Source organism: Tasmannia lanceolata, unplaced genomic scaffold (genome assembly GCF_043159265.1).
Source record: "Tasmannia lanceolata isolate RefF3 unplaced genomic scaffold, GAP_Taslan_0.1 ptg000013l, whole genome shotgun sequence".
In the NCBI taxonomy this organism is placed as follows: Eukaryota; Viridiplantae; Streptophyta; class Magnoliopsida; order Canellales; family Winteraceae; genus Tasmannia; species Tasmannia lanceolata.
The window spans coordinates 41,261,288-41,320,886 of NW_027518690.1; the positions used below are offsets into that span (position 1 = coordinate 41,261,288).

General features: G+C 38.3%; 2 protein-coding genes and 1 long non-coding RNA gene across 4 annotated transcripts; 2 read left to right on the plus strand and 1 right to left on the minus strand.

Moving 5' to 3' along the window:
• Nucleotides 1-5,167: 5,167 nt before the first annotated feature.
• On the plus strand, nucleotides 5,168-29,564 carry LOC143890123 (E3 ubiquitin-protein ligase PRT1-like). 2 transcript variants are annotated; one of them, XM_077394682.1, is made up of 8 exons: nucleotides 5,168-5,339; nucleotides 6,678-6,706; nucleotides 6,790-6,969; nucleotides 7,185-7,256; nucleotides 7,680-7,928; nucleotides 8,037-8,240; nucleotides 21,742-21,863; nucleotides 28,900-29,564. In XM_077394682.1, the coding sequence occupies exons 1-8, from the start codon at nucleotides 5,218-5,220 to the stop codon at nucleotides 29,176-29,178; spliced, it is 1,257 nt and encodes a 418-aa protein (XP_077250797.1). In that variant the 5' UTR covers nucleotides 5,168-5,217; the 3' UTR covers nucleotides 29,179-29,564. The 2 variants fall into 2 exon arrangements, with proteins under 2 accessions (XP_077250797.1, XP_077250798.1); XM_077394683.1 differs by having other exon boundaries at nucleotides 7,680-7,826.
• Nucleotides 25,530-26,443, minus strand: LOC143890124 (uncharacterized). Its single transcript, XR_013255126.1, has 2 exons — nucleotides 26,028-26,443; nucleotides 25,530-25,882 (listed from the first exon to the last, which is right to left on the minus strand). It is a non-coding gene; the product is annotated as an uncharacterized LOC143890124 (long non-coding RNA).
• A 23,109-nt stretch (nucleotides 29,565-52,673) lies between the features above and the next one.
• On the plus strand, nucleotides 52,674-56,632 carry LOC143890125 (cyclin-dependent kinase inhibitor 4-like). The gene is made up of 3 exons (XM_077394684.1): nucleotides 52,674-53,273; nucleotides 55,358-55,561; nucleotides 56,211-56,632. The coding sequence occupies exons 1-3, from the start codon at nucleotides 52,870-52,872 to the stop codon at nucleotides 56,278-56,280; spliced, it is 678 nt and encodes a 225-aa protein (XP_077250799.1). The 5' UTR covers nucleotides 52,674-52,869; the 3' UTR covers nucleotides 56,281-56,632.
• The last annotated feature ends 2,967 nt before the right edge of the window (nucleotides 56,633-59,599 follow it).

Genomic DNA, 59,599 nt, shown 5'->3' on the forward strand with positions numbered 1-59,599 from the left:
TATCTACTACTATATAGCAGAAGAGAAAATGAGAGAGAATTTTGTCCATTTAACATGTTAATGTGGATGATTTTTACGATTTTTTGCCCTCGTCACATATCTGTACATACTATCTATGTGAGCGTAAAAAAGGTATGAATGTTCGAAATTATGTGCAAAATCTGTGGCATTAACACATCTCTTGTAATTTTGAATCTTGATTTGCTAGTCACCTTCTCCAAACGCTGTGTCTCGCCCATCCTTTGCAATTGTATGTATACAGAGATTTGTCTTATTAGATATGATGAAAAACTGCACAGAAATACTATTTCTTCAAAGGTTGCTAGTAAGAGCTATAAATAATAATCACTGCTTAGTAAAGTTTGTGCGAGGGAAATTATGGAAAATGGGTACCTGGATATGACAATTACGGAAAAAACTACAAAGAAGAGGCATCAAAATATGACAATTACGAAAAACTACTTTTCCTTATTAATTTTTTGACGATATTACGAATTCAACACACATGTAAAAATATTTACAAATTCCGGGCACCTTCAGACAAACAACAGATTATGGAAACCTCTGTAGATTGGAGGGCTAGGATAAGCCTATGGAAATGATTTTACGGGCACAACCTATTGATGGTGTGTTCCATCACATGGACGGTTTGAATCAACCTATGATGTGGTTCGTACAGTTCTTTGTCGGCCCATGCATCGCACGGGATTTTTTACTAGTATATCTTGTTAAGATTTTAAGGCCATGGCAACCATGAAAATTTTCCCCACGGAATAATTAATAATAGTTTATCAAGTGGCCGGAGAGGACCGGGTAAGGAAAGTGGGAGAGGGGGAGACTTAGGCCATGTTTGGCTGCCGTGACTTCTGTTTTTTCATGGAAAATTAAAACTCTAATCAAAATACAATGTATTTTCCCACCCACTCTAGACCTCTCTCACCACTTGAGAAACTAAGATTCCATTAAAAAAACTTCATGGTTGCCAAACATGGCCTTTTAAGAGGGAGCGAGTGAAGAAAGGATGAGATGTGGCAAAAAAAACAGAGGAAAAATAAATTACATTTTGAGTAGTCTTATTTCCTTGCTTGGATGTATGGAATTTTTTTCAAAGAATTTTTTTTCATTGATTGTTTTTTTCACAGTGCGCCTGGTAAACTTATTTTCCATGGTTTATTTTTTCAAAATAAAAAAATTCTGTCTTCCAAAAAAAATTGCAAACCTACGGGACCCTTGGAATTTTTTTGCATGGAATATACCCTTTGCACATAATGGATCCCACCTTCGATTGATCAGGACCATCTATCTATACTATTCTTCGGATCTCTAATGGGCAAAAACTATACTAATCGGATAATCTAATACATAATAACATTTGTTATTGGTCATTTAATATTGTACTCGTTATACAAAGTTTTTGAGCATCCACATTTAATTACCAAAGCTAGTGTTATTCAAGGATCCGTGTTTTTTTTATATAAATGGCATGTTTGGCTACCTTGATTTTTTTTTTCATGGTAAATCCGTGTCTCCGAGTGGAGATGAGCGTGAAGTAGCTACAAATAAGGAAACTAGTGTCTCCAATGAGAAGTAAGCCAGCCACAGGAAAAGAAAACTCATTGGGCACGTTTGGCTACCATGAATTTTCTTTCATGATAAACTGGCACCTACAAGTAGTGAGAAAGCTAAAAATAATGAAACAAATACATGGAATCTACGTCTCTAAGCGGTGAGAAGGGACTAAAAATCAGGAAACAAAATACTCAACTCAAAATCCGATCAAATGTTTCCTGATTTTCTGCCACTTCTTATCACCGGAGACAATAGTTTACTGTTTTTTTTTTTGCCACTTCATCCTCAATCTCCATTTGGAGACAACTATTTATCAAGGAAAAAAATTTCATGGTAGCCAAAGGTGCCCAATATAATCGACTTTTTCCTGATTTTTAGCAGCTGATCTCAATCGTGCCCTCTCAGATCTCTCTCCTCCTCCCATAGCCCTACGCCTCCCTCACCACTTAGAGACACCAATGTATCAGGAAACAAAATTACTTGACATGCCCATTTATATACAATGCACATCCTATCAGATGATCGGTCAGAATAACTCACAGGTGGGCCCAAAGTGTAATAGTAGGCATGCCTCACTTTATAATATAAGTAGGTCGCTCAAACCTCATTCCTTATGGTAACTGATATTGAAGCTACCATATTTTGATAACTAGTGGGACCATCAGTGAGATGCACGGTTCTAAAACTATTTGAGATCAGGAAAAAATATAAAATAGTTAAAGAACAATAAAAGGGTGCAGCGATGCTACGAGTTTTACACTGATCATCTAGTAAGAACCATCGCACGGGACGATTTTCAGAGATTGTACGATTTTTAGAGATTGTTGGTCTGAATTTTAAATTTAAAGAGGAAAAGGATTGTACGCTTGAGTGCCCAATCACATGGGTCCCACTTTTTTTGTGGTGATCCAAAGCATTCATTTGCAAGGCCCTATTATAGATAGGGTGTGTACCAAAAATCAGCTCCATTGAATCATCCTAATCCCTCCAAAAGTGGAGGGCAAAAATGGGCAGATTTGTGGTCTGTCCATTTTGCACCTCACAAATGGATGGGTTAGGATGATCCTATGGAGCTGATTTTTGGTACACACCCCATCTATGTAAGGGCCTTTCAAATGAATGATTTGGATCATCCTAACAAAGTGGGCCCCCATGTAATTGGGCACTCGAGCGTACCATAAGCTTGGTACGCTCGATCGTACAATCCTTTTCCTCAAATTAAAAAAATAGATATATTGTATCAGTGCATATTACTTTTCAATGCTATGCAAACGATTCTGGTTTGGAAAAGAGTGCTTCTATGGAGACCGAAAGTGGAACGGAGATTGGAACCTAACAGATCCCCACATGTCACATGGCATGGGGTAGTTTTGCTATTTTCATAGAGAATAAAATCAAGGGGAAGAATTCCAAAGTGTTTTAGAGCTATTTGTTTGGTTCCGCTCTCTATCCCCAATTGGGTTACCATATCATTATTCTAAGGGATACTCTTGTTTTTTGGAAGAAAAGTGTGTTGTTTTTTGGAAGAAAAGTGTGTTGAGGAAATAAGAGAGAATACTTGTAAGGAGAGACTTTTTGTTCATCCGCTAATTTAGTTGGATGTTTCGGAAGGCATTACTAATATCTCTTCAAAAAGATAGGCAAGAAAATAGGAAACAATTTGGAATAGTTAAAATCCCCCCTTTAACGTGATCCGTAATGTTTTAAAGGCAATGAAAAACGTTAAAGGGGGTGAATTTATCCTCAAGCAGTGAACCATTCACACATAAACCATTCAAGGGGGGATTTTATCCGTTTAGGGGGGGGGGGGGGGGTGTCGGGGGTATCATTTCTCTATCTTTGTGTGCTTTCATTTTTTGAGAATGACCGAAAAGCTGAAAACAAAAGCCGCCCCTATTTAGTAAGTTATCTTGATTTCCAGCGCTTTTTCAAAAGGTGAGTAACAATTTCACCAATGTACAGTTACTTTTAGAAACAATGACAAATAAGAGGTTTAAATGCTAGAGAAGGGGTGGAAATACCGTTTCCACTATCACTCCCAAGAAAAATCCAAAAGCTGAAGAAAAAAAAAACCAAAATTTAACATATTTGTTGGGAAATTAAAATCACACTGTATAAGGAATGACGAGAGAAGAAGGCTTGAAAGGGATATTAGATTTAACCGAAGGAGTTGTAAGAGCTTGTTACGTACCAAAATGGGTCCCACTTGGTAGCGTAAATTAGTTTAGATAATTACGGTTTTTAGATTTAATCTTTAGTTCCTTGGTAAAATTAGAGTCTTATAGATAAGGGTTATCTAGATTGGTAGCAGGAGTTATATATGGAGTGGTAAACTATTTATAAATAGAGCAATGATAGATACAAAGTAGCCCTTACATAAAGAGCCGCAAAAGGACTTTTCATTGGATCCACGTCATTTTCAGTTACATTTTTAAATCGGTTGAAAAGGTAAAATCAGTTACATTTGATGACGTGGATCCAATCAAGAGTCCTTTTTTGGCTCTTTATGCAAGGGCTCCCTTGTATCTATCATTCGTCTTATAAACAACATGTAATCGGTCTTTTGAAAGAAATGAAGAAATTTATCTCCAAAATTGCGTTTTTGTACAGGAAGGAGGAACGACCCTTCCCTCGAAGTGGGTCAAGAGGCTAATCTTCCCTTTAAGAAGATCAAATCAATTGTGAACCGATTCGAGTTCGTAACAAAGCTCTCATTCATCAATGCTTGCCCTTGCCTTTCACATCCACAGAAATGAGAGAGCCTGCTTGGCATATTACAAACTCTGAAACATAAAGGAGCATACCTTGTAAAATGGTCTCTCGTAACCCCCCCCCCTCTCTCTCTCTCTCTCTCTCTCTCTCAGGTTCGTGACGTGCATTTCAACTCAAATACCATAGTTTCCTAGCGAGAATTTCTCGGACACCACATAGGATGGGCAAAATTTTCTCACTCCTAACTGTTATATTTATTCACATTTCAATTAAATACCAAAGATACATTGTGGTGTGACAGATTTCGCGAGATTTTCTAGGATGCCATATTTCGTGGGGAGATTTTCTTTCTCGTTCTTTTGGGGGAAAAGATAGTTAGTATTAATGAAAAAAGAAAATGAGTTAGTGGGGCGAGATTTTCTCACGAATTTTATGGGATTTTCTGAAACCCCATCCTGCTATATTATAATTGATTGCACTAACTCACTTTGTCTTTTCTCTTTTATTGGCTTCTGAATGTTTTTTTTTTGGGAATTATAATGAAATTTTGACAGCTGGTTAAATAAATAACAAGGGAAATAATTTAAGCACAACCTTGTTTTGTTATAGACGCTCATGTTTCTTGTCTTTTAGTATTTAAAGAGCTGTGAAATGGTTATAACGTTTCCCAAAATGCTCTTACAAGCCATTTAAATTGTTGATATCATTTCCCAATAATAAAAGACCAGGTGATTTAGTGCATTTATCAAAACATGGTAGTGCCAGTATCAGTACCCTTCCTTATTTGTTCCAAATACACGTGGGTGATAAAAGACCGCGAAATGCCACTGTCCTATTATCTCCGCGACCCTCCTTTCTCCTCTATAAGTCACTCATTTTCTCTGCATATCTCTTCCCCATATATTTTTTTTCTAGGGTTTCGTCTCGTCCTACTCTATGGACGGAAAGGAAGAACCTTTTAATTCCCCTCGATCTACAATGGAAGATCAAACCCTAGATTCGTGCGACGGAAACGCAGACGAAGAATTCCCTGAATCCTTTCGTTGTTGCGTCTGCCTGTAAATCTTCTCAACTTCTATTCGTAGATATTCTCTTTCACTATTCGAAATCTATTTTCTAATCAATCTTTTTCTTTTTCTTTTTTCGGTTTTGAGAAAGAAATGGTGTTAGCGATTTGTCTGATTCTTTAGTCCACGTTTGGATACTCACAAGATTTAGATTTGGATTTCTCACATTTGCGGTTGAGATTTGGAACGGGATCGGATCTTTCGATTTCCAAATCAGCTACAACTCAACTCAACTAAGCCTTTGTCCCAAACTAGTTGGGTCAGCTAATGAATCCTTTAGAAAATTTTCATGAATAAGGTGAAAGAATCTACCTGGGTCGAATTGACTAAGTCTAATCCTGACACTAGTTGGGTTCGTCTACATGCATCATTTTCTTACATTCTCTCCTATCAAAGGTTATGTTCTCGGTTATGTTCCTAGCCATCAAGTCTTTTCTCACTGTTTCTACCCAAGTTGTTTTTTGTCTGCCCTTTCCTCTTTGTACTCCATCAGCTTGGCACGAGTCATTTATTCTCACTGGAGCACAAGTCACTTAAGTGATGCTCTCTCATCTCCTCAATTGGTGCCACCGCCAACTTTTTACGGATGTCTTCATCCGCTACACTCATCTATGCTACACTCATCTTATGCACTTGCTGCTTTTTGGTGGCCTAACATTCTGAGCCGTATAGCATGACTGGCTGTCTTATAAAACTTTCCCTTCAACTTGGTAGGTATTTTATGGTCGCACAGAATTCTTGAAGCATGCTTCCACTTCAACTAACCTGCTCTTATTCTGTGGTTAACATCCTCTTCAATCTCTCCTTCCAAATCAGCTACAACAGTGAAAATAAATAAATAAATCTGATTTTCAAATCTTTTCTGCGGGACACTATTTGTGGCAATTACCTTAACCCTTGCTACTCCCCGATCTTGCAGCAGCAACAGCATGACATTACTCCTTCCCTCCCTCCCTCCCTCTTACTACATGAGCATGAGGATGATTGATGTATTTTGTATCCAAAACTCAAATCCAAATACAAAAACATGAGGTATCCAAACGTGGCCTTAGGGGTTTTTCTGCTGAATTAATTCGTATGTTTGGATTTGGTGTTTGTTTTCGCATGACAGTGGCAGCTTTTAGCTGCAATTATTTATTTTCTGTACTTGTTTGGAAACACAGTAAATCTTACTTTTACAGTTCTACTTGGCAAAATCTTATCGAGATTTCTAGGCAGATTGTGTCTTTTATTTTTGGTTTCATTTTTTGGAGAGATCATATGTTCTCTACCTTTTTTTTGGGGGGGTTTAATAATCTATGTAAATGTGATATTTGTTTGATGTTGCAGAGATTTGCTCTACAAGCCAGTTGTACTTGGTAAGAAGCCATTGCCGACACCATATATTTTAGAATTTATATAGTCCACAGTGCTAATCTTATATCTGTTCTGATCATTGCAGCATGTGGGCACATTTCATGTTTCTGGTGTGTTCATATATCTATGAGTTGTTCTCGTGAGTCTCACTGTCCCATGTGTAGACACCCATTTCTTCATTTCCCTAGTATCTGTCAATTGCTCCACTTCTTACTACTAAAAATGTTCACCGTGGCTTACAAGAGAAGAGAAAGGGAAGTTATAGGTGAGCTTTTCTTTTATCAGTATTGCAAATTTTCATCAAAATATAATCGAGAACTGATTGTTCATCCCTATGAGCTTTCAGGCTACTGGCATCTATATCATCATTAGCATGCTCTTGATTAACTTCTATTAGTTATAATTTTTCATTGCCTTGGGTCAGTATTGTTAGTAATTATTCAACTTGGATTGCTGACTTGCTGTTAGTGCATGTTTCAGAGGAAGAAAAGAAACACGGCAATTTCTCGCCCCAGTTTGGGGATCTTTTAACAACAGAGAGGCTACATACTGGTAATAACCCTGGTACTTTTCTAAGGGGCCGTTTGGATAACGTCATTTTAAAATCTTGGATTTTTACAAAATCTAGGATTGGAGAAAGCTTTATTATTCAAGCTAGGATTTTAAAATAGGCTGTTTGGATAACATACCGTAATTTTTATGGTTTTGAAAATGAGAGGGAGGGAGGGAGGGAGGGAGGGAGGAAGTTTTTTCGAATCCCTTATTTAGAAATCTCTGGTTGCGAGAGAAATTTTCAAAACCTGGTTTTCTTATGATTTGTGGATTACAAAATCCAAGATTTTAGCTATCCAAACACAAGTTTCAAGCTAAAATGTGGATTTTATAATCCTAGATTCTAAAATCCCCATATCCAAACGGCCCCTAAACATTTATCTGCTGTATCTTTTTTCACAGGTTGATTCGTTTTTTCTACAGAGAAAAGTAAGGATCGTACGGTTGTCGAGCCTGTAGATTGTGACACTAGTCCTGATATTGTCACGATGGTTCATGAAGGATCTTATGTGGAGAAGTCTGAAGACAATGGAAATGCAGTTTCCGAAGGAAACACTATTCCAGAAAATGGTATAGAGAATGAATTTTGTAATCAAATTTCTGTCACCAATGTGTTGTGTGCTGCATGCAAGCAGCTTCTCTTCCAACCTGCAGTGCTTAATTGTGGTCATGGTGAGCTTTTTCACTCAGTTAGCCATGGCACCTGTTTGGAGTTTGTATGCTGTTCATGTCAGCAAAAAATCTTTGATATTTTCTTATTCTGAGTATCTTTTGGTACAGTATATTGTAAGCCGTGTATAACCACCTCAGTAGATGAAATTCTTAAATGTCAAGAGTGTCAGAGTTTGCATCCTGGAGGGCTCCCAAAAGTATGCTTGGAGCTTAATGATTTCTTGGAGAAACAATTTCCCAATGAATATGAACTTAGAAGGGAGGCACTTCAGCTCAAACAAGTACATAATCGACAAGAGAGTCTAACTGAATGTAAGTTTTTATTGTCATTTGCATTTCTTGTCTGAATTAATATTGGTTTCGTGGTTTGTTGAGACTTTAGTGGTTTGTTTTGACATCATGTGGACACCACTGTCCCGTCAAATCCTTCTCTCTCTATCCTCTGTTTTCAATTGACTTACCTTTTTTTTTAGAACTTTGAGCTTTCTTGTATGACTACCTAACTTTCCAATTGGCCATTTTCATTCAGTGTTCATGATGAAATGGGTTTTGTAAACCCCAAATGAGTAGAAGAGAAGTTGCACAAAAATTAAGGTCTACAAGAGAAGAACTCCTACTTCAAACAAATCAAATCGATAAATTGGGTTGAGGATCTACACTTCCTATTGAATCCAAACTCAAACGAGGAATGATAACCAATTTTGGTAGTAAGGTATCACATGAATACAAGGGCAAAAGGATATCCTAAGTGTCATTCCTGTTCTTGTGGTGAAATTTCTTGTGGAGTTTTGCAATGGATAGAAACACATGCTGATTTGCAAAAGTAGGACATCAGATTTCACAAAAGTATGCCTTCTTTGTGTTGGAGATTTTGTCAAATAATCTATTTAGGAATTTTCTATTAATATTTAACAATAATCAATCAAAAAAATTAAAATATATAGATCAAGAAAAGGTTAGAAATAGCCTGTGTAATGGATAGAGGCACGTAAAAAATGACGCTCTCTTTAGAGTCAAAACGCCCCTGTTTGCCCTGGGTTCACCGGCTTTTGGCTCCCAAGATTCAACCATCCTTTAGGGTCTCTTCCGTACAGGGAATTGATCCCACGAACTCGTCATGCCCGTATGGCAAACATCAATAAAGTAATGAAGGATACAAATATGTTAAAACTAAGAATCTGATGTAGGGATTTTTCTAGGAAGGAAGATGGTGCATCCTCAAGAAGAAATCGTCAGAGATGGGAGAGTAAGAAAACGTTCAAGAGTCTTCTTTCTAAGGGAGAGGTGGATGAGATAATATAGGCAATGAATCCCTAAAATCTCTCCCACTACCCTTAACGTTTCACATTCACTAATTCTCTCTAATGTTTTTTCCCACATTAATAGCAAAACTGTTTTCACTTTCTAAAATTAAATACAAATTTTAAATTTGTAAATCAGTTATAACAATCCCCCACATGATTTAAAAATTAAAATATACAGGCAAACGACTTTCCTATGCAATGGGTGCATGTGTCTTCCGGACTTGAACATACACTTAGTGTTAGCAAGTTTCCATCTGAAGGAGCCGTAGTGAATTAAGTCTTGAACTAGATCCTTGAGTCCAGACTTCATCTTACAACACACATGGTATTGGAAATTATTGAGTTGTAGTCGGTTTGGCCCTTTACGGTCATGAGCCCATATCTTGTTTCATGAGTGTCTTTAGGGAGTAGCCCAGCTACCCACAGCAGCGACCTTACTACCACACTCACATAGGTGAGTCCTCCAACGGTGCTCTATGACCTACACCCTGCAGAATTCTGCCTCGGACTGATTAAGAGATATACTCATCCTAAAACCGTCATAGTATCGAGCACTGTCACCATAGGAATGAGACTAGGGAATACTCCTCATAATATTCAGTGCTCCTCCTAGCCACCCTACAACTTTGTTTTTACCCATTGAACCTCCTGCATGGGATCTCCAATCTCAGAGGTTGGGTGTCCACTGCGGTGACTACTTTATGGGCTTCAGTCTCATTCCCCTCGATGATATATCACTAGCCTTCACGCTATCCTTTTGTTTTGCTTTCAGACCTTATAAGGTCTAAAGCCAATTCTCTTTATAAGAGTACTCAGTAGTGTCTAAAACACCCTTTCGCGTTACTACTTTATGGGCTTCAGTCTCATTTCCCTCGATGATATATCACTAGCCTTCACGCTAGTCCTTTTGTTTTACTTTCAGGCCTTATAAGGTCTAAAGCCAATTCTCTTTAAAAGAGTACTCAGTAGTGTCTAAAACACCCTTTCGCATTATGTTTGTGCCAATCATATATTCATCAAGAATCACCCATGATATGAGTATGCCAATCATATAATTACATCATGATTATGCCAAACTATCATGATTATGCTCAAAACATAATATCAAGTCTATAGAAATGCAAAGAACATCAAGTCAAATGCATTGTTAGATACTTCAACAAATCTATATGTTGTAATTCATCAACTGCTCATATGTTATTAATCATAAAATAATATCAGGTGCCCCCACATTCTTGAGCAGTTACCCCCACACTTGAGCAATTAGGGGTCATGATAATTTATTCAATTTGTTGTGTGCTAAAGATATCTCCACACAATTCATAGAAGAAGAAGTATTGCATGTCACAATATAATCAACTGTTGACCCAACAACAATGAAGCTTTGATAGGAAATGACATCAAAAGTTTTAAGGTAACTGTACCCAAGGTGATCAATACATGTTTATGACATAAAGATGAGCAAGCATAAACTTCTCACGAATATAGAAGCAAGCTAGTTATCAAATAGGGCATGGAAGTCTTCTCATATTTAGAACAAAGAATTACAGATAGTATCTAACATATGAAAAACTACAAATCTGCATTACTGCCAATAAAATGAAGAGAATCCAATTCATGAACCATTTTTTTGTTTTTTTTTTTGGGTTCAAAATTTGTGAGCAATCAGCTAGCAAGTCTGCAACTACAATGTTAGGCTTCTTGAGTTTTCTAGTCTAGCTATTATTTATGTGTTGATTTTTTTTAAAAATAAAATGTGTAATTTTAAATGAGGCCACCACCAACCAAGTGCCAATAATGCTAGCTTAGTCTGCCGGCATTGCAAGGCCATGAGATTTGCATATCACCACCTATGTGTCCCATATGTACCATGTACCTGTGATCAGATATATAATATATTGATTTTATGGACCCGACTTTGATTGGTTGATCCTAGCTCTTCATTCATCAACCCTAGTTTAGGGTTCTGGCAAGAAAATCTCTATCATGGATCTTTGTAGTCCTTTTTCTTACAGTTGGGATTTCCATTCCAAAATAAGAAATATGCACAGACCATGTGCTGGAAAATCAAGCTAAGTATAAGGAAAGAAGATATTCTCTTACTAATTATTTTATTAGTAATCAAGAAAATGCATCATGCTGATTGGTAGATGACAACATTATGCAATTAAATATCCACCATGGGCTCTTTTATTTGTCTAAGTTTGGATATTTAGTTATAGGGTATTTTCGTAATTCTTCAGGAAGAAATAGGCATTTTTCGTTATTAGGGAAGGGATAATGAAAAATCTTTGTTGATAGCGAGGCTAAGAGCAAGGCAACGGAGTATTAGAACCACTAAAAAGTCTTCGACCGTTTCGGAAAATGACCGAAACCGGTGGCTATCGGAGATTTTATCGGAAACGTGCCGATCTTGGTGAAGAGAAGGTTGATTGGGCCAGATCTGTTCCACAAGGTAAAATGAGATCCAGCGGCACTAATAAGACTGCCGGAAAAAGGTGAACATGGGGCGGAAAATGACGAACCGAGGTTCCAATACACGGTTCTCTGAAGCTTTAAATGGAGCTTTGGCTGGGACAGTGATGGCCGCCAAAAATGATGAGAAATGAATACGTTTAATAGATGACAGTGACAGAAGATGTTGCCATATATATGGCCTATTAAACGACATCTTCAACAGCCCTACTGCAAATTCTAATTTGCGCACTGTATTAAAATGTGCAAGTGCAAAAACAACGTCTTTTAGCGGGGGTGTCAGTATCAAAAGCGAGGATGATGGCATAAAACCATTACCCATCAATTATGGAAATGCTCCTTCTTTTTGTATTGGGTGCCATTATCAATCAATAGCATATGGGTTTTAAGATAATTTCACAAAGATAGCAGACAAAGAAAACGGATACTCTTTTTTCTTATGACTCTTGACAAACTGCGGCCGGAAGGATCGAATTCGACATTGGGGGGTTTCGCATATCTCCTTGCTTTAGAAGCTAAGAGGGAAAGGAAAGCAAAAGAGCCATGGGACGACGGTTCTATTGCGAAGGAAAATACAGAGAAAATAGAGGAGAGGAAGTGATGCAGATAATAGGCCAATAAGTGGCATATATGCCCATTATGATTTATTTTCCATGTTATTTAGTTAGAGGCTTTTATTTTTCATGTTATTTAGAATTAGAAAGTTTAGTCTTTTAGGAATTCTTATTTTAGAAGGTTTCTATCTTTTAGGTTGTTAATTGCCTATTTATAGGCCTCTTTACAGCTTATTTTGTAACTTTTGATGATTATTGATATTGAATAAAGATTCTTCTCCCTCTAATTCTGGTTTTCTTCTTCTCTCTTCTGATTTATTCTCTTCTCTCCCTAATTTTGTCTATTCTTCTGGTTATTTTCGTCTCTTCTTCCCCTATTCTTCTAATTCTATCCCCTTTGTCTATTTCTCTTCCCTTTCCTCAATTTTTCTTCACGGTGCTGTATCAATTTGGTATCAGAGCAAAGTTCCAAGACTACGAAGATTGAACCGCAACTTCCGATCGTGCCGCGAAGCCTCCAAAGATCTATCCGAATTTTTGCCTCAAGCCCAGCACGCTGATCAAGGTTCTTTCTTAGCCGAACAACTCTCGGACAAGCAATCAGCCCACGTTTCACGTTTTCAAAGATCCAAGCAATCAGCCCCTTCCTCCCAACCCCTGAAATCCTTCTCAGAGGAAACCCAAACCCTCAGCCGCATCTTCAACATATCAGCCCGAACCCTAACCTGCTAACTCACACCCAGGCCCTCTTGAACAGATCTGAAATACCTTCTTTCTTTACATTAAACCCTAACCACAAGCTCATCTTCCACACCCAAAACCACCTTCAACTGACCGTTCAAGATCCCAACAGGGACCACCTTTGTTTCCTTGAATCGCCCATCTTGGGATCTTCCTGCCGCTTTCCTTCTGCTGGCCATATCCTTCCGGCCAGCAACTTGCGTGAGGAAGGAGGATTAATCAACTTTCCTATTGTGTAGCTTATCTAAGAGAGGTAAGTTCTTTTGATAGGTGATAACTTAGGTAACAAATTATAAAGCAGAAGAGAAGGAAAGCTAGCCTGCATCCGTTCATAGCCTGCCTCACTACGTCTCTTTGTCTCCTTGCCACTTGCCTTTTAAGTTTCATTACTTGGTAACCTACGATTGTAGGTAACCAAGAGACAAGTCTCCAGTATTTTACCTATTCAGTGCCTATACTTGTCATTCAAAAGGAAACGAGAAAAAGGTACGAAACCCACTTCCTTTTGCTTTCTCTGTGAGAAGATATATTCTACCCCCCCCCAAAAAAAGGCTATTGCCATATATGTATGTGGAGCCCATTACCTACCTTAAAGTTGTACGTAACTTAGGCAACTCATTACGTTACCTATTAGTTACAGTAACTTGCACAATAAGTTTTCCCAAAAGGACAATTGTAGTTAATTTCATCACCCCCTTTCTTTACTTGACCATCCCCCTCTTGCTGTTTCTTTAAATATTTCAACGGAACTTATGTGACTAGCAAGTCACGTGAGTGCAGATCACCAAAAAAACAAAAAAACAAAAGGAAAATAGAGTGAGGCTAGCAACCCCCAATTCTCCCCTATGCACCCCTTTCCTTTTAGAAATACCAACTAAGACCCCTCTTTTTACCTTTAGGCACCCCTCCCAATAATCTCACAAAAAAAATAAAAAAATTAGAAAAAGGGAAAAAGAAAGAAAAAGAAAGAGAAATTCCTCTCTCTACTTTCTCTCTCTACCCCATCTCATTCTCTCCTCACCCGAGCCGTTTCTGCTCAAAATTGGGTTTCGCCATCAACACGAAAGTTGTTTATGACAACTTTTAGAGCGCATCCAGCCTATTTTCAGCAGCGGACAACCGTCTTCACCACAGTTTCAGGAGCCATCTCAGCCGTTGATCACGCCACTTCTTCCAATCATCAGCTTTAACACATTCGATTTCAGATCCGCGACAGACGTTGTGCTTCTTTCGACATGGCAGACAGATCAGACACTTGATTTCAGTTTTCGACATCGATCCCTATGCCTCTACCATTTATTTCATATTTTGATGGGTACGACGAAAGCTATTGGAATGGATGCACTCCCTTTAGCTATTATGAGGATACATGTTTACAGTGGATTGATGCTCTAGACGCATATCATGAGTACAATGGCCATGCCCACCAAGCGACTATCTACTGGGCTAAAGAAACTGTGCGACAACAAGCCCGATGCTCATGGGACCACATGGAAACGTACTGTCGTAGAAGAAGCGAGCCTCCAATTTGTCGTTGGAAGGATGTTCGTGATTTTTTATGACTCTTTATACGCTCCACTATTTACGGAGATTGAAGCACGAAGAAGTCGCTCGACGAGAAGAAGCAGCAGCCCGTCGTGCACGCGAAGCTAAAATTCAAGCTGAGAATTTAGAGCGTCGCATGCGTGAGTCAGATATGCAGAGCCGCTCCACTACTTCATCCGTCTTACCCGTTGTTGATTTTCTTACGGGTCAAGATGCTAGTATTGATGAGATCATTGATGTTGAGCCTTTGATTCCATCAGATGTGAATCTATGAGATGGACGATTCAGAGTTAGAGACTCAATTGATTGCTGATATCGACATCGTTGCGCATGATGCTTCTGAGATTTCTGCCGCACCGATTGCCGATCATCTAGAGAGTGAGCTTCACTTTTCTGAGGCAGATCCACGTGAGGCCGATCCATGGCCTGAGTCCGAGCCGAGTGACCAGATCGTTGAGGCATTACTAGAGCATACACAGCATGAGCTGATCAGTGAGGATGCCCATTCCATATCATTACATGAGCACACTGATAGCATTGCTTCTCCAGTAGATTCCCCAATCGAGATGATTATGGAGGTCGAGCCCACCGATTTCAGTGCACAAGATGACCATCTTGTTGCTGATCATGGATTGATACTGTCCATAGCTGTTTTGCCGATCCAGGAAGAGTACATTGCGATCTTCCTAGCTAGTTTACTTCTCCAGCGCAGATTCTGTTCGTATCAGTCTACGTGGGCACCTTCTTCCCTCTTCTTCCGCCGACCTTGCAGATGCTTCTCCCGATTGTCTTGAGCGTTAGACATTATAATTGCTTCCGTCGGATTACGCGTTCTACTACTTCAGTGGATTGTTTACATTTTTGACCCAGGTGGACTAGAACTCGAGGTCGAGTTCTTTTCAAGCGGGGGAGAATGATGCAGATAAAAGTCCAATAAGTGGCATATTTGCCCATTATGATTTATTTTCCATGTTTTTTAGTTTTTAGGCTTTTATTTTTCATGTTATTTAGAATTAGGAAGTTTAATCTTTTAGGAATTCTTATTTTAGAAGGTTTCTATCTTTTAGGTTGTTAATTGCCTATTTATAGGCCTCTTTACAGCTTATTTTGTAACTTTTGATGATTATTGATATTGAATAAATATTCTTCTCCCTCTAATTCTGGTTTTCTTCTTCTCTCTTCTGATTTATTCTCTTCTCTCCCTAATTTCGTCTATTCTTCTCGTTATTTTCGTCTCTTCTTCCCCTATTCTTCTAATTCTATCCCCTTTCGTCTATTTCTCTTCCCTTTCCTCAATTTTTCTTCACAGTGCTGCATCAGGAAGGAGTTTCGTAGTGAAAAATCAGCTACCTAGATGTTTTTTTAATTTATATTTTACCTACCTTTTTGCAATAAACTAAATATTTCCATAGTCAATCGACAACCATACTGGATTGAGAAAGTTAATTCACAGAATTAAAATTCAATGTTAAATCAAAATAGAAGGCATCCATAACACAACATTGCCCCCACAATTAGCAGCCCATAAAAAAGACAATCAAAAGACAAACTTAAAAGAGTTGTTGTGCAAATCTGTGTTTCTCACAAATTAAAGTTAACAGAAAATTCCCTAGTGATTTTGACTCTAAAATTATTGGAGATTTTGTCAAATAATCTATTTAGGAATTTTCTATTAATATTTAATATTAGATCTAACCATAATCAATCAAAATAATTAAATATATAGATCAAGAAAATGTTAGAAATAGCCTGTGTAATGGATAGAGGCACGTCAAAAATGACGCTCTCTTTAGAGACAAAATGTTCCTGTCTGTACTGGGTTCACCGGTGTTTGGCTCCCAAGATTCAATCATCCTTCAGGGTCTCTTCCGTGCAGGGAATTGATCTCACGAACTCGTCATGCCCGTATCGCAAACATCAATAAAGTAATGAAGGATACAAATATGTGAAAATCAAGAATCTGATGTAGGGGTTTTTCCAAGAAGGAAGATGGTGCATCCTCAAGAAGAAATTGTCAGAGATGGGAGAGTAAGAAAACATTCAAGAGTCTTCCTTCTAAGGGAAGAGGTGGATGAGATAATATAGGAAATGAATCCCTAAAATCTCTCCCATTACCCTTAACGCTTCACATTTACTAATTCTCTCTAACGTTTTTTTTTTCCACATTAATAGCAAAACCGTTTTCATTTTCTGAAATTAAATAAAAGCTTCAAATTTGTAAATCAGTTATAACACTTTAAGCCATTATTTTTATTTTGGGGTTTCTTGGGTTTAATTCTTTTTTTTTTATTGAACAAGTGAAATTTTGTACATAAAAGCATGCCAAAGCAAAACAAAGTACAAGAACTAATAAAATGGAAACAAAAGACTAACTACAAATTTGGCATCTCCTGCCTAACGTCCAAACTAGAACAATAAACACTAAGTAGTTTCCTTCACGATGAATACAGGGGAAAAATAACATATATTCCCCAAAATATCAAAGGTCTCTCTAACCAAAGACCTGAACTTCCACTGGGGAGGGCTTTTCGTTTTTGATAAGGAACACTATGTCTCACTTTGATTACCAACTATACACCTCCCATCAAAGTTTTACGTACTCCATCCATCTTCTAGGAGAACCCAAACATCTTGTTGCCCGCTAGAGGGAGATAACTGTGCCCTAATTTAGATCCAATTACATATAATGTCGTGTAGAGCTTCCCCATTTAAGTCCTGAAAATCTGATGAGGACTTTGTCTTCTTTCTACTCCAACTAACTCAGTTCTGTTGATTGGTTGAGGAAGACGAGGTCAGTCAGTAGGCCATGTTACTAGTCCATGTTACTGGGGTACGACATGGGTGCAGAACAAGTATAACATGGAGACAACTTTTAAACTTCTAAAGTGTTGGACACTGCTGTAAGCATAATGTATATTTTATAGGTTTTGGGTAACACAGTAGTTTTATTTCTTAACAATCACTTCTTTGCAGCTTATCAAGGTTGGTGAGGAGTTTCACATTCAATCCCGTTTGTTAGGTATTCAGGCCATAAGATGTGATTTAGTCTTAGGTTTAGATTTGGTGTGTGGACTGGTTTTATTTTTCTTTGTTTGGTGCTTTATTTAGTGTTTTAATTCATGTTTTATTAGTCCTAGATGTGGGTGATGACCACATCAACATATCACCTATTACCGATGGCCAACCACCCTAAACCCACGCCCAAACACATCTAGAGGTACCTTATATACAATTGGTTCCCTACCTGGCCCACCACGTAAAGCCCTTAACCCACCATATAACCTTATTGACCCTCCACCATGACTCACCCCTTTAACATTTAAAGCCTATCTTATATCTTATTGGCCACTCCATGGCCCACTACTTAAACCCAAGCCTTACATCTAATAACACCCCCCCACCTCAAAAAATATAAAATAAAAAAGAAATCTAAAACTAGTTTTAAGAACCGTTTGGAAAATAATTCCCTCTTCCCTACCTCTCTTTGGCGCCGCCGCCTCCTCTTCTCTTCTTCCTTTCTTCTTTTTACTCTTTACACCCCTATACTCCTTTCTCACTGTTGAACTTGCACCTGTTTCCAATTACAATAGGATTGTACCAAGGATCAGCTCTAAGCCCTTATCCTTTTATGCTAGTTATGGATGAACTTACGGAGGGTATCTAGGATGAGGTGCTGTGGTGTACGTTATTTGCAGATGACATAATATTAATTGACGAAACTAAAGCAAGAGTTAATGCTAAATTAGAGTTATAGAGAGCTACTTTGGAATCCAAAGGTTTTAGACTGAGTAGGACTAAGACAGAGTATATGGAGTGCAACTTTAGTAATGTAAGGAGGCAGGGCGAGGATGTAGTAAATATGACTGGACAAGAGGTACCTAAGAGGGATGTCTTTCGCTATCTTGGTTCAACCCTACTTAAGGAAGGAAAGATTGAGTTGAGTATTCCCCCTCTTCCCTCTTTTCCCTCACCTTATCTCCTGGCCAGGGTATGCAAACGACGCCCCTTGTTCTCCTCCCTTTCTTTCTCTTGCAGCCACCAAGAACTCACGACTGTGAGTTCTTCCAGCGCCCCCCCCCCCCCCCCCCCCCCCCTCCTACTCCTCGTCTCTTTCCCTTTGCCATTCCCTTTTTGTACTTCTCTAGACCAGCACTATCTCTTGGCTGTAATCTCTCCTTTCCCTCCCCTTTTTCTTATCTATATCCCTTTCTGCTCTCCCTCTCTATTTTTCTTTGTCTTTGCTGAGACCAGCCGCTTCCTTCTCTCTCTCTCTCTCTCTCTCTCTCTCTCTCTCTCTCTCTCTCTCTTCTATTTCGCATCCTAATCCCATAGTTCCCTTCTCCTTTGATTCCTTTATCCTTTCTTTTATTTTCCCCTATATAATCTCCAATCTTTCTCCCCGTTCTTTACACCTCCGATGTAACCTCTCCGCATACCCGTTACTTTGTTATCCCATTACCCTGATTCCCTTACCTATTGTCACTCCCTAGCCACTACTAGATCTTGTTGAGCCATAGACAGGTGTATTTGTTAGATCTGATATTTGTGATACATTATTTGAGAGCTGATTTATTTATATTAGCTAACTGTTTTGTTTATGGACTTGATGTATGGATCCTGCTTGGGCTGAATTTCTATTTGATAAATGAATTCAATGGTTATGCTTTCCTACAAAAACCTCATGTATAACTGGTGGCGCCTACGTGGCGGAGAAGTTGTCTAGTGGTCAAAGGGAAAGAAAGTCAGATTTGTTATCATAAAACTAAAGGGTGTTTCCCTCGTTTGATGGAAACATATCCACAATAGGAGAGCGTAAAGAGGAAAGACTAAGATTGATAAGTGGGCGAGATGAAGGAAAATATGAAAAGTAAATACGTGTCATCTGACTTTAGGGCCACACTCTACTAAAGAATTTTGGGCCTTAAACAAAGAGCGAGGGAATCGCTAGAAGAGTTTCTTCTCTTGGCAACCCCCAATGTGTTAGTTAAAGATGAAGAGCAAGTGATCGCTCAATATATCAACGCGCTGCACTTTCAGCCTCATGTGTCGGTTTTCCTTCACATTCTTCTCAGTACTGATGATGCCTTCTGATTGACACTAAAAGCCGAGTAAATGGCCTATTGCTCTTAGCGAAGGGACACTAACGGAGGCTCCTCTAGTTCAAGCATTAGAGATCTTGTGGCTAATCGTTTGAACTTTGTTCTCTCTTTGAAGAGCACTACCACGGGACCTCCTATAGGTGAGGCAAACGCGGGGCGTGGGCCTGTAGTACCGTAGTTACCGGAAACTTCCTATTTAGATGGGAAGCTCGCTTCCCCCAAAACTTGCTTCGGAAGCAAAATTTTCTTGCTTCCCAAATTTAGGGGAAGCGCACTTAGACGCTTCCTATGCTTTTTCTTTTTATTAAGAGTACACTTCCTATTTAGGTTATTATATATTTCTAAAAGAATATTTTCTCCTATCAATAATGAATTAATGATGGAGTGTATTTAAAAATTGAAAGCTCATCTTAAGTTTCAAATGAAATTTATTTGGATCTTTTTTCAAAAATGTAAACATTAAATGTACATGAATAAAACATGTGAAACTGTAACTTTCTAAATCTTGTAATTCTAATTAGTCATAGACTCAGTCTTCTTTTCTACTTGTAATCCTTACCTATATTAACCCTTCTTGTTCACTTCTTTCTATTTAACCTGTTGATATTTTCAACACATTACTTTTTATAACTATATTATTATGTAAAAAATAAAATTTTAGGTTTTATTAAAATATTTTGGCAAATCCATGAATCGTTCTTTTGGAGATTTGCCGAATCCAACACTCAACACCCGTATTGTATTCCGATGCTCGTACCCATACTAATGCAACATAGGGTATTTGTTTTGTCATTGTATTTTTTTTAAAAAACAAACTTGAAAATTGTCATTGTATTTTTTTTTTTTTTTGCATTAATCAATTTTATGTTTTGCCTGATCAAGGGAAAGGGAAACTTCCGCATGCTTCAATTAAATTTGTTCACCAAGAAACTATTTTGCAATTCTTTTCCTACAGAAGTTTTTATTATTATTAAGGCTTGTTTACACTTGGAATCCTCTGAAGTTTTAGTGTTTGTGAAACTATTTTACTTGGCTATTAATGTTCAAGACATAATTTCTAAAATGAAATCGATACTGCTTATTATTATGCCACTTACCATAATATCCGTTCATCTTTTGAATTTGTAAGTAGACGTAGAGTACTCAAGATGACTTTTGCAGTGACCTCTGTAATTTCTTAAAATATTGAAACTGGCTTCCAGTCAGTTGGTTCCATTGACACTTTATATGGAATGTGTTGGGGCTGATTGGACTCCATCTCACTTGAAAATTTCGTTCTTCAGCTAAAAATGCATGATTATGCAACTTGTATTTTGTTAACAGGAACAGTATCATGTGGCATATCAGCTCTTATATATCTGCAATTGTTACTTCCACGAATAAGTAAATACACTATAGCTTATTTCCTTCTTCGGCTGTATTGGTGGCAGTGTTTAAAATTGCGGAGGTGTGGCTGAGGTATCCAGACCTCTTGTGTGGCGAGGAGCAGGCCTTGAGGTGTGAGACGTAAGCCTCATGACACAAGTGGAAGAAATGGTAAAACATGGGGTTCTTATTCACACGTCACTACACCAACTTGATGAGAGAGATCCATTGTAACTCCAAGGGCTTAAAATTGTAACTTCCAATTTTGTTGAGTGGATGCAAACAAACAGGGAAAATGTCATGTTACAAACCATGAGATCTAGAAAGTGGAAAATGGGAAAATGCCTCCAATTGGCTCAATGAACCCATCACAATTTTTATTTTTACACCATTTACCCCCAAGTGCTTACAGGGGCATAGAAGTAGAATGATTAAAAAAAGAATTAAAAATTATTTTGATGAAGTTCTCGTTAGGGATTTATCTTGATTGATATGCTTTTGCCTCACCATTTGAGGTGTACGCCGTGTGAGCATTACTTTTCACCTGTATGCCTTAGAGGCACATTTTTCTATGCCTCAAACATCATGGCGTTTGTAGCAGTTATTTGAGATTGATATTTTACTAAGCCATCTACCTCGATAATATTTTCTTTAGCTAAATGATTGTATAAAAACCGGCATATGACTTGGTCTGAGTTTGCTATTTACCGAAAATGATGTGTGCTTGTAGGTTCCGGGCAAGATGGAAAACAAGGAGCCAAATCATTGCAATGGCCTATCAGTTATGATTTCTCATCATGGGACAGACATGCAGGAAAAATTAATTTTGGAGTTGGTTGTGATGGATGCGGGGTAAATTCTTTCGTGTCTGTCATTTTGTGCTCACACAACAATGCTCTTCTTTCTAACGCATAGGCTTGATTGACTAACCTGCAAGGGACTCAATTATATATATATATATATATATATATATATATATATATATATATATATATATATATATAGAGGAAAAGGATTGTACACTCGAGCGTACCAAGCTTATGGTACGCTTGAGTGCCCAATCACATGGGTCCCACATTTTTTGCGGTGATCCAAAGCATTCATTTGCAAGGCCCTATCATAGATAAGGTGTGTACCAAAAATCAGCTCAATTGAATCATCCTAACCCCTCCAAAAGTGGAGGGCAAAAATGGGCAGATTTGTGGTCTGTCCATTTTGCCCTCCACAAATGGATGGTTTAGGATGATCCTATGGAGCTCATTTTTGGTACACACCCCATCTATGTAAGGGCCTTTCAAATGAATGCTTTGGATCATCCTAACAAAGTGAGCCCACATGTGATTGGGCACTCGAGCGTACCATAAGCTTGGTACGCTCGAGCATACAATCCTTTTCCTTATATATATATATATATAATATATATATATATATATATATATATATATATATATATATATATAGAGAGAGAGAGAGAGAGAGAGAGAGAGAGAGAGAGAGAGAGAGAGAGAACATTTCCTACACACTTGTGTAGGTAAGTTACCTACACACTACCTTAAAATACAGTGGGGGCCCACATTGTTTGGGTGATCCAAACCATTCATTTGAATGGTCCTCACATAAATAGGGTGTCCACAAAAAATCAGATCCATAGGATCATCCTAACCCTACGATTTGTGGAGGTAAAATGGACGTGTATAAACCTTCACAAATTAGTCCATTTTTTGCCTCCATAGTTTGAATGGTTAGGATGCTGATTTTTTTTGGACACCCTATCTATGTGAGGACCATTCAAATGAATGGTTTGGATCACCCAAACAATGTGGGTCCCCACTGTATTTTAAGGTAGTGTGTAGGTAACTTACCTACACAAGTGTGTAGGAAATGTTCTCTCATATATATATATATATATATATATATATATATATATATATATATATATATATATATATATCGGAAAAGTGACCGTACTCGGTCGAGTAGATAAGCTTATCTACTTGGTTGAGCTAAAAACAGTGGGGGCCCAAATTGTTTGGGTGATCCAAGCCATTCATTTGAAAGGCCCTTTACCTACATAGGGTGTCTAAAAAAAAATCAGATCCTTAGGATCATCCTAACCCATCCAAATGCGGAGGGAAAAATGGACAGACACAGTTTATCCACAAATCTGCCCATTTTCCCTCCACTATTGGATGGGTTAGGATGATCCTATGGGGCTGATTTTTTGTGGACACCCTATCTAGGTAAGGACCTTTCAAATGAATTGTTTGGATCACCCAAAAAATGTGGACCCCACTGTTTTTAGCTGACCGAGTAGATAAGCTTATCTACTCGACCGAGTACGCTCACTTTTCCCTATATATATATATATATATATATATATATATATATTGTGTGTGTGCAGCTGCACAGATAAGCTATCTGTGCATGGCTGCACAAACCATGGGGGGCCACATTTTCAGGGGGATCCAAAGCATTCATTTGGAAGGCCCTTCCATGGATAGGGTGTGTACCAAAAATCAGCCCTATAGGATCATCCTAACCCTACCATTTGTGGAGGGAAAAAATGGGCAGAAACAATGTCTGTCCATTTTCCCCTCCAACTTTGATTGGGTTAGGATGATCCTATAAGGCTGATTTTTGGTACACACCCTTTCCATGGAAGGGCCTTCCAAATGAATGCTTTGGATCCCCCAAAAAATGTGGCCCCCACTATGGTTTGTGCAACCATGCACATATAGCTTATTTGTGCAACTGCACACAAACCATTTCCTCTCTCTCTCTCTCTCTCTCTATATATATATATATATATATATATATATAGTTCCTGCGCTCGAGCTAAGATAGCTTATCTGCGCTCGAGTGCAGGAAACAAGGGTGGGCCCACAAGCATTCATCTGAAAGGCCCCATCATGAATGGGGGTTTGTACCGAAACTCAGCTCTATTGGATCATCTTAGGGTGTCTATTTGTGGGTGAGAAAATGGACAGATACTGTATGTCCACAAATCTGCCCATTTTTTCACCCAACAAATGTAAGGGTTAGGTTGATCCAATGGAGCTGATTTTTGTTACACACCCCATACACGATGGGGCCTTTCAAATGAATGCTTAAGATCACTCAAAAAATGTGGGCCCACCATGTTCCCTGCACTCGAGCGCAGATAGCTCGAGTGCAAAAATAGGGGCGGGCCCACATTGTTGGGGGGATCCAAAGCATTCATTTGGAAGGCCCTTTCATGGATAGGGTGTCCACCAAAAATCACCTCCATTGGATCATCTTAGGATGTCCATTTGTGGGGTGAAAAAATGGGCAGATTAGTGGACAAACAGTATCTATCCATTTTCACCCTCACAAATGGTCACCCTATGATGATCCAATGCAGCTAATTTTTGGTACACACCCCATCCACGATGGAGCCTTTCAAATGAATGTTTAGGATCACCCCAACAATGTGGCCCCACACTTGTTTTCTGCACTCAAGCGCAGATAAGCTATCTGCGCTCGAGCGCATAAACCCTTCTCTCTCTCTCTCTCCCTCTCTCTCTCTCTCTCTCTCTCTACACACACACACACACGTAAAACACCCCGTGCACCGGGCAACCAATAAAAAAAGAAATGAATCATATTGAAATTTATTAAATATGGATTACTATCTAGGTTTACCATAAAGTCCAATTACTTACGAACTAACAATGCATTGACAAAATCATGCACAACAGAAAATTGCATAGATAATGAGAAGAAAATTTGAGCGTTTTTTTAGCAAGAGAAGAGTAGGTAGATAAATGGGTACTTGAGAGTCATTTGGAAATCATGTTATAGAACCAATTAATGGAAAAAGAAATTTATCTGCAATTGTTTTTCCTATAACAACATTGAAAAACAACGACAATTTCAGTCCAAATTTGTGATAAAAAGAATAGCCTAAATTTCTTAGTAAAAAAAAGAAAGAATAAAGTAAACGGATATCAAATAGAAACATGAATTTCTCTGTTCAGCCCATATTCATCATAAACAAAATGTTTAAGATGAATGATGGCAGAAACACATAACGTACTTGTGAAGATGGCAAAGATGAAATGAAAATAGAGTAAACCATAAAAGCAAGATTCTGTTTGTTTTAAGAGAATTTAAAGGATACTTCAGTTTATAACTGTGTTTGGGACTCCACCCTTAATGTATCATTTAGTAACTAAAATCCCCTTTTTTATCACAGGCAATTTACGAAGAGAACCTCTATATTAAAAATTGAATCACACATATCTTTGATTGATAACAATGAGCTAAAAAAAATAGAGACTTGTTGGTCAATTTTAAAAATTTAAAGTAGTTTCTGTAAGGAATATGAATCATAGTATTACACCCTTACTTAAAGCCTTTGTCCATCCAGTAAGGATTTAGTAGTCTGAATCCATACCAAGCTGGCAACCTCTCTGCGATATCAATTGCCATTGTGATCTTAGTTCTTAGCTCCGAGATACCAATTAGCCACCTAAAGAATAATAAGTACAACTAAAAGATTTAAACTTTAAAAAAGATCCTCGTTGTTATTACTTCACAACCCAACTGGGAGGGATGGCAAAAGCATCTAAAAGAGAAAAGGATGAGCTTGAAACACATAAAACCTAGTGGGGATTAGAAGAGTGAGAACTTAAGATTACAAACATAAAGAAGTATATATGTTACCACAGCTAGAATTCATAGAGACCTTGTCTCAAACATGTGATGGGTTGAGACTTTCCAAGCAGGACATCAACAATGAGCAGTAATGGCAATCCAACTGCTCTGGGCGTGCCAATCTGCTTAGCTCAATCGAAGACCCCCAATCTCGATTTTCAGCTTCGATCGTAAATATTGAACAAATCGAAACCCTAAACACGAAACATTACACAAGAAAATCAAAATGTAAAGGGAAGCTACATATAAATTTCAAATAATAAGGACCAAAAGTGATTCTAATTCGAAGAGAAAGCAAAGGGGAAAACAAAGGGTAAAAAATTGGACGCTTCTGAGTACCTTAAAGATAGAATCTCCTTGTGTTCCGAGAATGCGTGGAAGAAGAAATTCACTTCGTGAAGAAAAAAGACCACTCCCATGCATCCTAAAATAAAAAATTCCAGTATTCTTTCAATCTGAGAGCTCTAGAAACCCTTGAAGACTTCATAGATTTTGCCTTTTTCTTTCATTTCGACTGCTCCATTGAGATTTTTTCCAGGGAAAATAAGAAAACGTAACAACGCGAGGATGAAAATATAAGAGAGGGAGGGAGGGGTTTGAGAATGGAGGTAGTGGCTGGTGGAGAGGGTTTTGATTTAGGGTTTAGTGATTGGGAAGGCATGGAAGAGAAAGGGATAGAGGCTTCTCGAGACATCTCGGTCATTGACACGCGAAACGGCAGTTGCAGAACGCGGAGAGAGAGATGTGTGGAGAGGGCAATCTCGACGCCTAATGCACCGGGATTGGATGCGTATTTTGTGTTTTAAAGTTGCAGAGGACTGTCGAGAAATGGGTCAAATTACACATGTCAGCCTACTAGATTTTTCGAAAGAAATAAAAAAAATTCCAGAACTTACAGAGAGAGAGAGATGGAACGAAAGGGGGTTTTGGATACATACGCCCCTTTCTCGAGAGAGAAGAGGGCACGTGGGTGAGCGAGGGTGGATGCCATACGTGGAAAAATCAAGGCCTCTTTCTTTTCTTGTGTTAATAGAGACAAAAAAGGAAAAATATCTCTGGAACGACTTGACACATTAAATTCATAGATATAGATAAATAAAAAAGGGAAAATATCTCTGGAACGACCTTGACGTGTTAAATTGCAAAAATTCAGTCTTTTTCTCCCAAGGGTAAGGCTATTGAAAGGACAAAACTACCCCTATGAAAGGGATGGATAGATATATGGCAAGAGCATTAAACGGTAAAAAACAACCACACTGACGTGTTAAATTCATAGAGTTTACAAGTAAATCAGAAAAACCTAGCCTTTTTATATATGGCAAGAGCATTAAACGGTAAAAAACAACATCGTTGACGTATTAAATTCATAGAGTTTACAAGTAAATCAGAAAAACCCAGCCTTTTATATATGGCAAGAGCATTAAACGGTAAAAAACAACCACGTTGACGTATTAAATTCATAGAGTTTACAAATAAATAAATAAAACCCAGCCTTTTCTCTTCTGCTATATAGCATATAGATATATTAAAGGAGCTGATATTTGAGAAAAAGACAGTTATGCTGAAAATATCATTTACTTTAACCTGATAACTGTTATCCTAACATGCAGACATGATGGCTAGCATTCAGTGGTTGCTGTGTCACTGTTGCTTGGGGGGGAAGAGAGATCTGTCCTTTCTAAACTGGGAAAAAGAGATATCTACCATTTCTCTTGATACTTTATATATATATAGAGGAGTAAGAGTGTGCGGTCGAGGGCCTAAACACATGGGTCCCACATTTTTTGTAGTGATCAAAACCATTCATTTGCAAGGCCCTATCATAGATAAGGTGTGTACAAAAAATCAGCTCCATTGGATCATCCTAACCCCTCCAAAAGTGGACGGCAAAAATGGGCAGATTTGTGCCAAACGGTGTCTGTCCATTTTGCCCTTCACTTTTGGATGGGTTAGGATGATCCTATGGAGCTGATTTTTTGTACACACCCTATCTATGATGGGGTCTTGCAAATGAATGCTTTGGGCCATCCTAACAATGTGGGCCCACATGAGTTTTTGGCCCTCGACCGCACCTAAGCTTGGTGCGGTCGAGCGCACACTCTTATTCCTCATATATATATAGAAATGGTTTGTGTGCAGCTGCACAGATAAGTTATCTGTGCATGGCTGCACAAACCATGGTGGGGGCCACATTTTTTGGGGAATCCAAAGCATTCATTTGGAAGGCCCTTCCATGGATAAGGTATGTACCAAAAATCAGCCCTTTAGGATCATCCTAACCCTGCCATTTGTGGAGGGAAAAAATGGGCAGAAACAGTGTCTTTCCATTTTCCCCTCCAACTTTGATTGGGTTAGGTTGATCCTATAGGGCTGATTTTGGTACACACCCTATCCATGGAAGGGCCTTCCAAATGAATGCTTTGGAATCCCCCAAAAAATGTGGCCCCCACTATGGTTTGTGCAGCCATGCACAGATAGCTTATCTGTGCAGCTGCACACAAACCATTTTCTCACACACACACACACACAGATATATATATATATATATATATATATATATATATATATATATATATATATATATATATAGGGACTTGTTTGAGTTAGGCCGAGTTCGACTCAAATTGAGTCGGGAGAGGTTACACACACACACACACACACAATGATATCAGCTCTCCATTATTTTGATAAGATGCACGCAGCATCTTGTCGTTTAGTATTTAAAGGTCTTATAAGATCTTTTTGAGAACCGTAAAATCCTTCTGACAGCCCTTTAAATGCTAGATGATAAGATGCTCCGTGCATCTTATCAAAACATTGGAGTTTTGATATCATTGAGAGAGAGAGAGATTTCTCATTGACGGTGAGATCATGTATAATTTCAGTATCTGTATTCAGATTGGAAGCTAGAAAATCAGGTTCCTCAACCTTGGATTTTCCACCTTCTGATCGTGGTTTTTGAATACGGTAACTTCAGACTTTTTAATATGAACAAACATATCCCAAGAGCTGACAAGTTAATGATATACTTGCCAATATAGGAAGTTAAGGGGTATTTTCTACATTCTCTCTCTCTCTCTCTTTTTTGAATGGCACATTTTTCCCCACCTCAGCCATCTTAGTCACATAATCACCTGAAATTACAGGTAGTACAGAACATCTTTGACATAAACGAGCAAATGAATTCAACAATTTGGATTTGTCTATGCAGATGTTTCCAATAATTGGGAAGCGGTACAAATGCAAAGATTGTGTGGAGAAAATTGGTTTCGACCTTTGTGAAGGGTGCTATAATACTCAATCCAAGCTTCCAGGACGATTCAATCAGAAACACATACCTGATCACACATTTGTACTTGTTCAGCGGGATCGACCAGTGCCACCGGTTGATATGCCTCGTCACTCCTTACGGATAGTGTCAACGCATAATGATTCTTCTGTTTACTCTCTAGTTCCAGAGGACCCAGTAAACACTGATTCTACTATATGAAACAGCAAGTAAAGTCGGAGGTATATTGGTGCTCATTCCTCATTATGTCTGAGGCATTCACGTACTACCAGGGAGATGATTTCGCACTTCAAACTTCAGGAATATCACAGCTAAAACTTCTGTTGGTATTACGGTCAGAAAGTACATAGAAAAGTTTTACTTCACTGTCATTTGAATAAACTAGATCGACTTGCATTGGATTCTCAACTTTCTTACTAAAAGGATCTTGTGTCCGCAAGATCTGTTTAATCTGTTGAAGGATCAAACTTCAAAAAACAAAAGGTGAAGAAAGTTGGTGAAGAGGGTTTTCTTGAGTGTTTTATGCCTAAAGAAAATAAGGTATCTTAAAATTTTGAATGCCTATTAGTTTAAATCTCATTCCAGAAGCTTGCTTACTCATTTGACTGTAAGTTCAATTCTGTGTCTTTCCTTAATCTTTCCATTTTTGACAAGTCAAGGTACTTATTAGAAACTGCCTATACCCAATTAGCTATATCATCTGCGAACTAGTCACATGTATTGATATAAATCTGAAGAATAAAATTAGAAGTGGAAGAACCAGAAATAGAAAAGAAAAGAAGTGGAATGAAAGAGTAGATGAAGAACAAGGAGAGATGGTGATGAAGACACTGGGAGAGGGAGAGAAATGTGCGATCCCCAAAACTAAGTAAAACAATCCATCAAGGTCTACAGGTCCAAAGATGATGGCATCTGAATGATACAAGACACATGTACAAAAAACTCTTCAAATAGGTCTAAAGATGATAGCATCTGAATGATGCATGACAATTATACAAAAATTCTCTAAAATTACAATACGCATACAAACCCTATTGTTCACTATTTAAACCTTTGGAGACAGATAAAACCCTATGGTGCTAGGGTTTCTAGTTCCATTGATCGGTGCACGTTGATGCTCGCCTGTGAATCTCGCCTGTGAATATTCCGAAGATCATTAGTGGATATCATTCGCGCAGGGCATATTTTTATATCCGATTTTATCAGTCCAGCAACATTGTGAGAAATATTTACCATTGGAATCTCATTGTTTAGCATATATTTAGTTATTTTCTTTGGAGATCAACCTTTTGAGCAGTACTAGTGCATCCTTGGTAGAGCATACTTTGATTTTCATCTCAAAACAGCAAAGTTATTTTTTCGCTGTATCTTTTCGCATATTTTGGTTCACATATATTCCCAACCCTTATATCAGCCCTCGAGTGCCTTGTTAGGGTGGTCCCAATTGGTGTTGTTGAACCATCACCCCTGGTAATATATTTTCTGCTAGATTCACTCCTAATGTAGTTGTATACTTATTCAAGAGAGGGCAACACATTTTTCCCGAGCACTATTTAAACTATCAAAGAACTGAAAAATCCTACACTGTTCAGTTTGTTCTTTGGTCTTTGATATTTGGGGCTATGAGCTGGTAGTGATAAAATTTCTTCTACTGATATGGTCCTGGGAAGAAAAACACCAAGAGAACAAGAAAAACCACTTCCGGGTGGAAACCTCTGTTTATTATCTTCCAGAAAAATTACACATACCCTTTTACAACAACTTCTTCCTATTTGTATATTTCCTCCCCTGTCTTGACTCTAACTGAATCTTGCTGATTAGACTAACTGAATTAACAACTGCAGAACCTTGCCACTGATTACTTGTTGATTGTCCTAACTCACTAACAACACAAAACAGAATTTCAGGTCTTTCCAACAGACATGTATCATTCCGCCACCCTTAAACAGACCTTGTCCTCAAGGTCGGAAATCTGGAAACTGTTTTGCGATGTAAGACCAGTCCTCCCATGTTGCGTCTTCTCGTGATGAATTTGACTGTTGTATTAAAACTTGGGCAATTGCTCAGTTGTTGCGATTGATCATTCGGCGATCGAGAACTACAATTGGTTCCGATTGTCCTTCATCGTTAACCGGTGGTAAACTCTGTTGTACAGAACGGTGTTGCCCAACTTTTTTCTTAAGAAGTGACACATGAAAAACCGGGTGAATACGAGAGGCAGAAGGTAATTCCAACCCATATGCCGTTTGTCTGATTCGTTGGAGTACACTAAATGGACCAAAATAGCGGGGGGCCAATTTTAAATTGCGTCGCAAGGCCAACGAGGTTTGTTTATAAGGTTGTAGTCGCACATAAACCCAATCATCGACTTGAAACTCCCTTTCAGTTCGAGTTCGATGTTGATCCGCCATTTGTTTCATACGATTTTGGGCTTGTTGTAGATGCTCACGAAGTAAGCGAATCATCGACTCTCGTTCCCTTAAACTCCATTCTAGCACGGCTACATCAGCATCATTTTCAAGATAATGAGTATGTAAAGGAGGTGGCTGCCCGTACAATGCTTCATACGGAGTGAGCTTGGTAGAAGAGTGGTACGTGGTATTATACCACCATTCAGCCAATGGAAGCCACTTGACCCAATGTTTAGGTCTATCACTCGTCATGCATCGAAGATAGTTTTCAAGACACCTATTGACAACCTCCGTTTGGGGGTTATAAGAAGAGCTTAGCTGCAATTTCATCCTTTGAAGCTTGAATAACTCAGTCCAAAAGCGGCTGGTGAAAACAACGTCACAATCACTAACAATGCTAGTTGGCATCCCATGAAGCTTGTAGATATGATCTAAAAAAGTCTGGGCAACATCCAAGGCTGTATAGGGATCTGCAAGATGTATGAAGTGAGCATACTTGGTAAGGCGATCAATCACCATGAAAATAACATCCTTGCCCTGCGATTTGGGTAGACCTTTCACAAAATCCATGGAAATATCAGTCCATACTCTACTAGGAATCGGTAGAGGTTGTAAAAGACCCAGTGTAGCAACATTTTCTGTCTTATTTCTTTGGCAAACCTCGCACTCAGCTATAAATTTTTGTACATCCTTCTTCATTCCCTTCCAAAAGAATGTACTTCGTAGGCGTTTGAGTGTAGTATCGATTTTGGAATGGCCCCCTAATGCAATGGAGTGCATTTCCCGTAGAATTTGTTGCCTCAATTCCCAAGATGTCCCAACAATCAAACGTCCTCGCCGTCGAAGTTGATTTTTGCTGGCATGTGAATTTCGAAGGTTGATGGGGATCTTCTTGCAATCTCTTGATCAGTTTTTGCAATTCGCCATGATTTCCGTCAGCTCAGACAATGCATCGGCAGCTTTATTCTCCTTCCCGGATCTGTAAATCAGTTCATAGTCATAACCCATTAATTTTGACAGTCATTTCTATTGAGCCGGAGTACTGATTCGCTGCTCGAACAAGTATTTTAAGCTGAGATGGTTAGTTTTGATTTGGAACCGTCTGCCCAACATATATGTTCGCCACTTGACCACCGCAAACACCACAGCTAACATTTCTTTTTCATAAACAGACAAGCCCAAATGTTTATTAGCTAGAGCCTTGCTAATGAAGGCTATTCGTCTTCCTTCTTGCATGAGAACAGCTCCAATCCCCGTTCCAGACGCGTCACATTCCACCACAAAACTCTTTGAAAAATCTGGCATTGCCAAAACTGGTGTAGATGACATGGCTGTTTTAAGCAATTCAAATGCCCTTTCGAATTCCGGTGTCCATGTAAAGGCATTCTTCTTAAGCATGTTCGTTAAGGGCTGACTTATCTTACTATAGTTTTGAACGAATCGTTGATAGTACCCAGTAAGACCCAAGAAACCGTGTAAAGCTTTCAGAGTTTTGGGTAACTGCCAATGAACCATGCTCTCCACTTTTGGGGGATCAGCGGCAACCCCTTTCCCTGAGATGATGTGGCCCAAATATTCAAGCTCTTGCTTTGCAAAGTCGCATTTTGAACTCTTCACATAGAGCTCATGTTTGCACAGAATTTCAAATGTGAGCCTAAGATGGTAGAGATGCTCATCCCAACTCTTGCTATACACTAAGATATCATCAAAAAATACAAGTACAAATTTTCGAAGGTAGGGACGGATTACCTCGTTCATTAGACTTTGAAATGTTGATGGAGCATTGGTAAGACCGAATGGCATGACAAGGAATTCATAGTCACCCTCATGCATTCGGAATGCAGTTTTGTGCACATCGGATGGGTGTACTCGGATTTGATGGTACCCCGAACGAAGGTCTAGCTTTGAAAAGAAATATGCCCCATGAAGTTCATCTAAAAGCTCATCAATTACTGGAATTGAAAATTTATCCTTGACAGTATTCCGATTCAAGGCTCGGTAATCGACGCACATAAGCCATGTATCATCTTTTTTCTTAACAAGTAATACCGAAGAAGAGAAGGGACTTACGCTACGCTGGATAGTTCCCACTGCCAACATCTCTCGCATTACTCGTTCAATCTCATTCTTTTGCATATGTGGATATCGATATGGCCGAATGTTTGTTGGCTGGCTACCCAGAATCAGTGGAATTGAATGGTCATGAGATCGACTAGGAGGTAGACCATGGGGCTTCTCAAAGATATGAGAAAACTCCTTTAGCAGGTCAGCAATATCCGGGTCATCATTACCTTGCTCTTGTACCCTGTGTATCGAGCACAATTGCGCCGCTACTCCACACATTTGTCCTTTGAGAGATTCTTGCATGGATTTCCCATCCAATAATTGTATTGACCCACCTTTTGCTCCCCTCAAAACATGCCGCTTGCCATTGGCTTGGAATTCCACTTTCAACTATTGAAAATCCCATACAATAGGACCAAGAGTCGTTAGCCATTGAATTCCAAGGACCATGTCGCATCCTCCTAGCTCAAGAACTCGCATTTCAGTTTGGAAAGTAGTGCCTTGCATGGTCCACTGAAAATTACAGCACCTAGATGTACTAACAATTTTTGTCCCATCTGCCTCCGATACGATAAGGGGGCTGGTTGGTTCAGTTTCACATCCGGTACGTTTGGCAACTGCCGGATCTAAAAAATTGTGAGTACTCCCTGAATCAATGAGAATGACCACCGGTTGTCGTTTGATATAGCCGCGAACTCGCATAGTACGATAGGAAGGAAAACCAGCCAATGCAAAGACAGAAATCTGAATTCCTTCTTCAGCTGATTCTTGCACCTCCTCCACATTCTCAATCAGAATTTCGTCGGAGCTCTCATCATCATTGTTGGATGCAACCAATAGATAGAGCTGTTGTCTCTTACATTTGTGATCGGGAGTGAACCATTCATCACAATTATAACACAACCCTTTCTTACGTCTCTCCGTCATCTCAGCTAGGGTTAACTTTTTAATCGGCAGTAATGAAGGAGGTTTAAAATCATTAGGAAAGTGTGTGTGTGTGTGTGGGGGGTGGGGGGGGGGGGGTGGTTGTTGGCGTAGGTTGAAACGATGAGCCACGGTCTCAATGGTCTCCTCTTGTAATCTTGCTAACCCAATGGCCTGCATGATTGTGCGCTTGGCTTAAACATTTGAACACCTAGTCGGATTTCATCCTTTAATCCACTGATAAAACAGCTAAAAAAAATGATTATGGCAATCCATTAGACTGATTAGCCAGCTCCTCAAATTCCTCTTGATAGCTCCTTACTGAACCAGTTTGGTGAAGCTTTGATAGCTTACCCACCGCACCGATTGTCCAAATCTGGTAATGAGATTTTGTACAAATTCAGCCCACGAGACTTCTCTCCTCATCTTGATGTACAATTGATACCATTGGATAGCTTTTCCTTCAAGATGAATACAGGCCAGCTGCACTTTAATGGAATCTCTAATATGGTTGAATAAAAAAAACTGCTCACAGCAATACACCCATCCTCTTGGATCGATTCCATTAAATTTTGGAAAATCAATCTTGGTATACCTTGTTTGAACTGTGCCATCTGGTATTGCTGCACAGCTCCTTATACCTTGCTAAGAATCCGATTGATCATTGGCAGAATTGAGAACTTTGCTAGCCAATTGATCATATGTGAGACTCAGAGTTGTGATCAGTTGTCAAAGCTCTGCCAAGGCGGCGGTCTGTTGCTCCGATATCTCACGATAAGGCCGTAGAGTCTCATCAATTCGTCTTGCATCTTGGGATCTAGTTCCCTCTGCCATTTTTGTTATCTTGTTGGCTCTAATACCAGCTGATATGGTCATGGGAAGAAAAACAACAAAAAGAACAAGAAAAACCCACTTCCGGGTGGAAACCTCTGTTTATTATCTTCCAGAAAATTACACATACCCTTTTACATCATCTTCTCTCTATTTGTATATTTCCTCCCTGTCTTGACTCTAACTGAGTCTTGCTGACCAGACTAACAGAATTAACAACTATCCTGACTAGACTAACATAATTAACAACTACAGAACCTTGCCACTAATTACTTGTTGATTGTCCTAACTCACTAACAACACAAAACAGAATTTTAGGTCTTTCCAACAGACATGTATCATCTACTTTTACCTAAGAAGGCCAAAGTAGTCTTCAATCTTATACCAGTACCTCGTCGCATAGTTGCAATCTCCCTATGCAGCCTTTAGATCCGGGCTAAATTCTCTCATTGAGAGTACATCCCATATATCCAAGAAAAGAAGATGTTTACTAATATTGGGTTCCATCGAATATATATAAGTTATGCCATAATATTAAGGTTCTCACATTTTCAATCATCAAGGGATGAATTCTCTTGTTGGTTTTTTAAATTTTCCGATTATGTAACCCAACTTCTTCCAGCTACCAATGAACGTTCTAGTGGACTCTTCCCACTCTATATATTTCTTAGACTGAGTTTAATGATCATCAGTTCCGAGTGGTCATTGTGATTACTTCCTGTGGAAGTGATTACCCTTTAGTTAACTTCAAAAACATTGTTTGATACCTCTTCTATTGTTAGCAACACAGAGAGCTTAATCTCACCCAAATATAACATAGAAAGCATGAAACAAGCATGAAACAATGGGACAAACACGGCTTTGATTTCTTGTTTTTTTCACATGTAGTGCATGTTGCTGTCCATCTTCATCATGGACTCCAGGATAAAGGAAACCCTCGAAATCTTAAACTAGTTTCTTATTTAGATCTATATCACAACTCTCAGTGACCAAGTTATAAATCTGAAGAATAAAATTTGGGAAGTGATATCACCACTACTGTATTTTGATGATTGCAATCCTCACTTTATCAAAACGTACCAGCACCATAGGATGATCCAAACCATCCATTAGATGGGCCACAGCCTAAATAGGTCGTGCCCCAAAAATCATTTGCATAGGTTGATCCTAACCCTCCGATCTATAGAGGGTTAGGATCAACCCTCTAATATTCAGTCTCTCTATAGATTTGCGGGTTAGGATCAACCTTTTGTCGGGCACCGCACCTATAATCAAAATTTATGAAGGATATTTTCATCATATAAAATCTATAATCAAAATTATTCTCCCACTTTACAAAATCTATCGGTTGAGGCCCTCACCATCGGTTGTCACAATCTGAAACGAACAGGGCCTGAGTAATTAGACATTAACCTAAGCCTAGAGGCTAGATACTTACATGCAGTAGAGATTAATTATTTTGTTTACAAGTATTATTTTATATATTTAAAAGTTTAGATTAATCTTATATGAGAGATTTGTTTGTCTCACTAAACTGTGTAGACACACTAATAGAGGATATCACAGATTTTAATTTTATTTGTTAATGTTTAACTGTGTACAAATTAGGCAGGACCTAGGATACTGTGATGAACGGTCTGATGCCAACTAGATCATGAGCCAGGCACTGAAAGTAGGATCTGATGAAAACTCCGAGCAGGATCTGACCATTGAGGGTTCCGAATGGATTGTGACCCTTGGATCCTTTGAAACCCTTAGGTTTGATTCATTGACACTGGTGAAGTAAAATAACATCATCTCTAATAGCTTAAGCTGTTGGAGTCATTGGTTGTTTCACATGGTACCAGAGCTATTTTGTTATTGTTTCACGGCAGGTCGTGGGTTCAAAACACCCCCTTTCCCTAAACTCTTTGAGCTTAAAACCCACATGGATGGGGTTAAAAGGCTCAAGATCCAGTGGTTCCCATGCTTGGAGGGGCGAGATTGTCCCAACAAATAAAAACATGGGTTTGCTAACGAGTGCCCTTAGGTGCATTGGAAATGTGATTTTACACATGTTTTGATAATAAAGTCTCAAAACATGAGTAAAAGTACAAACATTTGGGCGTAAAATGAATGGAAATCACATTTCCAATGCGGGCATTAGGTAGCAAAATCCAAAAACCATTATCAGAAGGGTATTCAAGGCACCTAAGTGAATACTGAAATCAGCCCATGTTTCTAGAAGCCTATAGGAACAAATAAATGTAGAATATAAATGAGTGACATTTGGGTTTTTTGCGTGCAGGGACCACCTGTCACCAGCTAGTCAATGTAACCCAAGCTTAATACCACGCCAGAGTGAGACCTACCCTTGACTTACGAATAAATGATTGAGATGATTTTTTGGGCATTCGGAGCATGGTTTTAAATTTTGACCGAAACCCAAAATTTCGGATTTTGGTGAGGACCGAAACTGAAACGTTCCGAAACGAAGGAAATTTCAGGAATTTCGGCGAAATTTGCTATAAAATATTAATTTTTAATTCCGTTACAGAATTTTGTACGGAATTGCCCCCCCCCCCCCCCCAAAAAAAAAAATGACATTTCAATAGCTAGTATGGAATTTCGCAGGAAATTTCAGGATTTCTGCTGAAATTTCGGTTTCGGATAAGTTTGGAATTTTAGCCAAAACCGAAATTTAAAATGATGATTCAGAGATCTATGGCAATTAGGACTATGCGTGGTTTGGAGCAATCAAAGGTGGGACCTATGGGTGGTGTGCCTTTATTAGAATGGAGCCACCCCTGGTCTGAGCACAATTTGTTGGGACCCGTTAAGGAAGGGTGTTCAATGTCCTTATATGCCCCTCTGCATCCATTCACTTTTCCCATGTGGCAAAGGGAGTTTGGCTACACTAGATATGTGGATAGATACATAGGGGAGGTGTTGTAACATCTGTAGCTCTGTAGTTTGTCGCACAAAATGACAACTTGCTAAGGACTTTCTAGTGGCTCACATATATTCACCCCTTTTTCTTCCTCGGGCCATCCCCTTCTAGTGTAGAGAGAGAGAGAGAGAGAGAGAGAGAGAGAGAGAGAGAGAGAGAGAGAGAGAGAGATTCTGTTGAATGGTAAAATGTAGAATTCTATTGGATCTTGTAATCCATGTCACATCCGTTTTATGAGCAGAGAATATGGTGGTAGGGAAGTAGGGGTGGTGTGGGGGTTTTAAACTTTTAACACCAAAACAGCCCAAGAGACAAACCCTCTTCACCTCTCTCCAATCAAAACCAAGACCCCACCAAATGGATAACAAGTCCTTTGTCCTATGGGAAAAGGAAACAGAAAAATGCCAAGGCAGTGAAACCAAGTTAAATTGCCTAGATAATGACCCCTTTATTTTATATTCATATTATATTTCTAAGGATTCCTCAAGGACAGTCATAGGAACTTGATATTGTGGTTTTTATCTAGTATTACTATTCCTTCTCTGACCCACGAAAACGACTTTGCCTTTATCTTCTACAAACTGTATATTGAATATGACCCTTACATGCTTCCCATGTTACAGTGTAAAATAAAATATTGGGTACATTTCTTTCTTTCATGAATGGAAGCAGAGAATTATTGAAATTTGGGGATCTTTTCTCACATGAACTGGACATTAAAAAGAAACAGAAACTAATATTCGCACCCCTTTGTTTGTATACTAGGCCTTGATATTCATATATTTTGGGTGTATTTTATGCAATGCAAGAAACAATAGTACATGACTCAGAAGTAGCATTCTTCCTTGATAATGGAGCGTCTAATTCAAAGAAAGAAACTTAGCAGAAACCATTGTCCTTCGCTCCAATATGAGAACATTCTCCAACTATGAACTAAGCTATTTTGAGAAAATTTAATAGGGCTTTATCATATTACATTTCTTTGTTCCTGCACTGTCAACCTCTGGATCGCTTCTCATTTTCATATAGGATACAAGTAGTTTTCTTAATTATGTTAAGCATTTTATTTGGGAAAATAATTAGTACTGTTAGATTTCTTTCTTCTTCTTAAGATTTGGAGGGATGATTCAAAATAAGAATCTCCTTTTTCTTCTAAACTTCGTGTCTTGCTTCGAAGCTTGAACCCAAGACCCATGTATTTATGAGTGCTCCGAGCATGGTTTTAAATTTCGTCCGAAATCCGGATTTCGATTTTAAATTTTAGGTTTCGGTTGGGACCGAAACTGAAATTTGGCAAAATTTCAAATTTAAAAAATTGATTTTTTTAAAAATATTATTATTCCGAAATTTGGGAAAAAATAAAATTATAAGACTTTTTTTATTACCGGATTTCAGCCGAAATTTTTGTTTCGGTCTAGGGCGAAACCAAAACCGAAACCGAAATTTTAACCCATGGCTCCAAGTGTGTGAAATACAATGCAAAAAGTTTAGTCCCACATTAAAAAGTGATGAAATTTTTACTTCCTTATTTGTGAATAGAGTTGTTGTTGAGGGCCTTTCAAGGGGCATTGAATTTGTTTGAGTTAAACCATTTTATAATGAACTAAAATACACACATGCGCACACGCCCAGTTAAACAGGACCGTGCAGGCAGGCAATGCAAGAAATAATTGCCAAAGTAGAAACTCAGTAGGAACCATTGTCTCCAATGTGAGAAAAATCTTCAACATGAACTAACCTATTTTGAGAAAATTTGATGGGGCTCTCTCATCTCTTATATTACATCTCTTTGTTTCTGTATTGTCAATCTCTGGATGGCTTCTGATTTTTGTATAAAAAGATTTAATTAGTTTTCCAAAATATGTTACACATTTTACTTGGGTAAATGATCAGTACTGAGAGAACTTAGTCCCTTTTTTTTAAGTACTGAGGGAACCAGAAGCAAACCTCTCTCTCTCTCTCTTTGTTTGTGCTCATGTCCTTATCATCATCCAATTGACTACAAAGATATAGATGTTTGGATCATGTCACTATCTTGTAACTTTTCTCAGAAAACAATCTACCGATTTGGCACGGATTTAATTCTGCTTGTGGGATTCCCATTGGTGGAAGAAATGGGACCCCGACTCCACTTGTAAAATGATACGGGCACCCCTGTATGACGACAATATATAGTTAGCTTTGGAAAGATCATCTCGATATTTTAACATGGTAATTATAAGAAAAAAGATATTAAGTTTTAAAAAAAGGAAATTAAGTATGTGGGCCAATAGAGAAATCTAGTGAAATTAAATTTTAGTTGCTAAACCTTTAGTTTAGCGTTAATCCAAAGCATCCCCACAAAGGATTGAAAACCCAAATAACGAAGAACATACATTAAGAATGGATGGGTGAGAAAGAAAGTTAAATGTAATGCTTTGTTTGGTTGCTTGTTTTGGGGGGATTGTAGGAGTTTCAAATGCATGAGATCTCCCAGAGATCTCCCCAAAGCATGTTTGGTTGTCTTTTACACATGTGACCACTAGACAACTTCTAGACATTATTATTGGTTTTTATCCCAGGTGGCGCTTACGTGACGGAGATGTTCCCCCCATAATCTTCTCTCATCTTTTCACCAAAATGGAGAAATTTGTTGGGGGAATTAGGAGAAATTCTTGTCTTATTCTCTCTCTCTCTCTCTCTCTCTCTCTCTCCCTCTCTCTCTCACTTGTCTCTCTCTTCCACCTATATTTTGATAATAACACCCTACATCTTCCGCTAATTTCCTCGCGCAACCAAACACTACTCGCAAATCTCCCTTCTAATATTCTCCCCATCTTCCATTCTCTTCCATTCTTGTCTAATTGTCTTTGACTTATTTTTCTCCTATTCTCCCAGCCATCTACAGGCAACCAAATAGAGCATAAGGGTTTTCAAAAGGTAACTACTGTGAAAAGCTTAGCTTTTATCATATGCCAATCCTTTTCTTTCCTTTTGTTTACAAGCTGAGGTAATGGATCCACTCCATGGACTATCCGAATCCGAAGTTTAATGGACAAAACCTAGACACACTACTATGATCTATGGACATATTTTGGATCCCGATCATAGGGTCCGAAAAAACTACTAGTCGGATCAGGACAACTAATAAAAGCCCGTGGGACAGTCTGAAATCTGATATTATTATATTATTTTATGAAAATACCTTTCAATTTTTATAACATTAAGTATTACTTCAAGTGTATTTTAGTAAAGATAAGCCATACCTATTTTTCGAGTGATTTCTATTTTCAATTCTCTGTTCCCCATCTTCCAAGTATTTAGTTAGCCTCTTCTTTTCTTTCTCTAACCATTGACTTTAAGTCTCTAATCTGTGGTGTCATTGCCATTGCAACTCGCCCTCGCCCTCTTTTGAAAATTTTAACTGTGTGAGTAAGTAGGACCTACTAGGACACTCCGATGTACTTTCCGATTTGAAAAGGATCATGACTAGAACATGGGACGTGGGATCCGAAGAACACTCCTGACCCATAAGGGATTTGAATGGATCGAGACAAAGGCGGATCAGATACTAGGTGGATCCGTTGAGACCCCTAGAGGAGGCTGCTATCTCGTGAAAAAATGAGCGGTCAAATGGCTTTATGTAAGTCCCCTCAATTAACTGGAGACAGACTTTAGTTAAAATTGAAAAACCCATTAAAAATACAGGGGAGAGAGAGAGAGGGGTAGGTGAGTTAATTGGGATTAGCAAGAGACGCACGCATGCAGGCTCAGATGTGCGTGTTTTCTACTAAATGTGAGCTCTACCCAAAAGCGGCAACAGTGACACCATATACTATGCTATCTTGTGATTCGGAATGGGACAAAACCATTTCAAGTGATCGGCGATTATCTTAAGAACTCGCCCGTTTCTTGGATCCCTTTTTTGTCTCAACGCAGGGGAAATGATATTTTCACCCCCTTGTCATCCTTGGCCACACCCTTCTAAGGTATTTAGTACTACTCGTTTTAAACTAGAAGGGGTGTGGCCCAAGGACGAAAGGGGGTTCATAGAAGCTGATTTTGCGCCGGCCTTCCCTCTCAAGTCTTTCTTCCTCCCACCCTCCTTTCCCCTTTCTCACCACATGATAAACTAATATTTCATGATCATACGAGAGGTACTGATCTTTACAATGGGGTCCACCATATGAATAGTGTTACATTTAAGCCCAACTCTTGGATATTTCCCGCGCTTCACAGAACTCTTTTTTATGGAAGAACGCGCCAATTATTTGTATTTCCTCGCCGTCAATGATCAAAGTCGCCATTGGTTTATTTTTGAAGGGGGGGATGATTTTTTCACCCCCTTAAGGATAATGCGCCCCACTGTTAACGTGATTTGACGTTACATTATCCTACAGAGGTAGCGAAAAAACTATCTCCCTTTTGAGGGAATCGTTTGGCAGTTTGGAGGAGCCCATACTCACGTTGCTCACGTAGGGCGCTTATTGCCGAGGAAATCGAGGAAATGGCGATGAAATTCGTGCCATTAATAATCTAATATAATATAGATGTAGGAGTAGGGTTAGGGTTTTTTTTTAGGTTTTTAGGGTTTCTAGATCATAGCTTAGGTTTTGCAGAATGGAGTCATATGACGTGGCAGTATTGCCACGTGGATGAATAGTATTCTCGATATTTGGAGGGAACTTATTCCGAAAGATTCCTTCATCACGGGGCCGCATATCCAAGTTGGATACCTTTTTATCTTTTTGGTAGAATTAGGGTTTCTTGTTGAGCTTATCCAACCCTAGGGCCGCTACAGTCTAAATCTAGGGTGGGGCCCATCTTGAATTTCCCACATCCTAAGTACCCAATAATCCATTGGACAGCATTATGTTAATGTCTCATTAAAATTGTGGGGCCCACCATCAATGGCCCACAACCAAAGCATCCAACAATTCTGGCTATTGGATTATTGCCACGATACACTTGGATCATATTTATAGAGAAGTGATATCTTCAATACCATGTTTTGATATTTCCCCTAGATCATCTTGTCTTTTAGTATTTAAAGAGGGGCGCTGATATCCCCCCCCAGCTAAAACAGATAAAATCCAACGGTTTCTGTGAGAGTGGTTAGCTGCATTAGGATAAATTCACCCCTTTAACGCTTTTCTTTTGCCTTTAAAACCTAACAAATAACGTTATTGAGAGAGGGGGGGGGGGGGGGGAGGCATTTTATCCATCAGAGGGGGGACTTTCTCTCCACACTTCTAATGGGAACTAATTAGGGCAGGGATTTTCCAGGCAATTTCTCGGAAAGACATTTTGGGGCTCACTTTTGCACTATAGAAGAGGCATCTTAGATGAATTAAATAAATAAGACAAAATTGCTAAAAAGTGAGCCGTGCGGCTGTTCTCTCCTGCAAAAGTGAGTGAAGAACTGCTTTCCGCAAAATTGCCTAGCAAATCCTACATAAGGCAAGTTAAAAAATAAGGGTTTTTGAATGTGTTATAATCAATCAGGGTTTGTTAAAGAGTTTGACTAGGGCTGCAACTCGAGCCGGGTTTTACCTGACCCGAAAAATAGTTTGGGTTGGGTTCAGGTTTCATGGGTTTTGGGTTGAGCCGGGTTGAGCATCCAAAGGCCCGCATGAATCTCGGGTCGAGCCGGGTTTGAAGGGGCCCGACCCGACCCGAGTTACATAAGTTATAGTATGTACTTTTTTTTTCTTCTATTGTTAGTTAAAAGTTAAAAGTGAAAACCCACGCACCCACTGTTATAGTATGTGAGTGTAATTCCTGCTTCTATGAGTTGAGTTGATTCAAGTGTTTGATTGTGATTACAACATTGTTTGATTACAGCATTGTTTGATTCAAGTGTAATTACATCATTGTTTGATTCAAGTGTAATGTGAGTGTAATTTCTGCTTCTATGAGTTGAGTTGCCTTGCCAAACAAGAGTTTTCCTTAAAAAATTGCGTCAACGTGAAAAAACCCGTCCCGACCCTAGATTTATCATGGGTAGGGCCGGGTTTGGGAATCGTGGGTTTTTCGAAAAAAACACGACCCGACCCGACCCGAGATATTTCTCGGGTAGGGTTGGGCTCTCCAAAACCCGACCGACCCGACCCGACCCGAGTTGCAGCCCAAAGTTTGACGAAGGGGTACAAAAGATTACATAGGTTTAATAGGAATTTTAGGTAAAACTGATGCAAATCCGTTGAAAAATTGAAGGAGTTGAAAATTTGAAAATGAAGTTGAGAGAAATGGATTTTAATGATTTCTTTAGAGCATTGAAAAGTATGAAGAAAAAACATAAATGGGTTCTTTACGTTGGTTAAATTTATTTATCGAAGAAAGTGAAATCCAGACGGGCATCTAATGCCCATGTATACGGAAATTGAAACATATATTTAGTTTGTTTTCAAAAATTTTGGGGGTTTTAAATGTAAAAATCTAGGGTTTACTAAATTAGAGAAGAGAAAGAAAGTGAAAAAAGGGATGGTTTCTTACTTTCTTGTTTGGGGGTACAAACACATTCGACATAAATACGGCTCCTATTGATTCGTGTCCCACAATTAAAAATTTGAAGGCAAACAAAAGATTTTAGTTTTTTTTATATAAAAAATAAGAAGAAAGAACTACATAAAAAAGATGGGAGAAATTAACTAGAAACATATATAGATGATGGTTGGTGAGTATAATATTTTATTTTGGGTTAAAAGTATAAAAGTGATTGAGGAATAGGGAAGAAAGAATGCCACTTTTGTCTTTATCTGAGTGAAAATCTTGGACATATGTTCCTAAAGTATATTAAAAAAAAAGGGAATTGCTCGCGTCCACTGTAAAAGGCTTTTCGCGGCTGGTCTGTCGCACTTCAGACCAGCTACCTCGTGAATGGAGACAACAACTTTTGTTTCCATTGACGATGGAGCTTAGCCACGAAAAGCCTTTTGCGATGGAGCTTAGCAAGTCCCTACAAAAAGATATTTCTAACAGAGATTTGCAGCAAATCCTTGATTGCTTTCTAGGGGCAGCAAATCCTCGCTTGCTTTTTAGGGGCTAATTAAAATCGACTCCCAAAGATTGGGTGTAAAGAAAGGGGACATATGAACACATTTCTCAACTCCTAATGAAATCTTAAATCAAATAGCTCCATTTCTCTTCTATATTTTTGTGAGCCTTTTATTAGCACTATACATAAGGGAAGCCCCTTCTGCTATTTATATAGGCTAATTAAATTAATTTCCTAGTTTTAGGGAATCCTAAAATCTCTCTCCCTAGATTTTCTTCCATGGTTGCCTGTCTTATAGACAATGAAAACTGATATACTAAGGCCATGTTTGGTGTTGGGGTAAAATCTGCAGACCAATGGAGAGCTGACACATGTCACGCAAAAGGCCTAAAGGTGGTTTGGGACAAAACAATAATTTCACGGCATTTCCAGAAACCCTAGGCGCCTCTACGAAGATAAAGTCGGAAACCAAAATTCCGAAAAACTCATCCAATCAGGCGAGACTCCATAAAAAGCAACTTTCCAAAATTGCTTAAGACTCTGCTCTATAAAGGGGACTAAACTCCAAGGTATGCTTTCATTCAAAATCACATCTAAGGTTGAAACTAGGGTCGGGTTTAATTCAAAACCCGACTCAAGAATAACATGTGGGGGGTTTAAAAATCATGGGTCATGGGTTGGTTGGGTTTCATGTTGAAAACCCCGACTCAATCACAGGTTGGGGCAGGTCGGTTTAAAGGGGAAAAGAGTCCCGAAACTCGAAACCCAACCAACTCTTATAGATGTACTATGATTTTCTTAAATGTCTCTTAAATAACATGCCAAATCATTTTCAAGTATACTGATAAAATTGTTTCCACTGAGGTGACAAGGTGTGTGACATGAAAATCCTTCTGCTATTTATGCACTTGATAGCTTAAATTTATAGATTTTTGTGTGAAGAATTGTTGTTTTCTACAATCATTGAAATCAATCGAAGCTAAAACATTGAAAACATGACTCGACTCTAGAAACTATCTTGGGGTAGGGTCAAGTTTATGAATCTCTGGTTTTCTCATAAAGACTAAACTAGACCCGACCCGACTTGAGAAATTATCTCGGGTACGGTAGGGTTATGGAAAACCTGACCTGTCTGACCCAAGTCACAACCCTAATCACATCAATCACTTTTCATATTTCTAAGCCCTCAGAGAACTGAGCTCGTAGTGTTGCCGCATCTGACTTAGGCAACAGAGCCCACCCACTGGGAGTCCAACTCCGGTCCTCTTTCCAGCTTTCTTCTTTGTTCGCAGATCGCATGCCATCTTCTCGGAAGCTAGCACCACACTTTTTTACTTCCCAAGAGCCAGGTCCAGAATTCAGCAACAACAGATTGGCAATCAAGAAACCTTTTTGGATTGCACTTTAATGGGGGTTGAATGCGTACTGCAGGGGGTGAAAATATCATCGTTTCATGGAATGTGTTAATTCAGACATGGCAACAATACGAGCTAAGGAGAGAATTGAGAGGGCATGAGTAAAATATGCTAAGTGGCTGAAAAATAAGTAAAACAAAAACTCTATTTTTCTTTTTTCACCTCTCTTTGCTGATGCTCTCTAATTTCTCTCCCTCTCCCACAACTTGATAAGCTAATATTGCATGGAAAAATCTTTCATGGCAGCCAAGCATGGTCTAAAAGTTATTTTTAGGGAAATTTTTGGGTCCTCATAGTGGAGCATGTATGTGATATCAAGACCATTGATCTCTTAGAACTTCATGATGCGACTCACTTGGTCTCGGTCTCGGTCTCGGTCTCGTCCTGTACGGACATCCTATTCGTGTAAGATAAAAAATAACAAAAAATCAGTAGTTCAGCTTTTTATTAGTGAACCCTAAACCAGACTTAATGAATCAACGGCTTAGAATTCCATCAAGGTAAAAAGTATTAAAAGCAATTGAAATTACTATCTAAAATAGTCTCCACTTATGATAGGGAGGAGACTATAGAAAAAAGGATTTGAAAAAAAAAATTACTTCAAGCTTGAGGTATTTCTAAGAGATAACCCAAAGATTCAGATCACCTCAACGAATTCATCCGGGTAAAAAGACAAAAGTACCCTTATAAAGTGGAAAAGATTAAACAAATAGGCCATGCTTGGCATCCTTGAATTTATTTTTCATGTAATATTAGCTTACACAATGGTGAGCGAGGGAGAGACATAGATCGACTTAGTGACTAGTGAGGACAGGGTGAGAAAAGGCTGAAAAATACTGAAAAGTAAAATACTCAACTCAAAATGCAATTTGTTTTCCTCATTTTAAACCACTTCTCACCCTCTCCTCACTCATTCCCTCTCCCTCGGAGTTAATAGCTCCGTCTTTTCAACACAAAATTCTAATTTTTACCAGTACAAACCATAGTCTTATGTGGAAAAATTGGACCTGATATTTATACCCACTTGTTTTGATAATGGAAGCCTTTTCTTTATTTTATGCTTCCCTTTAGGGCAGTGATAAATCGACTCCCAAATATCTTAAATATACCCGAGAGAGAAAGACACATGGGGAGTCGATTTAAGATATATGGGAGTCGATTTATCACTGCCCTTCCCTTTATTGTATGTTGCAACTTAAAATTTGATGCAGCCACAAATATTCAGAACTAGTTGTGAACGGAGGCAAAATAGATAAAATAAAGAGAAAATGAGCCCTTAAAACACTGTCGTAAGAATATAATACTTCGATCACCATCAAAGAGGATGATATTTACTTTGATCTCGTCGGAGTCAAGTTTCTTAGCTAAAAAAATACTCCTACAGAAGCTAATCCCAACAACCTAAAAGTTCTTAAGACGAAAAGCCAATTTTTATTCAATAATTCAAAGAAAGTTCATTACAATGCTTCGATAATATCTATTTATAATAAAAAAATTTTAAAAAACTAACTTAAGACCCCAAAATCAATCTCGACCGTCCACCTAAAGCGACATAGATAATAGTTAGAAACATGACTAAAATAACTCTCAAATAAAAAGCCCATAGATGCATACATGTTCATAAATCGCCCATAACTTTCTCAAATCTTGTCCAACTTGTCTGTTCTTGGGCCCATTAGATAGATAATCGAAAAAACTTTCTAATGGTCCCAAAATAAGCTAAATGATCAATATTTTTTTTTTGAATGGCTAAATGATCAAGATTTTAATGCATATAAAGTAAGCTACAAATAAGATGACTAAAATAAGACTTGAACAACAATCGCACTTTCAGCTAATGTCAAACCAAATGTTCTTGGTAGTTTTCAGCTGCATTAAAATTCAACATTATACAAGGATGTGAAGATAATATCAACTGTTAGAAATCTCAACAAGCTATAAAGGATCAATAATGATTCCCAAAAATAAAAAGAGGGCTGCCAATATCAAAACTAGAAACTACAAATATCATTTTCCAAATTTGAACACTTATCATTTTCCAAAAATAAAAAGAGGGTTAGGATCATCCTATTGAGAAGATTCTTGGCGCTCACCATATCTACATCAGGCCCAACAAATGAACGGTTTGGATCACCCAAACAAAGTGGGGCCCACTGTATTTTTGGGCTGCACGTGCATGCACGGCAGGCCACCATATAAAATGTGGATAACATATACCTAAACTCGAGGCAGTTCTTTACAATAATTAGAACCTCCAGTGGTCTTTTACAAATATCTCAAACCCATGTGAGATACTTACGTTAATAGGGAATTTGCAATGTCTTACAATGATCCTAACCAGGTGGAAAGAAAAGATATTTGTAATTCTAGAACATCCTATTCCTAACCAGGTAGAAAGAAAAGATATTTTGTAAGAGATATATATGTTATCAGCACTACTGTATTTTGATGAGGGCACTCTCACTTTATTAAAAGTGCGGTATGGCCCACACCATAGGATGATCCAAACCGTCCATTAGATTGGCTACAGCCTACATAGGTTGCGCCTCAAAAATCATTTCCATAGGTTGATCCTAACCCTCCGATCTGAATGTTAGAGGGTTGATCCTAACCCTCCGATCTTTACAGGGTTAGGATCAACCCTCTAACATTCAGATCGGAGGGTTAGGATCAACCTATGGAAATAATTTTCTGGGCACAGCCTATTTAAGCTGTGGCCCATCTAATGGACGGTTTGGATCATCTTATGGTGCAGGCCATACCGTACTTTTACTAAAGTGAGGGGTGCCCTCATCAAAATACAGCAGTGCTGACAACATTTCCCTTTTGGAATTCTAGAAGTGATAGGTGGAAGCTCAGAGACGGCATCCTTCCGCTTTCTATTTTAAAAATTTAAGAGAGAGGAGGTGTGCGAGTGTTGGTGGGCCCACCACCAAGTTTAAATTGGAAAGAGATAGAGAGAGAAAGAGGGGGGGGGGGGGGTGGGCTTTAGAAAAACAAAGTGACACTTTCCACTTGTCTTTTTCAAAAGGGTATCCAATGACTTGGCTGTCAAATCACACGTTTTATCGGGAATTTCTCGGAAGTTTCTCCTAGCGTCTTGAAGTTAGTCTTAATCCAAATTATCTAAATAAGTTAAGAAGATATTAGCAAAAGGGAGATGATTTTTCGCCCCGCCACCCCCCCTCCCAAAGGATTATGCACCCCACTTTAACGTGAATTGTGTGGCCGACTTTAGGGGCATAGTTTTTTTGCCCTCTGTAGGATTATGCGCCCCCCTTTTGGCATGTAAAAAAGCGTGAATCGTGGGCAGATTTTCTCCCTTTTGCTAATATATTCTTAACTTCTTTAGATAATTTGTCTTAAGACTAACTTCTTCGCCCCATATTTTAAGTTAAAAGGGGGGCGCATAATCCTTAGGGGGGCGGGGGTGAAAAAATCATCGCCTTAGTAGAACGGTAAGTCATCCGTATTCGCCCGTAAAAAATGGGGAGAATTCTTTTTTTTGTTAATTGAGTTTAAAGCAAAGTTTATTGTTTAAAAATTCTATTTTCTTGTGTGATGTTATACTTCTTTATCGAGTTTAAGTAGCAATTATGCATATTATTTATATCGTCCATTAGATGATTCTAGCCGATGATCAAGCATGGTTAAGACATAATAAGTCCATGCCTTTTTCTTGGTGGGAAAAAAAGATCTCATCACGCACATGAAGTTGAAGAATACATGATTAAATATCTCCAACTATAAGACCCTGTTCGTTTCAGATTGTGACAACCTATGGTGAGGGCCTCAACAGATCGCAATCTGAAACGAACAGGGCTAGGCCTTGTTCGTTTATGATTATGACAACAGATTGTGAGTGCTAAACCAAATATTGGACTCAATTTCAAACATAATTGTGAGTCCAATAATAAGTTTGCCACTCACAATTGCTTGTCATAATTTTAAACCAACAGGGCCTTAAGATCGCAAGCTTTTGGAGTTATTGATTGTTTTTCATGGTATCATTAGCTATTAAACCCATGTAAACACTGAATCATGGTGATTTTAGTATCAAATCGTTTGGATACTTAGCAGGTTTGTAGAGTGTGTTATACCTCGTGGAGCTCACAACACAGACAATACAGATAATGTACACGTTGCACGTGTATGAGATTAAGAGCATTAAGATTGAAAAGAATGATTGAAAGAAATTCCATTTTAATAAAAGAAAATGAAGATTAAACTAACATAAATACCCTTTTTAATGGGTTACTTTTTAATCAATTGTTATAATTTTTCTAAAGGCCTCATTGGCACTCAAATTAAACCAATACCGATTAGTAGAGATGTAAATGGACCCAAACGGTTCGATGGATCTAAAGGATCTGAAAATTAATGGACAGGATCTAAATATTAATCGACCCAAACAGTTCAATGGATCTAAAGGATCTCAACATTAATGGACAGGATCTAAACATTAATCGACCCAAACAGTTCTATGGATCTAAACGATCTTAACATTAATGGATAGGAATTGGACACAAGAAAAGTAGTGTAGCCGTATCCATTGGATCCAAATCCTAAGGTTTAAAACTGTTCAGGATCGTGACCAACACGTAGCCACAATCATGGATTTAAATTAATTTCGGCCAAAATACTGAAATTTAGTAAAATTGAAACCAAATTTCATTATTGTATAGAAATTTTGGTTAAAATTACAGAATTTCGTAAACAAAATTTTCAAAAATCACCTTTTTCCAAAACTTTGGCCAAGATTTGGTACTCTTGCCGAAATTTCAGGTTTGGGTGAAATCCGAAATTTTGGCCGAGATTTAAAACCATGGCCACAATTAGATCCAAATGAAGGTCGTTAATGTACATAATAACCGTTCAACTGTTCAATCATCTAAGTCTACTCACCAGGGAAATTTTCATAATAATTTAAAACTTTATCAAATATGCAAAATCCATCTAGTGCACCCGGCCCCTCAATTGTTAGTTGGTCAAAATCATTTGATAAATGACAAAATATAATGTACAATCAAGATATAAAAGATCTCTCTTTTTAACTGTCTATTTCAAGATTAAAGATCAGAGATTTTATACCGTGAGGGCTAGGGAAGTCCAATATTTTTCAAAAAGTACTGTGGGGTACCTTCGAAAGATGATCCCAACCGTTCGGGGTACCTTCGAAAGATGATCCCAACCGTTCGGGGTACCTTCGAAAGATGATCCCAACCGTTCCTTTGTTTGGCCACAACATAAGTAGGTTGTACCCAAAAGATCATCTCCACAAGATGACCCTTTCCCTTAGTGTTAGAATTATCCTATGGGATGTACAACCTATTTGGAGAGAAGGAAATGCAGCAGCAGACATCCTTTCTAAACAGGATTATTTTTGTAAGGGTGATAATCTCCCCCCTAATTTTCTGTCGCCCTCCCTTTAGAGGTCTTGTCCTCGGACTCTTTGGGGTCCCTCTATGAAAGATTGTAATATGCTTTTTTCTCAGTATATCTGTAGGGGTCTGCCTAACCCCAGCTTGCCCATAAAAAAAAAAGGATGTACAACCTATTTAGATTGTGGCTCAACAAATGAATGGTTTGGACCCCACTTTTCTTTTCGTAAAATGTTGATCATCACACTCATTCACCAAATAAAATCTCCAAACATCGAATAGTCAAGATTATCCAATCATGGTGCAACCTACTTGATCAAGTGGTGGCCCACTTATGCTTTTTCCAAATCTGTTTTGGGTCCCACTCAAATACTAAGATTATCTTAAACATTACTAACATTGCAAAACACCCAATTAATTTACTTTCCTCAAATAAGTCTGTGGTGACTCCCACTCAAATTTTAAGATTAGCTTAAACATTACTACAATGCAAAACACCCAATTGATTTACTTTCCTCAAATAAATCTGTGGTGGGTCCCACTCAAAATTGAAGAGTAGCTTAACCATTACTAACAATGCAAAACACCCAATTGATTTTCTTTCCTCAAATAAATATGTGGTGGGTCCCACTCAAATACTGAGATTAGCTTAATCCTCAATTAAAACTTGCCAAAAATAATCCCAAGACAGATAAAATATCAGGTTAAATTGAAAGTACACACTATCCAGGTCTTCCTTCCTAAACACTACAAATAAAACCCCCTCTCTTCTGTCTCTCTCTCAGACAATCTTTGCCACTTGGGTGTTTTTCCCTTCTAAACTCTCTATCTTTTCTCCACTCCATATGTATCTCCTCTCTCTCTCTAACACTTGTAGAAGGCTTTCTCCATTTCCTTTTATTACCTTTCTTTTTTAGTTTTCTTTCCTTTTTTCTCTCCTCTCTCTCATGAAATTTCTGTTATGGGGAAATACATGAGAAAGGCAAATATCACGGGTGAGGTAACGGTCATGGAGGTTTCTCAGTCCACTTTAGGGGTTCGGACCCGGGCTCGGACCCTAGCCCTACAAAGACTCCAAAAAACCTCCCCTTCTTATCTTCAGCTCCGTAGTCGAAGGCTCGAGAAAACCCTAGTCCATAAAGAAAACCCTAGTTGTTTTAATGATTCCAAAAAAACCAAAGAAAACCCTTGTACTGACCCATCTAGACTTGACTCTGGTTCTTTGAATTCTTTGAGCTGTTCGGAGAAGAAAAGAGAGGTTGAAAAAGAGAGTATTTCACCTTCGCCGGAGAAGTCGCCGGAAAGGTCACAGGACAATGAGGCCTCGTTTGGGGAGAATGTTTTGGAGATTGATGCAAGGGAGAGGTGGGTTTTGAGTTTGTAGGTTCTTTTTTTGTTCTTTGTTATAGGGTTTTGTTTTTTAGGGTTTTTTTCATGCCTGGTATTTCGTTTTTAAAAATGGGCGATTTTTGGAATCTAAGGTTTTTGTTGCATGAGAAAGTTGGGTTTTGAGTTCTGGTGAGATTTTGGGAATTGGGTGTTTATGAAGTTATTTTGTTTTAGGGTTTTTTGTTTCCTCTTGTTTCATGCCCGGTAAGTTGTTTTTGAAAATGTGTGATTTTTGGAACCCCATTTGGTTTAGGGTTTTGTTTCCTCTTGTTTTGTTATGGTGAGATTTTGGAAATTGGGTGTTTATGAAGTTATTTTGGTTTAGGGTTTTTTGTGTTCATGAGATATTTTTTCTTTGATTTATTGGTTACTGCCTTTTTTTAGAACCTCTGAGTAGTACTAAAATCTCCTTGTTTAACTCTTTTCATGTCTATACTTTGTGATTTTGTGTTTTTTTAGGGCACTTGGATTTTTTTTTCTGTCTTTTTTGTTCCTGATTTCCCCCCCTTTTTTTAACAATGAAGAAATTTTCTGAGAGTGTTTCTCGTTTTTTAAAACTACCTATTCTGCAAGTTTGACTTGTTTTTCAAAATTTTAGGGGGACTTTGAACTGTTTTTCATGTTTAGAATTTGGTTATTTGTGTGCCTTTTTTTTTTTTTTTTTTTGCAATTTTTGTTTGTGTTGTTTCTTTGCTCAGGTTTTCATTCATGTATGAAAGTTCTCTTATTATATTTTTCCCTTTTTTTTTGTGATTCTACTGGCTTTCTTTGAACTGTTGGCATAAATTTTTTGTTTTTTTTGTACCCTTGAAACTTGCTTATTGATGTTAAAAAAAATAAGAAGGAAAATAAAATAAAATCTTTATGGGTTTTTGGATGTTTTGTTCAAAATTTCTACATAATTTCTAGATCATAAGTACAGTTTAAATCGATTTCATTTAGGTCTACACATTTCTGTGGTCTGTTTAATATGGAAATATGGCTCTGTTTCTGAGACATGGGCATGGCAAAATCCTTACCTTTTTTTCTCAGGTTATTTATTTTGTGCAAATTGGTTTTCTATATTTGACTAAACTTAGATTTTATTTCCTTGTTTTCTTGATTGTGGTTCTTCTATAGAAAGCTCTTCTGTTTTTTTTTTTTTTTGGTTTCCTTTTTATCTGAAACTTATTCGTACATGCAAGCTTTTTTTGTGTTTGATGTTGGAGGATTATGTTGGTTTTTTGAGCTGGTTTAATTCTGCAATGCCTTTGATTTATGTATTTTAATGTTATCTTTTGAATGGTTTTGTAGTTTTAGGTATACCTTGGAAACAGTTCTTTGTGGTGGGGGCTTTTGTTAAGCTTTTTATGAGCTTCTATGCCCTTTTGTATATTTTCCATCTGATTAATCCATTAGGTAAAAAATACAATAAATGCATAAAAAACCTTTTTATGGAGCTTCTTCTCTGTCCTCAATATGGTTGGGCCACACTGGCAATTTGTGGAAAAAGTTTTTGTTTTCCTACTACATTCAGAGCCTGTTTAAGTTTGTTTCTTTCTTAAAAAAACATTAGTTGTGCAAAAATCCCCTTATGCCTTGTTATTGTTTGGAAATGAAATGATTATGGGGCCACTTTCCCTCTTTGCTGCTTGTAATCTGGTTGTGGGTATGAAAAAGAAAGAGCTAAAAACAAAATACTAGATCATTCTTCTTTGATATTAACTTATGTTAGTGCTTGTATTTGTGGCATATGATGTCTTGATAGTGGTTATTTGGTCATTTGATGCTTAATTAGTTATATGTTGCAATACTTCTTACTCAACAGACCCTGTTGATTGATGGCACAGAGAGACATTTGTGGTGCCGTGTCGTTGCATTGTTACTCATGCCAACTGGTTTAACTTAGATTTATATGATATCATGTTTTAATGTTTCTTGTTCAAACATATCGATTCTGATCCAGTGGTTTGAACTTTGAAATGGTCAAGAAAGACAGAATATATGGATTTTTTATGTGCCTTTTATAGATTATAACTAATAATTAATTGGTCTTCAACCCCTTTATGACCTTGTTACAGGAACATTAGAGAGACCACACCTTCTAGTCTGATAAGAGACTCGGATAACCTAGGGACCCCTGGTTCTACAACCAGGCCTACAAACTCAACTGCAACAAACAGGAGAATACAGAATGTGGCACACAGAACCATCCCAACTTCAAATGAGATGGAGGAGTTCTTTGCCGGTGTAGAGCAACAGCACCAGAGAAAATTCACAGAGAAGTATATAATCTTTGAACCTTCATCTAGCTGTTTATAATTCTTTACTTTTTGTAGTTTTTCCATATTGCTCTTATGTTTCCAGGATATGTTACTCTGAAACCCCACTGCTAATTTGAAAATAGGCCAAAATATTTTTCTGACCAAATCATGCAAAATAAGCTTTTAGCAAGTACATAAATCCCCAACTTTTCTAATGTCATGGCAGAATGAATTTCAGAGTTGAAAGAGCAACCCACTTTTCTCACAGCATCAGCACATGGGCTGTTTCTAAAGCTTGAGGAAATTTAGTTCAGCACCTGCAAAAAATTTAATAGAGCACCCAAAAACATGAAATCCAGGATAATAGGACAATCATTTTAAACCTGATTTTGCGCTCAACTGGGTCAAGTCTAAACAGAGTCCCAACCTAATTTCTTAAACCTTCTGGTAACATCTAAATTATACGGGTTTACAACAGTATTATGCTGTATCTCTGCAGGTAGGTTTTTCTGTAAGGAGAAAATGGATAACATTGTGGTGATTTATGCCCCTCCAAATCCATGATTTTTCTCATCTCCCACCACATCAAGAACAAAATCTTGTGTTCTAATTTAACAAATGCTTTCACCTTTGCTATCTGTAATTTTTAGTTTTGCATTGAATTTTGCAGGTATAACTACGACCCAGTTAATGATTTGCCACTCCCTGGCCGTTACGAATGGGTGCGACTCGATCCATAGCCGGTGCCCTTCATCTGGGCTTCCTTTCCTGCAACTTCTCTACTAATCTCTGCCCAGGATTTTCAAGAGTGGCAGGGAGGGTGGTGGTGATTCCACCCTTTGTTTTCTGTTGTAAAAAAACTAGTGTCAAATGTGCAGTCTAATGATCTGTAGTATAGAGAGAACTGAGTTATACTGAAGCATAAATCCAAAATCCTTTGTCTAACAGATCATTTGGGAGGGGAGGGTCTGCCCATTGTAATCAGTTTGATCAGAATCAAACTCCTGGGGGTATATTAAATCACTGGTTCTGTTTTTTGTCTATACTGCAACTGATGAAAAGCTCTTGAAATAAATGACCTCCTTTACCCTTTGTCATCATCTTTACATCATCTCTGCTTGCATTATTCCTTTTTGTGTTTCTAGTGGTTTTTAACTTTCTACCTGTGGCAAAAATTGTCAGTTGAAAACTGTTGTGTGTTGACTGGTTGGTTTCTCAAAAGAGAAGTGATTGGAGGTTGGTTGTTGGAAATTTTTTAGTTGTTTTCTTCTGTGTTTGTACATGTAAAAAAACGTTCTCCCCCCTACTCTCTCTCTCTTGTATTGTTTCTACCTGTCTTTTTTAACCTGTGGTAAGAAGTGTTTGTGTTTGAATTTCTTACTAAAGATCATATGAATTGATTCTCTTGGGAATGGTTAATGATTATGGTTGAAAAATCTAACAAAGTACTATAAATGAAATAGACTGTGCATTCTTGTCTGCCAATATCTATTTTATTATCTCCTTGGGTGCAAGTTCTGTACTGTGCTAGGTAAACATATGGTGTTTTTATTGTGGGCAAATGTGCAGAATTTTTTTTTATGAAAAGAGGGCTGATTAGGGTTTGGTTTCAAATTCAGATCTAGGGTTTTATTCCTCAACAAACTGCAAATGGAAAAACGAGATCTATGAACGGAAAGTAACAATTCGAACAGAAAGAAATTCATACTAACTATGAATAGTAATTCGAACAGAAATTCATACTAACTATGAATAGTAAAGGAAGATAATGAAGAGAAAATGGATAGAATTCCCAAGAAGGAAGTGGAAAGTTACAACTCTACCAAGTGATCTTGCACTTGACAAGATTTTCCCATGTGAAGGTGTCGGATCTTGCACTCGACAACAAGAACCGACAATCAAAAGAGGAAATGCACATGAATTCATGACGGTGCAAATCTCAAACGGATGAAACATCTTCCTTGGAACACCTCTAAGATCCTTACAAACTCAAGTCTCCAAAAATTACATTTTTAAAACATTTCAGCCCTTTAAGAGGCCCACACAATAGTGATCCACACACTTACACTTATGGCCCAATCACAATCTTACAACATTTCCATGCACCACACAATTTTACAATATGTTGCCCTCATACCGTAACCATGTGTTCTATGTCTAGCAATATCTTGGCCGTTGGTCAATCTACATCAAGTTGCTTGATGGATCAAGGGCCTAAGATCATCCGATCAAGATGTTCTCAACTACATTTTTTCTGCCTTATTTCCATTCAAATCAATGGTTCTGATGACGTAAATGAGCCAGTAGGGCCCAATAAGTAAAATACGTGTGGCCCAATAAGCGGAATAAGTGTTTGGGTTGATTCACATTGTATTCCATTATTTGGCTACTTCCTAGACAAGATTTGGTTGCAGGTCTTAAGGGATCCCACTTGCATTTTTAGTGCAATTTGTGGGTTTGCATGTGTTTGGTGGTCAAGACTTATAGCTTAATGGGTCGTATGATACAGGAAGTGATAAGGTGGGTCCAAGTCCAAAACATATGATCTTCGCCTCTTCGGGTCATTGTTTTTTTTTTTTTTTGTGTTAAAAATAGCAAGGGAAATGATATATTAGCCCCCATTTCTTCTCCGTGCCACCCCCTTTTGGTGCAAAAAGAGTAGTCATTAATACACTAGAGGGAGGTGACCCCGGGAAGAAAAGTATGCAAATATATCAATCACTTCCCATCATGCATATAGCATGGTCCCACTGCCACATGTGGACCCATTTGGTCTATCTGTGATTGGTCATCAGATCTTGAGTCGAATAAACATGTTTGGGCTCAAAATCAATTCTCAAAATCCAAAACCAACATGGCCTAAAAAGGATACTGTTCTCCTTTCCATTGATCGAGAGAGACCAGAATCTGTTGTGAAGCTCACTTAATGAGTTAATGAGCAGTCCTACAAACGTGTCTTAAGAAAAAGGTCATGTTCGTGATATATTTGGGGCCCAATACCCGTTTGTAGGGTGGACTGAGGAAGAATAAGGGCCTACCAGAAAAATCTTCTCCATTGTATGATCCTATCCTCCGATATAATTGGTGTAAATGAATAGCATGTTTGAAGTTTCTAATCTTAGAACTTACTACAATTCACATAGGTTTGGGAATGTTCTTGGGGTCAAAATGTTGCTCTAGCAAGTTGCTATTCTTGGGCCTAAGAAAACAAATGAAAATGGCTGAGATGGGAAAGCTTTACGGGTGCTTTCTTCTCTTATAAATATGGCCTTTGGTCCCTCTTCCACTCTCTTACGTTTCCACTTCATGTAAGAGAGCATTCACGCCAAAAGGAAGGTACGTCATCCACATAATGTTAGAGAGTAGAAAAAAAAGAACAAGGGGTCTTTCGGGTTTGGTTTTGTGCTCGGAAAGCAAAGACTCTTTGGTGGATCTGAAGGATTTGGAAAGTGACAATGGTGCAACGCATATCTAAACCTCTAAATAGATTATGAGTTTTTCTTTGATTTGAATGCCAGAGATCCCCTACAAAAACCCTCACTAATCAAAAGGTGTTGTCTCCATTTAGCCAACTTACGTGAGACAGACCAGCTGCGAAATACCTTTTGCGATAGACGCTAGCAATTCCTCTAAAAGAGAGAGGGCGGAGGGGTGGAATTAAAGGGAAAAAATATGATGGATTCTATTTCCTAACCAATAGGTGGTATTCTGATTCCGCCCTGACTGGAATGAAAATTTTATTTTTTTTATTTTTATTTTTCCATTCTATTTTCTGGGAATTAGAATATGAATCATACGGATTCAATTATTGATTCCATCAATCAAAATGCATCAAATTATGTGGGGCCCACTGTAACCTTTTGGCCATCAATCCAAAATTCCAAATGCAGCCAAATGCTTTTTAGCGTCCAATTCTGTGGGACCCACCGTACCTTTTTGGCTGCATGTGTAGCTAGTTAGCTACATCCACAACCACGGTATAAAAATCTCACAGTAGTATTAACCCTTACTAATCACAGTAATTTAATGAACTAGGATTTACCTCTTTTTTGTATAATT

Bases quoted from the DNA above. Each gene is read 5' to 3' on its own strand.
- LOC143890123 (XM_077394682.1), top strand. From the start codon at position 5,218: ATGGACGGAAAGGAAGAACCTTTTAATTCCCCTCGATCTACAATGGAA. The intron at 5,340-6,677 runs GTAAATCTTCTC...TTGATGTTGCAG, and splicing joins TTTCGTTGTTGCGTCTGCCT to AGATTTGCTCTACAAGCCAG. The intron at 21,864-28,899 runs GTAAATTCTTTC...TTGTCTATGCAG, and splicing joins TTGGTTGTGATGGATGCGGG to ATGTTTCCAATAATTGGGAA.
- LOC143890125 (XM_077394684.1), top strand. From the start codon at position 52,870: ATGGGGAAATACATGAGAAAGGCAAATATCACGGGTGAGGTAACGGTC. The intron at 53,274-55,357 runs GTGGGTTTTGAG...ACCTTGTTACAG, and splicing joins GAGATTGATGCAAGGGAGAG to GAACATTAGAGAGACCACAC. The intron at 55,562-56,210 runs GTATATAATCTT...TGAATTTTGCAG, and splicing joins CAGAGAAAATTCACAGAGAA to GTATAACTACGACCCAGTTA.